At 29.3% G+C, this 72089-nt stretch overlaps 1 protein-coding gene across 1 annotated transcript; it reads left to right on the forward strand.

The window, feature by feature from the left end:
• The first annotated feature begins 20105 nt into the window (after positions 1-20105).
• Mer (ezrin/radixin/moesin family protein merlin) lies at positions 20106-49924 on the forward strand. Its single transcript, XM_075372901.1, has 2 exons — positions 20106-20408; positions 47790-49924. Exon 2 carries the CDS (start codon positions 48050-48052, stop codon positions 49922-49924), a length of 1875 nt encoding a protein of 624 aa, XP_075229016.1. The 5' UTR covers positions 20106-20408; positions 47790-48049.
• Positions 49925-72089: the final 22165 nt, after the last annotated feature.

A 72089-nucleotide genomic window follows, 5' to 3' on the forward strand; every position in this document is an offset into this window, starting at 1 on the left:
CTGGTCAGTGGACAGAAGATTTCCTTAAAATACTTATGATACCCATATCAAAGAAGGTTTGGGCACATAGGTTGGATATGAATAGAGTACTTAAGGACTGCCTCAACTGGAGTACTTAATTTAAGAAATGCCTCGAAGCCTTAATTGTATGCATTGATGCTTTTAAAACAACCTCCTACAAGGCTACCACTCTATTGGGAAAGGCTCTCCCAATCGATTTAGTGGTGAAAGTTTGGGTAGCCATGTGGAGATTACGAAGAGGCCAGAAGGCCAAGGTATGTGGGATGCAATTTCGAGCTGGACCAGTACCGAAGCAGAACGGTGATCACAATGCACCAAATCTAAATTTCATTCAGTTGCCCATCTCCCGCCTTTGGAAGAGGCTGCAGAGCCTCGTGATGGAAGCATGGCAGCTGGAATGGGGCACCACGACTAAGGGAAGATCCCTGTATAAATTTACAAAAGATCTGCGGGGATGGTATGTCTTGAGCTTGTTTTTAAGAGCAACTTGTGCCCACATGCTCACCAACCACATTAACTTGAACCATTATCTGTCTTGGTTCCGCCTGGCAGGTGATGAGCTCTGCGTCTGCGAGGAGGTCCAGTCAATTGAACACCTGATGTTTGACTGCCCTGCTCTTGGAAAGGCCAGAGAATGAGCCACCCTGGAACTTAGAGGTCAAAGGGCAAATTGGCCACTCACAAGTAGCAAGTCAATGTGGCAAGAGCTGCATTGTCAGACCATGTGGGAGTTCCTAGGTGCAGTTGCTTTGTTCAACTGGCTTCCATAGTTTACTTAAGGAAAAGACTCTTACTGCACTGCCGTGACATGCTAACCCTGTGTACAACTGACTACCAGCCAATTATTATGGCTCCAAGCACTATAAAATGGTGGAAAACTACTTGCTGGCATTCATCGACCTAGGTATGACAGCAAATTGCTGCATAGACAAAATAAATTTTATTTATGAATGTCATATATATTTTTAATAGTTGACACCTACCCATTTTAGTAAATATATGACAAGTGAACGGTTGGGACACATAAGCCAGTGCTGTATGGTACCACACTTAATCTGATCACACTGTTAGTTAAGTTCTAGGAACTAAATTAGGATACTGGTCGCTAAACTGTTCAAGACTCAGTTGCCATTTGTAGCACAGACATTTAGTCTTATGCTGTAGGGCAGCCGAATGGGGTGTGGCAGGAGAAATGCCAAGCAAGCCAATACAAAGATAGAATGATAGATTTAAACAAAGTTTTTTGTATATGTTTCATTGACTGGGAGAAAGCCTTCGATTGGGTTAGATGGAATAACTAATGACATTTTATTAAGGAATTATTCATAAGACAAAGGTACAGGTTTGAATAGAAGGAGAAGAAACAGAAGTATTAAAGATGGGAACCAGTAAAGATGTTAGAAAGGGATGAAACATGCCACCAATCATTTTTAACATTTACGGAGATTGACTAATTGAGGAAGACTTATAGGATGGTGTTTATGTAACAGCAGAAGGGGAAAAAATAAAGACAATTAAGTATACAGATGACCAAGTAGTGACGGCTACAACTGAAGAGAAACTACAACAATCTATGGATAGAATAACCAAGGTATGAGAAAAATATGGAATAAGAATAAACGCTGATAAATCCAAAGTAATGAGAATATCAAAGAAATATGATGCAACAACGATTATTATTGAAGAGAAACAATTAGAACAGGTTGCTAGTTTTAAATACCTCAGAAGCAGAATAAAGTTTGATGGATGTTGCACTGAAGAAATTAGAAGCAGAAATGCGAATGGTAAAATACATTCAACAAGGTTAGAAAAAGTAATAACTGAAGGAAGGTTTCAGATGTGAGAGAAAGAAAGAAGGAGGATAGAAATTTTAGATAATTTGAAAGGGAGTCAAGGATACTATAATTTAAAGAGTGACAAGGTCTGTCTTGATGCTCAGGACAGAGACCATCAGACCATCATGGAGAATGCTGTTTCTTGATACTTGTCAATAGACATTTCCACTAAAGAAGAAACAGAATAATCATTAGATAGAGCATTTGCAGGATTTTCTCTGAAACCTGTGGCTTACCAAATTGATATTTCATTCAATTTTAAAGTTGTGAAAGGTTTAACTGATGACTGAAAGTTTTTAAAAAATCAACAGTACATATTTTTAAAAAGTGATAGCTATAAAAAACGTTTTCTTTGAGCTTTTACTTTACAGTAAACATGTTTAGAGACTGCTAATTCTCCTAAACTCTTGGACATGGAAATCTTTGAAGAAGCTTAACAAAGACCAAAAGTTAGTTCAGACACAGATAAATATTTTTACTTTTCCTGTTTACAAAATGTATTGTTAATTTTTTTAAAACACGATGCACCATGGATAACAAAATTCTGATTTAACAACTGACTATCAAGATTATTTTTTTTAATTTAAACATGCTGCATTAAGTTAAAAATACATTTAAAAACAAAATATTAATAGCGAGAATCATGTTAAAATGTTTATCATGAAATAATATCACATTTCTAAACTGTTTTATCATCATATTTCCCCCTTGTTGTAGGGGCAACAGCCCAACAACAGGAATTTAAGTAATAAATTCTTATATCAATACAAATTAAAAATGATTATGGTAACTATTTTTCTATAACCATAACCTCATAAATGATGTAACTCCCAGAATATGATTATGTACCACAAGACTATATTGTCATACCCCAAAAATTGTCATTATTCCTAGAAAATAACAAAAATTACTTATATCAAGCCAAAGAAATAGAATTATTTCTATGTTAGCATAATGCAGTTCTTTAGCCTATCAGAAACAATCTTTCATATTTCCATAGTATTTTTAATAAATTACCTTAACAATTTAAACATTTTTATGACCAATTTAATTTAGAATTAAATTAAAAGATTTACTTTTAACAATTAATTTTAATCTGTTGATGGGTTTTTAAATAACATTAAATAAACAACTTTAATTTTCTGCATAATCATTTAATGTGTAGGTAATTTTTTCTGCATCATCATTTGATTGGTTTGATGGTATTCTTTGATCCTTTCTGTATTGTCCAGTTAAATATGTACTATCCAAATATTTTTCAGTTATTTAATTCCTTGAAAATTGTTGTTTTGTTCTGTACTAATTTTATTTATTTCTTCATTTTTGTTTGCTTAATTCAAAAATTCTAACTAAAGCACACACACACACACACACACACACACACACATACTGTATTTCATTTGCACAGGTATGACGGTACTAGTGGCCACTTTAAATACTTTTTTACCCTTTAAACACTATTCATTTATTTAATTCTACCGCTCACCTGTGACGACACAAGATTGCTATGTTGCATTGCTGCTGTAGTCATCTGCTGATGACTACAGCAGATCAATGCTACACTAGCGCTCCTTGTGGTGAGAAAAGGTACTATTGACAAAGTATACCCACTTAGCCACTAGTTTATTTAGAACATTTTTTGGGAATGTTTGGGAACATTTTTTGCAAATATTATTATTTTTTAATTGTTAACAAATGTGCCTAAGAGAAATAAGATCTTAATTAGGTGAAATCTCGAGATAATGAGTGTGACCTTGCTCTACAGTCTCACCTCCTTGACTTTTTAAGTTGAAAATTTAATGGTATCAATGCCCCACATATAGTAATCTGTACATACAGTAATCTGACCAAGTTTGATCAAAATCAGTGAATAGATCTGGAGACGTAAGGTGATTTAGACACCAAACATACACATTGACATATGAACACCTAAAAATTTTCCATCCAGTTTTTGAATATTTTAGGGTTTCTTGGTAATCAAAACATAAAAAACCAGTGAAACCCTCAAATACCCAAATTGGATCGATTACAATACTTTCCCTTCTTAAGCTATAGCTCTGCTATAGCACTAGATAAAGTAACATACAAAAACGGTTGTAGGAATTTAGAAAATTTACTAAAAAACGTATGATTAGTTGCATTTTTAAGAGTATGATTAGTTGTATATTTGATTTTTGACTTTTGATTAATTTGACAACTGGCATGAAAATAATTATAATATCAAAATTAATTTCATTAAATAAATGAATGATATTAGTTATCATAATTGATGAAAAAATAGTTTGTTTAAATAATTAAAAATTGTAAAAAAATCGCTTCCAAATTAATGAAATTATTAGGTCTTTTAAAGTTAATTATCACCAATTTCCTCTATGAATTTTCATGGTACTAGTATATTATACCCACAAATATAGGTTGCATTACAAGAGGGCTGTTGAAATGTTTAGATCAATTGTAGAATCCATTAATTGTGCATTATAGAATTACAAAATAATATATGCAGATAAATTAGTTCAAGTTTTGTAAGCATAGTTGGTTGTTGTGCAGTAATTCATTTTGCTTACCTTTGAATATGTGTTGGTGTTGGTGAGTATACTGTATGAGGAGTGGAATAAACCATTATGTAGTATATAAAATTACGTTCAGTCTTCAGTCACATATTCAATATTCAATCAATCGCATGTATGTGTTTCACCCCACTCTGGCTTTACAAGAGTATTGTTCCCTTACCCTCTAAGCTTCCATCTCTTCACCCATGTCTAAAGTACTCCTTACAACCTGAGCAAAAGTTATATTTTACAAAACTTAAATTGTAACTTGCAAAAATGAATTTTACAATTATTATTTCATCCTTATCGTTTTACTTTCCATACAGTTGACTAATTTACAGGATTCTAGTTTAAATTCACTTCTATACTCTTTTAAAAAGTATGTTCAGAATATTTAAATATATTTTACAAAATAATCTTACATTAAATTTGTAAGTGAATTTAAAAAAAGTCAATAGAAGGTAATTCTAAATTCAGAAAAAGTTGGCTAACTTGATCTTAAAAATAGTGGAGAATAGAAATAGACACAGAACAAGGTACCTTCTGTAGGGCAGATAACCATAATTCTGACGGACAATGTGCAATACTGATGAACAACTGTGAACAATTGTGCACTACTGACTGTGCATGTAAAAAAAGTTTTTCTCCATTTCTCTCTCTTAGTCCAGTTTTGATTTCTGTATAAATCAAATTCTGTATGTTCAAATTTCTGTATAAATCAATTTTGATTTCTGTTCATAAATAGCTCCAAAAGGCCATTGAAAAATGTTTTCCAAAGGAAGAATAATTAAAATAATCAAAAGCTGTTGTTTATAAATTTTTTTAAGCATTAACACATTTTGCTATCTGATAAGAGTTCATATCAAATTCTTCTGCTGCACCTTTAAAATTTCAGAAAGAGCACTTAAATGTGAAGTAAGGACAATTTACCACATTTCAAAGTAAGTTTAGTAAAATAATTCTTGTATAAATAAAATTATCTAGTAATAAAAGCAATATAAAACTGTTTTCAATGATTTTTCATTATTCATTTAATTAGCCGATCTAGAAGATGAAATGAACTTCTTTTTTTATTTTTTAATAAAAGGTTTTTTATACTATATCTGAAGTACTGATCACTGAAAAAGCACTTATATATTGCAAAAAACAAAAATCAGTGAGTGTGATCTTTATTACTGATAATAATTTATTATAATACTGCTATGATAATGCTCAATGCAAATTCATTAATATAAGTTAAATTTTCATTTAATAAGTAACTGCCCACTGTCTATGTTTTTAGATCTGTCCATTAATCACCTTAATAACTGATACCAGGTTTAAAAAAAAAACCAGATAATTTATATAAATTTTTGATAATAATCTCTAAAATTATAATATCTAACTCATTATTTTAAATAAAATTTTATTTTTCTCAAATATTTTATAAGAATAAAAAAATATAAATTTACCAAAATGTAATAATAGTCAACATTGGGCAGAGGTTGTGGTACTCAATTCAGATAACAGAGGGTGGGATGAAGATCCCCAGGGCAAATTATCAGCCCACGTAAATAAGGCCCAGTAGCCAACGAAGCCAAACATATCAGAACAATTTTTCTCGCATATCAACTCCCAAAGGCCAGTTAATAGCATTCTATCTGACTAGTTACCAACATGAAACACCTCTTATTTATTTGAGAGAAATACTTTCCAACATTAATAAATTCTGTTTTTTAAATACATATCAGCAAAAAAAAATTATTGAGTTTTTAAGCTATTAAGATAGTTATATGGTTAATAAATGTGCACTGTTTTGTGACTAAATTAACTTATCTTTATAGTTACAAAATATATTAGTAATTAAAATTCACTATTTTATTTTAGCTTCATAATTTATAAAAACCTTCTGATTTATAGCATGGAATAAACACAATAAAATGGTAAAATCACAGAACAGATATAATTTATTAAAAAAAAAAAACAGCATCGAAAATTAAAATGCTGATGGAAATAATAATTATTAAAACAACTGAATGTGGTAGATTTTCTCATGTTTAAATATCTTTTTATATAACATTTTGTCTAACACACTGACTACTCCAGTATAATTTTTTTTTACTCCAGTATAATGTTGAGTAATGTTTACCTTTCTTAGCTTCATTCATTTATTGTATGTTGACAGATTTCAGAATAATTCCATTGTCAAAACTTGTTGTATTGGTACTTTTAAATTTCCATTAGTTTTATACAACATTTAGTCAATAAACCTCAGCCAGATAAGGCATGACACCAAATAAAGGGAGGGGCATTGACTAAACGCTATGTAAAGACTAACAGAATTTGAAAAGTACCAGTACAATAAGTTTTGACCATGGAGTTATTCCGAAATACGTCAACATACAGTAAAAAAATGAAACTAAGAAAGGTAAACAATACTCAACATAGAAAGGCCAAAAAAGGAAAATTCTAAATATTGTCAGAAAATATTACGAATACTTTAATTAAAATTTAAAAACTAACATTATAACATTAAACAATAATAAAAATAGTATGAATTCACAGTTATCTTTATGGCACACCAGAAATAAGTATATTATCCATTAACTGACTCTAATTAAAATTAAAGAATTTTATAATTAATTATAAAAAATCATAATTATTTTTCACTTTTAATTAAATATAAAATAAAATTTTTCAAAACTTGATGAATAAATTTTGTCTAGTTATTTACTTTTGAATTTATTCCCTTTCAATTCCTGCATTTCAATTTTTATGAATTCATAAAACACTACATGCACAAGAATTTGCTACACTGTTTGCAAATTGAGGACACAATTAAACAATTTTTAGACTCACACATTACATTAGAATAATGTATGTACATTATGACACCTTCTTCAGATTCTTTTCCTTCTTTTGTGTTTTTTTGTTGCTTGTATAAATTAAATCCCTGATTGCTGACAGTAGACAGAGTTCCCTTTGCTTTGTGTGTAGTGGAAAGCTGGAAACACTTAACTGCCAGTCCCAGTGGTGTGTGTGTGTGTGTGTGTGTGTGTGTGTGTGTGTGTATGTGTTTTCAGAAGGCTCAGCTTTGATGAGGTAGACTAAAGCCAGTGTATCCCAAACCCAGTGCCCCAAGGGTATGTGGGGGTTGAGCATTGGAGCAACTACGCCCAGAAAAAATCATCAGTTACAAAACATGGAAGTGAAGCCTCGGAAATAGGAATGAATCAAAGGGTTAATAACCGGTTATGAACAAAAGATACAAGGATATGAACAAAAGATTTAGGCTAGGATCATGGAATATCAGGACTCTAGCAGCCCTGGGAGGATGTGATATTTTGAGAGATGAATTAAAGAAATACAGAATGAAGATTGTGCCTTTTCAAGAAACCAGATGGCTACAGGTTGGAAAAATCAATACTAAAGATTTGTGACATACCATAGTGGTAGTGCAGATGGAAGATGGTGCGGAGGGATTGGCTTTGCTAAAAGTAAAATGTTAATGGGGGTGGTGTTAAGCTTTACATTAATTAACAAAAGAGTATACAATATTAGGTTAGGAGAAAAATTTTTAAATATATCAATGTTTAGTATTTATGCACCAACAGAGAAGGCTAAGGATGAGAAGGACTCTTCTTTTTATGAAACAATAGGAGATGCAATTAACAAATTGCCAAATTATGATATTAAACTTGAGCTAGGAGATGCAAATAAAAGGTGGAAAGGGGAAATGTTTGGAAGGTGATAGCAGGAAATCAAAGTCTGCATTTTTCAGTAAACAATAATGGTTTAAGACTCCTTACTTTGACAGGCGCAGTGAATATGAAAGTTTGTAGCTCAGTGTTTCCAAGAAAAGAAATCCACAAACCTAAATGAGTGTCTCCAGATGGAAAAATTGAGAATCAAGTAGATCATGTACTTTTATCTACAACAAGTATGTACAAGTATCTACTAGACATATGAGTAGCATAACTAATATACATAGTGTAAGAGGTGTAAAGTTTGAGACAGACCAGTATCTGGTTTTGGTACAGCTCAGGCAAAATGTAGACACTAAGAAAAAGAAAGCAGCTAGAAAAGAATTATTGTGAAAAACCACGATACCACATATAGAAGAATAATTCAAGATAAGAGAATGAATTCTTGGAACTCGAGGAACAAGATGTGGATGTTACATGTGAAGAAACAAATTAAACATGTAGTGGAAAATAAATGGCAGAGATTACAAAACGTTGAACAAGATACTGTTAGAAAGCGTGAAAAAAGGGAAAAGAAAAGAAAAAGCCCATGGTTTACAGAAGAATATTAAAATATGATTGCATAAAGAAGAGAAATGAAACAGAAATGCCTTCAAAACCAGACGGAACAAGAAGGAAAGCAATCCACAGAGCTGCTATTGTGAAGTTGCTCATTTAAGACAGTTACTCAAAGAGATAAAAAAGAATTTATTAATGAGTAGCTCAAAAGTGCTGAGAATGATAGAACAGCTAATAATGCCAGGGAATTCCACAGAGCTGTATCAGTTTTCAAGGCTCTATTCTCAACTAGAAATTATGGAATAAAGGACAAAAATGAGGATATCATGATGAAGAAAGAAACTGTTTTAAAAATATGGAAAGTGTATTATAGGGACCCATTGCAGTGTGAATCTGTGGAAAACATAGTAATGAGGAAGTAGCAAAATATTACCATGTCCAGCCACTGGTGTTACCCCCTTCAGAAGAAGAGATAGAGAGATTAGTAAAAGATCTGAAAAGTAAATAAGGCACCAGGTTGTGATGGTACTATGAAAAATGTTATAAAGAAAGGGGGAACAGTTAATCAAGGAAATTAATGAAGTAATACAAAGTATATGGGATAAGGAAACGATTCCAGAAAAATGGAAGGAAGCAATAGTTATTCCTATCCACAAAAAAAGGGATAAGTAGATGTGCTTAAATTATAAAGGTGTTTTCCTTTTAAATACAGTTTATAAAGTATTCTCTAAAATACTGTTAATGAGGCAAAATCCTTTATGAGGAGCAGCAAACTGTATTTATGAAGCGAAGGTCTACAGTTGAACAAATTTTTTTTACTGCAACAATTAATATCAAAGTATTGGGAATTCCAGAAGGAGTTTTTCCGTATGATAGATTTTAAGAAAATGTACAATAGTATAGATAAAAATGACTTACGGGAGAGTATGGAAAAGTATGGGATACCAAGAAAGTTAGTTAGGCTTACAGAGATGTGAGTAAAAGAGTCAGAGGTAAGGGTGAAGGTGGATGGAGACATCTAAATGTTTTCTTATAAATAATGGGGTGAGATAGTGCGATGGCATCTCCCCAATTCTTTTCAATATAGCTATAAAAGAAGCTCTTCAGAGAATAAAAAGCTTGAAGAGAGGTGTAAAATTGGGAGGGGACTTGAACATACTGCCATTTGTGGATGACATAGCAATTATTTCATGATAGCAGTGGAAGATCTTAACGTATTAGCGAAAATGTTCATTAAAGAAAATAAAAGGTTAGCTAGCTATGAATGAAGAGAGTATTAAAATAGTTAATTTTGAAAGGAATCTAACTAGGGATAGAAACACTAATTACAAAATAACAAATCTGACAATAGAGTGTGTAAATAGATTTAAGTACCTCGGTATGATTATTAGTAACATCAGAAGATGAAGAGATTAAGTCAAGGTTAGAAAATGCCAGTAGATGCCTGGGTGCTTGCAAAAAGCTAAGATCTACTACTTATTATTTTGAATATCAAAATTGAAGGTGTATAAAACTATTATTCAACCTGTTCTGACATATGGTAGCAAAACATGGTTCATATCAAAGAGTAATGAAAAACATCTAGTAACCTTGGAAAATAAAATATTAAGAAAAATATGGGGTCCCATTAAAGAAGGAGGTTCATGGAGGATAAGATAAAACAGAAAACTAAGATGGTTGTATCAAGATCCTGATACTATAACTATGGTAAAAGCAAGTTGGTTGGATCACATGTAAAGAAGAAAAGAAGGAACAAGACTAATAGAAGTAATGAGGTCTAAACTGGAGGGAAGAAGACTGCTGGGCTGACCAAAATTAAGATGGTATGATCACCTTGTAAAGAACTTAAACCAGTTGGGAGGTGGAGTTCACATGGCTGATGACAAAGGGATATGGAGGAGACTTACCTACAAGGCAAAAAATCGAATGAGATTTTTGCTGCCCTAGCAGTAAGTAAATGTATAAATTAAATTATTAAAAAATGACAAAGATTAGTCAAAAAGAACAAAAACTTATAACTGTTTCTTGGAAAACAGTTACACATACTTGTTTCTGATAACTCCCAAGAGATGATGCTAGCATATTAGTATATTGTTAACCAGTTCTTGTGTACTTTAATAAAAATACAAAACATTTATGAGGAGGCCAGGAAGAGGTATAATGAGTAATTACAATATTAAGAGTAATAATATAATAATAACAATGACCAAAAGTATTCAAGCTTGGTTGAGGAACGACTGTGTTCCACGTGGAATGTTGCGTCATGTACACAGAGTATTTGTAACTGAGGAGCCCGGCAGCCAGGATACTAAAACAAATGAAATCTAAATAAATTTTAACTTAATGCCACATTTTAAAAGTTTCAGTATCATAGACCAGTCATAAGTTTTATGAAAAAGGGATGTTTCATGAACTGAGCAAGAATTGTACACAATAAAGCATGATGAAAATAAATAGAAAAAATTTTCCTGTAACTGAAATTATGCAAGAATAAGTTAAAATTAGATGAAGAAGGTTGCAGAAGACAAGGATAGGTTGAGGAGCAGCTAACATCTGTTTTAGAAGACTGTAGGAAAAAAACTCATACAGCAAACATTCTTCTTTTTTCATTTCTGATCTTTGATGTTTAATGTTTTGCTTGCATTCATCAGTAGTCCATGATTCTTTGAACTTCAGGTTTTTCATACATTTATTGTAAGTATCTACTAACCTTTTGTTAGAAAGTATTTATTTATATGTATTAAGCTGCCACTACTCTCCAAAAAAAAAGTAACTCTGACTATGCTGCTTCCATCTCAGGTGTACTTATATCACAGCCATAAGATTGAGATAGATAGTGTAAAGTAACAAATTTATGAGCTTCTTTCTCCAGGAAACAACTACGTACACAATCTACAATTATGTACATTATATACCCTGAACACAGTCAGTAGGGTGAGGTATTTATGTTTTCATTTAAAAAGATTAAATACTTGTTGTTTAGCAAAATATTGAATTATTATTAACAATAAAAATGTTTAGAATGCTTCAAAAGTGGCACATGATATCTAACTATTAGTTAATTAAAATAAATGACTGGATTACCAGAAAAAATAAAATAAATATCAGTAAGTAATCTTACTATGACAATTGCAAAAGTAAATATAAAAGGAAATAAATAAATAAATCTTTATTCTGATCGGAACATTAAACAACATTATATGTTTAATATTCCAATACAAACACATGAACGTTAAGGTAAATAAATTAAATATAAAAAAATTACTACAAAATAATTCTCAATTTAGAAGGCGCTATTGAAAATTATTTTGATATCATATTCATGTACATATTAAATGACTCAGATAAATCATGTTTTTCTTGTTGTTTTTTTTAATTAGTATTAATTAAAAATTCATCAAAAAAATTAAAAGAGAATATCAGACAATTAAAAGAAATTAAATCAAACAATTTAAAGAAAATATTTGAATTATATTTTAAATAAATATTTGAGAAGATTTTTCAAACAGCTCAGCAATTTATTAAAAATAGTACAAAGAAAGCATAATAAGGCCCTTTCTTGTAAGCAAAAAAAGTTTCAATATCTGATTTGGTAAAGGTGGATATTGTTACTTTTTAAGAATAAGCGACCATTCTTTTTAACAAAGATTCAACGTTCATAAATATAAACACAAGGATAAGTTAATATAATTTATTTAATTTTCTAATTGCAGGTTTACAATTCATATTTATGGGTGTCAGATAATGATCTTTGTATCTAAAAAACTAGTTCTTACCTTTTGAGGGAGCCCAAGAAAAACATTATACTTATATGAGAATACACATGGGCATAATAATAATTAAATAATAATGACAAGCTTAGTATTTTATTAATAATAAAAAAATAAGGTGCAACAAAACCAAAATGAAAGCTATTAAAAACTCTAAATTATTAAAAATGTTTAGCTGGAAAGAGATGATGGACTTCATGCAAAAATCTATCTTTAATTTTATGATGATGAATCAAGTTGTTTATTGTTACTTAAAATTAATCTATTACCAATTTCTAGGAATTTCAGTTAAGGTTTAGCTTTTTTTATGGTTTCTGTAGATTTGATTACTTGTTTTTTTTCACCTAAAATCATGGCCTCAAAACAAAATAAAATACATACAGCGTTCTCATAATAATCTAATAAATGTTTTAATAGGTCCTCTTTTTATACAATTAATTGAAAATTAATGACTTTGATAATGTTCTTAATTTCCTTTAATTAGCTCTCTTCTTTGATCTTATAAACAATATTGAATTCAATTATATAGTCTTTTAAATTCGTATACCTCATACACTTCAGCAAGAGATGATCCACTAATTAAGTAAATGTGATTAAATTTACGTAACAGAGATTTCTATCAAACAAAACCGTAAATACAAGTATTAAAGTTTGTTAGTATTTCATTAATGTTAAATCAAAATAAAATCCACTGAAACCTATTAGAACAGTGATGTCTATATAATAAAAAAGAAGAATAGCTAGTTGGCCTATTAATTATTACAGTAGGGTAACCTATCTGCAGACTTAACCAATAGAGTCTACTAGAAATAATTGTTGATATCTAGTTAATTATGCAATTGCATTAATGCAATGTTAGTTGAATAAATTTTCTACCAAAAACGGTCAAATTGATTAGAGTTGAGTTTGAATGTGTTTCCCAATTTGTACAATAAATATTAATTGATTTGTTTGGTAGAACTTGTAATTTGTTTTTTTTTTGTTGCATATCATTATCTAAGTTCAAACGACACACTTAAATTAGTTTATTTGTTTCTGAACCATAATGGAGTTAAAATTTATCAACTATGTTTCAATTTTAATAAACTAAGACATAAATACACACAATAATAATTTTAAAAACTCACCTATATTTTAAAATTGAGCTTCCAAAAGATCTTATTGAAGTCCCATAGTAGATAAAGTATAAAAGAATATTGTATAATAGTTATAACAAATCTTCTGAAAACATTTCATGTTTTTACAATATGACTAATTTTTAAATTAAAAAAAGAACTTTATTTTTGGATAGAATGATAATATAAATTTTTTATTAGTGGACAATAATTCTCCTGCAGTTATATGAATGGATTTTGATTGTCAGAAACATGGAGAAAAAAGTTCACAATTTAAAAGGAACTATTTAGATCCAAATTTTTAATATTTACTGGATATTTAGACATAAATTTAACTGTCATTCTCCAGCAAACTGAAAAGTTAATTCATAAACCTGTTTGCACAATTAGCATCCAAGAAAAGGGTATGGCTCTTAATTCCAGCATGAAAGAAAACATTTATCATCCCTTGGTTCATAAGCAGCAAGTATATTTATCAAGACCTTAAAATAAATACTGCCAAAGAAGAGTTAATCAAAATCAGTTTAAATTATGAACAAAGACTTAATGAAAAAATCAATTTTTAGTTCTTAACCATCTGGACAATACTTGTAGTCATTTTACAAGGTTAGAGATACAATTTTGGGGATTAATTAACGATTTTATAGATAAAATTTAAGTTAATTATTATTCATAATTTGAAATTTATAAATAGTTAAATTGTTTATGTTAATAGTTGATTATTAATCATGATTATATATTTCATTACTGATGTTAAATTCTTCTCCATCTCATTTTGTGTATATCTATGTCATTATAAAATAGCTATTTCTATTAGTAAAGTGATTTAAATCAATCAATATTTGAAAACATTTCAGAAGTAAGTTATGTCATAATTACTGTTGCATATATGTCATTTCATTTCACTTATCTTAAATCAAACATCATTAGAAATCTGCTTTCATTGGTAGTTCTATATTTTAATTATACTTACATACAGTTCAATGTTACTGAACAAATTATAATGTTACAACTTGTAATAAAAAAAAAATTACTATCAAGTTTATTTTCATTTTTACTTTACTGGCTCTGGCAATATATGTAGCACTGTAGCTGTTATCAGGAAAGTAAAAAGATGTCAAAAAAGTCTAAAGAAATTTTTTTTTAAGTTTTGTGACATTTAAAAAAAATTTTAACACAAAAATAGATTTAAAAGGTTAAATAAAATAGATATAAACTAATCTAATTAATACCTTAAATTAAATTTATTTAAATAGATTTAAATAAATTATTATAAATAATGTGTGGAAAAAATTTTTTTCTAATGCTCCAAGTATAAAAATCTATTTTTGTCAGACGGACAAGATATATAAGTTAGATATTAGAATATAAAGACAGATATTTGTTAATTTACTCATTGCTACTTCATAAAAATTCAGCAGCTCTCTTATTTTGAGAGTATGGACTGATAATCCTGCTCTGAACAGGTTAAAATCTTTGCTCTAACTACATGAGGTTGCATAAAACATTTACACAAAATAAACAAACATTGCACATTTCTCAATATTAATATATACTTATTCATTAGAACATGCCTTTATAAAATGCTAAACAATATATAAGATTTTTGTTTCAAAATTATAGTTTTTAAGTGGCAACCTCTGCATCTTATAATCCACTTCTGAGTTTATTGATGGCATACCAAATAATTCAGAGAAAAAAATAATTCAAATTTCATAACATATAAAAAGGAAAGAGGCAAAAAATGTGCACATGAAGTTTATTTAATTAAAATTTTGATGGAAAAGATTTCCCAAGTTATTTACGTGATTTCCAAAGCATTATGGATGGAGTATTACTGAATTTGATTGAAATGTCTTTGAATCAATGTCTTACTAATTTTGTGCATATTTTGGTGGTTTGAAGCAAATATATTTTGCTCTATGATCTACATTATCTGAATATATATCCATATTATAACTCCATGAGAACAAAATAATATGATTTTGATGTACATGAGCCAGAGAAGGTTATTATTTTTAAAATGTTCAAGATAGGTGGGCAAAGCTATCTTTTAATGACTAAAGTTCGTTCTTTTCTTAATGACAACCTATGAGTTACTTTTTCTTTAAAAAATAAATCCATCTGATAATTAAAGTTCCACTAATTTCTTTATGATGTTAAAGTCCAATAAGTTTGTCGAGTTTGATTGAACATTTGAAAATAAAAATCCAGCAAATATTGATTTAATCACTTCATTTATAAAACTCAAATTATTCTGATAAACATTAAAGTTACTGAAATATAACTTACTTTCAAGACATTTTTTTTCAACTTTTAAAATTTTATCAGACTTTTCTAATTGATCATTGTATTTAATTTTCTCTTTTTTGTCCTTCATTTTTTTATTTTTATTTATTTGAATTTTATATTTATAACAAAGACATTCTATTTCTAAGAAATAATATTACATATATGTGAATAATGTCCTAATTATTTTATAAATAATAGTGTTTATATTTATAGTTTGAAATTGCAATGTACAACTGTCTTAAGTAGACATCAGTAGTAACAGTTGAAAAGCATATAAGTATTATGAAGCCGTTAACTAAATTTCACCATCACAATATAAAAACTACAAATGTACATTTATGTCCTTTCTTAAGTGTTGTAGTATCATAGCCAAATATGACAATGAATTATATTGAGTATATATTTCTTAAGTATAAATATTTTCATGGCATTTGGTATAAAAAAAAACGTAAATAAATAAATGAAAAAGTAGAAACAAGTTGAGGAACATGAAAAGCAAATTATATTACCTGAAACAGATGGAAGAGGACCTCCAAAGGATAGGCTTGAAAGAAGAGGACTGTTGCAATAGAGATAGCTTCCGATTTTGTTATCTTAAATGGTTAAGATAAAACTGGGGAACAAAAAAAATTTTTTTGTCTCAAGAAGAAAAATATGTGATTCTCGTAGTATTTTTTCTCCTGAATTCAAATATGATATTGGTTTTCCCCCATCACGCAAGGTTTCTGAGAGACAGGCATTTATAATTTCAAACATTTTAATATGTTCTGCATTCTTAACTACAAAAATATTCAAACATTTGACTCCCTTAGAAAGTGAGAAGTGACGATTCTCTGCTATATTTTGCCTGTGAAGCATCCCTCTTGATGATTCAACAATAATCAGCCATTAGAATTCCATTTGCCTTGATATCTCTTTTCCGTAGTTGAAATTTCCTGATGAAAGTGTTCCCTGTGCTCATCACTCACTGCACCAAGATTTTCGGGAAGAAATCTAGGTGCAAGGTTACTTTTAAGGACATATTACAACCCAAATTGTTAAAAGATCATTGACAATATCATGGTAATTTTTCACCTTTCAATTTCCCAAAAAAATCTGAGTAACTTTTTGAATGCCTGCCAAGCTGCTTTTTCCATTGGATTCAATAGTTCCTCAAACTTTTCATCATGCATCAGTGATTGTGTTTGTATATCCACAAATATTCCTTTTTTAAATTTTTGCATCACTAATTTTAGGGAATTTCTGTTTTAAGTATATGAAACCATTATTGTCCATGGCCTTGATGAAATTCTTCATTAATCCTAATTTGATATGTAACAAAGATATATACATTTTTAGGATTACACAATTGGTCATGTTTCACATTTTTTTGTTCAGGAATGAATGACTTGCGTTTAGGCCATTCTTTTCTAATGAAATGGTTTCTTCTATCCCTATTATCCCATTCACACAAAAAACAACAGTACTTTGTGTAATCAAGCTGCAGACCAAGAATAAGTGTAATTACCTTCAAATCATCACAAATATTCCATTCATACACTACATATTGAAACTTTTCAATATAAATTTAAAGTTTTCATATTTTTCTTTCATACTAGCAGAGTGAGCCACAGATACTGATGGGAATTTATTGCCATTATGCAGAAGCACAACTTTTGAACTAACTTTAGAGGAATTAATGAACAAGCGCCATTTTGTTGGATTATGTTCATTACAAAGTGCCTCCACAAGGGAAGAAATGTTATTACAAAACACTAAGCCATTTTCTTCACAAAAATAGTCTTTAAATACAGAATGACAATTACAATAAGTACATATCTTTGTATTCTTTTGAAAAAGGTTCCATCCTTTTAGCCGGGAAGCAAACATTTCAGACTGTTTTCTGAATAACTTTAAATCTCGTATGAGATCATTAAGATTCTCTTGAGTCAGTAAATGAGTCTCAGATGAATTGCTTTGTTCAAAAGTTGTATCATCAGAATTTGTTTCTTTTCTTCCTTAGTTCCATCAGACTATGAGCTCTCTTCATCTAATGTTAAATGTTCTGGAGGCTTTGGAATGAGCGATTCTTCGTTGAGTGGAAAAACAAAACATACACCACAGTATGTTTTGATTTTAAAGTAATCCCTTCAATGTTTGTTAAGCAGAAGTAACAGTCAGAAGGGTGATCTTTGAGTTCCCTCCAAATCATAGGGATAGAAATGGCATGTGGCGTGTGCCATTTTTCCAAGCAGTGAGAAACCTAGAACACGAAAAACAACAGATATGTAAGGCTCAGGCTCTTGTTTGGTCGCTGACTTTACACCCAAAATAAAGTTCATAACACTTTTTACTAATGGAGTAAGGTTTCGCCTTTGGGACTTGAGCATCACTTCACCACATACATAACAAAAATTGTTAGGATGATTTAAACAAACTGTATGCATTTTGTAACTAATGACTAATTAAAAGAAATAAAGTTGTAAATATGTAATACACGATAATTCAGTCACACAAAGCACTCACAATGATGTGTTTGCTGGTTCACTATTCTCTCACAACTGGCATTGTTCTGATGAATGTGTGCTATACTAGATCACGTTTGTACATGTCTACACACATCTGAACCTGCACAACAGTAGCAACACTTCCCTTTGAGTTAGCTCATTTGGTTTTATCATATTTATAATGCTCTAGGAGCTTTTACTTGACAATGAACAAATGGATGAAAAAGGTTTTAAAATATTTAAAAAAAAATTAAAATAACAAAAAAACTGTGGGTGATGAAGAAATTTCTGAATAATATTTGAAAACAGAATAAAAACTACATAAATACACCTATTGGTACTCGTGAGACAAGAATCATGTTGATCAGTGTAATCTTTGAAGAAAGGTTAAGAAAAGTTGTATTTTCTACTGAGCTATTAAAAGAGCTGTGTGTATCATATGAGGTAGATTTTTGTCAATTCTGAATTTCTGTCTATTTTGTGCTTTGTGTTTGTTAGAACTAAATATGGTAAAACAGCTGATTATAATCCAGTGTATTTTTTTATTAAATGTATATTTTAATACAATACATGATAATAAAACATAATTATTTTTACAGTTAATTAATTTACACTTAATTATTTTTGCAGTTTAAATTATTCCTTATTTTTATATATATACATTCCTTATATTTACGTATTTTATCAACTATAGGGTAACCACCAGACTACAGTTACTCATGAAAGATGAAGTTTACAACATATGAAAAATCGTAATCCTAACTGGGGTTCAAACCCAGAACCTCTGAATGAAGACAGAAATCCTACCACTTACCCACTCAGCTTTGAAAAAACTCTTCCAAATATTCTCTTTTTTAAAAAAGAAATTAAATATAGATGATTTGCTGTACAACTAACTTTAAATCTCAGAAAAGGGCTTTTTTTAATGGTGAATGCCATAATAATTACATACTCATTAATTATCTTTAATAATCTTTTTTTGCTTGGTTATGTTGCGGTACTGTAAATTTGATAGGGTTGTTTACCATAATATTTTTTTAATAACTCTGTATTAAAATTAAACCTTCTTCATAATTTAGTTTTTGGGCACAATCATTAATTTTATAATGGTAATAAAGATTTTCATTAATTTATATATATATATATAAGTAATTTTGTGATCTTAAAAATGTATATGTTTTTTAAATTATTTAATGGTCAACTTTATTACATAAAAATTCGATTTTTATGTACAACATAAAAAAAAGATTAATTAATCTATTTAACATATTTATACATATTAATCTATTTATATATATTATCTATTTACACATATTAATCTATTTAAGATTAAATATGTATAGTCAAATATTTTATATATGTTTTATTACTTTTTAATGTAAGAGCCTGACTAGTCATTAATATAATCACCAGTTAATCAATATCTTGTTTTAGTTTAGCTCCAGTCAAGGTTTGGATATTATTTTTCTTAATTTTCTATTCTATTCTACTCATCCTCCTGTTTAAATATGAAACCATAAATAAATGTAAAAATATGGTCATACAAAAACAAAACAAATAAATGAAATTTTTTTATTTACGTTCAATAAAAACTGACTACAGTTGGATTTATCTGTTTTAGCATTTAAATATAATATACTACGGGTTTTAATTAATTTGCCTATAATAAACGTCATATTTACACTCCATGAATAAGCTGACATTATATAACGATGTTATTAAAAAATTGACTATCAGACTCTGAATAGCCGGTGGATTTACGAGTTAAGTTATTCAGTAAGAGATGGTGACACAATACAACCTCTCATATCAATAGCTGAAGTTGCTGGCAAAAGATGGCGTATACGTATATTTATAACGATCATACTGCCGACGAACAAAAGCGCAATCGCGAACGGTGACAGTGTAAGGTGATGGAAAAAATAATGAATGAAACGGTTTAAGATTGACGCGAAATGTTTGTGATTTAATGTGTTGTATTACACTTTGAGGTATAATTTAAATGTGAAATAAATTATTCTAAAAAGAAACATGAATTTATGGTGTTGATTAACTAATTTAAGTTTACACGCCCAAGCTTTTATAAGTTTCCACACATGGTGAGTGAAAATGTCTTATTATTGACGTTAAATATTTATAATTTGTACTTTTAACATTTTAATTTCCTGTCAGCGTTGCCAAATTGCATAATCGGTCCACTTAAAATAGAATACACGTTTAGTCGTTCCTGTAGATGTTTATTGCCCTTGATTCCTAACTGTAGCGATTAAGATCGACTTGTTTAGTTTATTTATGACAATACTATCTTACCCAGTTATGTCTTCGACAGTTTACTTAGATAATTTTGTGGTTGTAATTTTAAAACGCATTTATCTGTTCAAATTAACTGAATTTTTCGTTAATTTTCTTAAGTTCTAGAACAATTTATTTTAGTAAGGTTAGAATATCCAGTTAGGTTATGTATAATGATAAAATTGCCGATTATGTTACAAATAAATGAAGCTATTGTGTTGATGTAATGTTCATTTAACATAAAATTTAAAACTACTTCTACTGTGAGATAATTATAAATTGAAACTAAAACTTTTCTGTTTTAAATTCTAATATAAATTAGCGCTGTATTAATATTAATGAATGAAATTGTAATTTATTGTTGTCAGTATTATTTTATATTTCATTCGGATTATGTTGCATCATAGAGTTTCTGTGTTTTAGCATTGTATTTTTAAATTTTATTCAGGGTTTTAAATTCAGTGATGAGCATCATGAATTATGCTTAAATTAATTTAAAAATGTGTTGGGATTTATTTGTCTAAAGGTAGATATTTAGGGTTTTGAGTTCCAAGAACGTTAATTCATTGATTTAAACTGATATAAATGACCTTGCAATTTAACTTCTTAGTTCAAAAACAATGCCTTATAGTTTATAGTTGTATATTCACATAAATAGATTATATAATTTAGTTTTTGTCATATCTGATGTAGAACTGGACAGTAACATAGTTGACATTGTTATTTCACTTGAAATATGTTGAGTATAATGTTGTCAGTGGGTTTTTATATTCCACGATTAACAAATAAAACATATTCCTGTTTAACATTATTGGTTGTTCTCAAAGTTTTTATGTAGTTTGTTGTAAATTGGAATGTATCATTTTAAGACACTAAACTTTCTCCCAAATGTATGTTTACTATCTGATTTTAAATTGTCATTAGTAGTATTCTTATATAAAAGTGATTTATAAGTTAAACAGGTTTTCAGTTCTTATTGAATATCATTTCAATCCCTGTAAGTTTTCTTTTTCAGTGTGGGTTTTATTTCTGTAATAAAAGAGCACAGAAAGTATAAGTCTCTGCTGGAGAAGAACTTGTATTTGTCCTTATGAACTTGTATTTTAAGATTATCTTTTTGAACTTATCTCTTCAAAGTGGAAATCTCTAGCTGCTTTATCTTCATCATAACTACCCTCCCCATATCGGAATCACATTCCCATCCATCTGCTAATGCATCTATGTCATTCTTGTACCTTCAAATTTTTTATGTTCCTTATAAGTCCTACTCTCAAGAAGTAAATTTCTAAATTGGAACATCTTCAGGGATTTTTTCTTGGACAAAATATTGTCTGCTGCTTAATATAAGTTATTATAAGCTTAAGGAAGAACTACATAATTTGCAGTGAAAACATTATGTCAAAGAAAATTAGCATAGAAATTTTTTAGAGTAAATAACAAAAACAGGATCAGATGTTTTGTTACAGAATGACTCAAATGCCCCATTGTCATTAACAAACTGCTGAATATCACCTTGATCCACAACACCTTGGTTTTTAACAACTTTCAAAAAAACACAACCTACATGTTCTTGTTTTATGTCAATTTTTGTGTTTTTTTTTTTTTTTAATAACCATATACATTGATTTTGATAATCCTTTTTTATTTTCCTGAGGAAATTTTATTGCTAGTCCCATATTTTTTCCAGATAATTTAGGATACAAAGTTTTTTTTAACAATTACATAGTCAAATAAATTAGCTGAAGATATTTATTATTGTTTGTTATATAATTACTTTGGATTGAATTTTTAGTCTTTTAGAATTAATTAATGATGTAGAACCAGAAGTTATTCTGATTTCATTTTTGTTGTCAAAGTTATTAAGAAAATGTTACTTAAAAGATTTTGTTGTCTGTCTAGTGGGACAGATAGCACAATTTCTTGTGATTCAATTTTTTTATACTTTTATCAGGATTCAGGTTTTTGACTTTTGTATTTCTTGAACAGCTGTGTTCCACCAGCAGGTGTTCTTTTATTCACTTTAAAAATACACTATTTAAAATAAAATAAAAAAGTGATATCTAATTATTTTTAAATTGTTTATTTTTTGAGGTAATCGCCAAATTAAAGCATCATAAATAGTTAATAGTTATTTGCTTTTAATTTATGATGATTTAAAAAAATCAGAATTTAAAGAAAAGTTAATAATTCAGAATTATTTCATTATTTTTTAGCATGGTTTTTAAAGTTGCTTTTACATTTTTATTTACGTTATTTTCTTTCAAACCATAAATGTATTGTGAAGACCAGTGCAGAAAATGTTTTAGCACATCAAATTCCCCTAGAACACACTTTTTTTTCACTAAAATTTTCCTCAATCAAACTTTGCGATATTATCCGCATTCATGTAGCTAATATTGTAACTTCCTGTTCAACGTGTACTTAAGAAGCTTCTACATTAGACATTGATTTGAAAGAAAAGACTTGATATTTGTGCAAATTCTGTTAGCTTTGCCTATGTTGTGTTGGTAATGTGTGTGACTAAAACTGATTGTTAGAAATTCTTCCAGCTTGCACCATTTAATAGTGATTACTATACACTGTAATGTGTAATTTGATCTGTTAGTAATGGCAATTTGATTTTAGAAACTACCTCGTTTAAGTACTTAGGTAAATTGATTCTGACTCAAAAATAAAACTCAAAAGTATCAATGAAGATCTCAAATATTTAACAAAACATCAAGAACTGATAGGTACTTACATATGTATAAGCTACTATTCTTTTTACATTTCTTTTATCCAGTCCTTTGTCTACAGGTTATTTGAAAAATTATCTTTCAGAAATGGAAGTCTTCCCTTATTTTCATGTAGCCTGTCAACAACTATGGTTTTGCAAATCTTAAGCAGAGAGGCAGTGGAATATCTGGTAAAACAGTATTTTCCTCCATCAAAATGTCTGTTTAAAGCTTATTTCAGTAGTGTAGAGGCTTTGTGTACAGGAGGCTCATTCCAAGAAACAAAAACTTCATGAAACAGGTTGTCAAATTTAATATTCCTGTTACGAAGGTGGTTTCCTATTACAGACCCAACTAACTCGCAAACTGCTTCATTACAAACTTTTAAACAATATTCTAATAAGAAAATTATTTCAGGTATTTGATCATATACCTCAAGTTTATAAATGCCTCCAGAATAAATCTGTTGCCCTGGTCAAGTAGAGATGGCTTTTTAAGTTGACCTTTTTTGAGAGAAAACATTTTTGAAGTAATCCAATTATAAAATTTTGCTTTTTAATGTTTTCAGTTGTTTTAATAGAACTTCATGATTGAAGGTACATCCTCTATTTTTATTGATCCACTCTACAGGTTTGATAATACATTGGTCAATTTCATATCCAGTTTCTTCTAAAACAAGTGCTACTAAAACACAGTCGCATATCTTTTACGATACTTGGTTCTTCAGTTCTATTTTCCAAATTCCCTACAATCAGCGCATACAGAGTTTCTAGATTTTTTTCTTGGTCTTTTGAATTGATCTCCAGTTAATGCTGTTTGTTGAGAATCATTCGCTTCATTTGTTTCTTCATCCTGCAACTCTTGGTCTCTTTTTGTTGGGGTTCAACTGGATGTATCATAGCTTTCTTCCATTAGTAGATGGTTTTTAAACATGTTTTGCAAACAGTTCATTGTTTTGAATAAATATGGGAAATTTTGCTCTGCTCAGTTCAGTTTCATGTTTTGAATTCTGGTTTTTAGCATAATAATCAAAAACAGTCCAAATATAGATCTTGACATTTTGAGCCGTACAACTGAACTTCAATTCTTCAAGAACATCAAGTCAGGATTTTAAATTCCTTGAATATTCTTTTGCTTCAGTGTTATTACCATTTTTTATACTCTGTTTTCTTCTTTTGAAGGTCTGTAAAAAATGACAAAATCCCTTTCAAAGGTCTTATACACTCTTAATTTGCTTTGGACCAATCTAGTTTGCTGAAATGATTTAGGTTCATGAATCCAGTGCCTAATTCTTCGGCTATGTTTATTATTTCTTCAAACCTGATCCCCCCTGAATTGTAACTTTTCATCAGGTACTTAATACCTGTACCTAATTGCTCAGCCAGTTACATCCTTTTCATTTCTTGACATCATTTATTACACACTCCAACCTGTGAGCTGTGTCCCAAATAGGTATTAAAAAATCTAAATCAATGGTTGGATGTAATTCAGCAGTTTTCTTAGGGACTCCCAAGTCAAAATACTAGCCATCAAATGCCATATCAGTCAGTTGTTTGTCAGTGTTTATTTTAAACTTACCTAAAGTAAATTTAATTTTTCTTTAAGAGAAGCTCCTTTATGTGAAGTGCTGCAAAAGGGGAAATATCAATAATAATGCAAGTCTGCACTCCATTGACCAGAGTAATAAGACATGTTATTTGGTATGTTCATTGAAGCCTAGTAATTTTGTCTGCTGTGACAGATTTCAAAGGGAAAAAAAACAGTTATGGTTAGTGATGGGGTTTTCAGCACTCAAAAAATCAGATGTTTTTCATTCATATTTAAAAATAGATTTTGCCTAAATTCTCTGAAAAATTCTCTTGAATGATTGATTAAGTTCACCAACATCTGCTTCATTTATTATACATTATACACTGCCCTTGCGACTTAGTCCAGCTTTTTTCATGATCTTTCCTAATTTCTAATGCTCTTTGTTCAGACAATTTTGAAACTTCAAAGCACCATTTGTGAGCATCAGAATTTAAATGGTCAATTAAATGAGTTTTTAAATTCCAAAATTGTTTACTCTGATTATTCTGCATCATGTGATATTCATTTGGCAGTATGAATATCCCAAACTTATTGGTTTTTAGGACTGTAACATTTGTGGGGATATGTTTGTAGTTTGATATACATGGCATACATAAAACTTTGTCATCTTCTGTTAAACGTGGCATTAATTGATAGATTTCATTAAGTGATTTACTTACCCTGATAAGTTTTAATTAGCTTCAAACTCTTACGATAATTCTTGTGTCACTTGCATTGTAGATTTTGGTTTGGGTTTTTAATTACAGGGAGTACAGCATCAAACTTTTCATTTAGACCTGTTAAAGCTGATACTATCAGATAACTTCCCTTCATAATCTCTTTCAAAAGCTGCATCAGAGGATTTCGAGCAAGGAGGTTTGATAGTTCTATAGGACGGTTGGTTGATCAACCTTTATTTTTTTTTTAGATTGTTCATCATTAGATCCACAAGATTTAACATCTTCCTCCAATTGTTCAGCACCTGTTGTTGGTACAGGCTCAGGTTCAATACCACTTGTCAGATTTGATGGTTTGAAAAATCCAGAAATGCTTCTTCGGCCATTTGTTCTGGGTTTTTCACCAGCATGTTTTGATGAGACATGACCTGAAAAGTTTGTCTCTTCTTCTTCGCCACTCACAAAACGCACAACTGACTTGTTTACTTTTGAAAGTTAACATTGTGCACTTAAAGAAATAGACTATATTTATAGTATTATGGTATACGTAATTACACTGAATTACAGGTAACTACTAATTATAATAATTACATACACTGTCTGTGAAGTAAATATTGAAAATATATCGGTACCTGATTAAAATAAATATTTATAACTGTATTTTACCACTTAATTAAAAAAAAAACAACTTGATTATTACTATTTTTATTATGTTTAAAAGTATTACTTAAGTGGTAAATGCAAAGTTAAATGTTATGTTTACTTAGTTTTAGTTCCAATTACCTACCACAGTCATTACTGAAAATATTAAAAACACTATATACTATATAAATTTAAATGTCACAGTAATAAACAAGGGCGACGGAAAAAAATAAGAATAAGTTACCTAGTCCACTTGCTAATCATAAACAGACGGGGTCGAAGCGAGAGGTATGAGATGACAAGTCGCGACCGGCAACCGTATAACGCACCTCTCTAACACCCATCTACGTAATGAAAATAGAAATGAACAAATGAGTCATCAGATCGTACGCATTTTACTGATAAGACAGATATCGAATTTCAGTGAGTAGTTAAGAAATGAAAAACATTAGTAATACGTATGTATTAAGTACTTTTGTGTAATATGGTTTAATGTGATTTAGTTGTTATCGTTTGAATAATATCATTTGTATGAAGCTAAGAAAATTTGCATACCGGTACCATAATAATTATTAATACCTAAAGAAAGTATTAGAAACCCAGTTGTTTGTGCGGCTGTTTGTAGCCAGTCAAGAATCAGGAAAATGCCATTCATCAACCGGCACAAAAAGATTGTATCTGCACTTTGGTGTGTGTGTGTGCACGCGCAGGGGGGTGTTTATGTATATATAAACAAAGAAACGGATTAGGCTGACCTTTGCAGTCATCCATTTCTTATATTTTTTTTTCGTGTTTAGCCTTCAGGAATCACTGGATATAAAAAATTTAATTAAATCACCAGATATAAGAAATTTCTTACCTGCCCGCTCTATTTTTTTTATTTTTTCCATATAAAAAAAATTGCTTGTGAATTTTTTCCCCGGCCAAAATTTCTCCAATATCCCCAGAACCTCAATATCCCCAAACCGCGTTCGGGCATATTCTGCACCCCTAGTGAAGATTAGTGTCATATGCCAATTCATATTAATAGTGAAGCACTCTATTATATAAATGCGAGAGCAGTGTTAGGCTGAATTGAGCACGTGTTATATTAGGTAATACCTGATGTCTGTTATTATATAAGTTGCATTAAGTGCATATGATACATATATATATATATATATATATATGTGTGTGTGTAAATGAATATATGTTTGTTCCGTATGCATTCTTATACCATTCATCAGATTGCGATGAAACTTTGGTAAGTTGTGCGCACGCCCACAAAGGTTTCAAAAGTAGTTTGGACAGCTAGGTGGTTTTGGGGTCGAAATATGTAGAAAAATTGCATTTACCATCCGATTTGGTTCATATTCAGAATATATATTGGTTACGTGAAAAGAGATATTTTTGTGCAAGAAATGGACCCGCTATGTGGCGCTGGGGTTGAAATATTGCGAAAAATTTTATTTGTGGTCTGATTTGGCTCATATTCAGAATATGTGTTACTTACATGGAAATAAATACCTCTGCAAATACCTGCTAGATGGCGCTAAGGTTGAGATATTTTGAAAAACTGCAATTTGGCCTGTTTCAGAATATAAGTTATGTGAAAAGATATTTTTACAAAAAAGGGAAAAGTGAAGAAGAGAAGAGAGGGAAAAAGGAGGATGGGAAAAAGGGAAAGGTTAAATTTGTGAAGTTCTGTAATGTTCAGTTTTTTAATGTTTTATCAAACTTTCATTTGTTTTCATTTAATTTATATATATACTCAAATCTAGAAATGTTGAAGCATTGATAGGTCAGCTAGTTATAAATAAAACAATACTTGGTTTTGTTGAGATCCTAAATTCAAAATAGTTATTAAGTAATCTGTCATGGGACATATCTTGATCGATAAAATAGAATTGAAAAATGTAGCAAGTTATGTGGGGTAAATGTTAAAAAAAATGAATTTTTTTCATAAAAGTAGAAAGAAATGATTCAGTTTTAGCTAAAGTAAGGATTTATTTATTTGTAACATAAATGAAACTAGGAAAAAAGTATGGGTAAATAGAAACTTTACTATTATGTATATACATATATTATCTATCTTCAGGCATGTCCCTTGCACCATGTTTGTGTATATTCTCTTCTTCCAGCAAATTTTTTGAATTCTGATGGCTCTCACTTCCATTTAGGTTATCTATTGTATTATTTTTTTTTGTCCTCTCTCCATTGCAACTTCTACTGATTTTCTAGCGTTAATAATTAAAAGGGATTTAATAAATCCTTTTTTTTCTTTTCCCAGCCAACTCTTTTCTGGATTGCTCTCATTAAGCATCTCTCCTTAATTAACACAGTCTGTTAATTTTCTTTAGTTTTCAAGTATAAATATGTGTTATATATATAGTATATATATATGTTCTTTTCTTTTTAATGTTTAGTTTTCATTGACTTCAAGAAATTTTTTTGTGTTGTTTCATTAGTTCATCTTCAATTAAGTTCTATCATCCATGAATGCTACTTTTCTGTTCTTTATCATTTTCACACCTCTGTAATTTATTATTGGTTAATATGGTAAATATTTAATGTCATTTTTGGCCCATAGCTAATGTGATGAAAATAAACTACTTCATCTTTTGAATTATTCAGCTACCTATGTGAGGATGAATAGTATCAAGTAGAACTATCTACTTGCATTGTAAATTTTTTAATAGTTTTGCATTGATGATTTTTACATTAGGAAGTTTGAAAAAACAAGATAGTTTTTGGTTGAAAAACATGATTATATTTATCAGATAAACTTGGTTTATTTGTTAGAATTTTACTTGTTTTCAGAAATGTTATTTGCCATAATAGCTTTGATTGCAACCTTTTTTGAAGTTTTAACATGATATAAAGATTTCATCTCCAGTAACAATGTGGGGAAATAATTCATCTTTTTTATTTTGTAAGTGTAAAGTTGTTTCAGCTGAAGTCTAAGATTTAGCAGTATCAGTTGTATCAATGCTTCAGTACCCATACAATTTTCTCTAATACAGCTTTTTAGTAAAATTATAAATGACTGACCTTAAGAAACTTTTGAAAATTTGAATGATTAAATTAAAAATTGTAAATTGATAGTTTCACAAATTCTTTTCATTTACTTTTCCTTTTAAATCATCTGTCATTACTGTGGAACAGCTGCTTCATTCTTTATCATGAGTAAATTATTAATAATTTCTTAAACAGATTAAACATTTTCTTTATTGTCACTTAAAAGATATAGCTCATAAATTTCATGAATTTTTACCACAGAACTACTTTTCCCATATTAGAAACTAAATTATACCTTAAATTTATAGTTACAGGATTTATTTCATTTTTCACTCGCAATAATAAAACTACTAGTACACCATAATACACACTAGTTCTACCCATTAGGATAACTAATCATATATATATAAATGAATGTTTGTTTGTCCTGTATGCGTTCCTATGCCATTTATTGAATTGTGATGAAACTTTGGTGAGTTGTTCTGGGCACACCCGCAAAGATTTCTGAATATGTTTGAACCCGCTAGGTGGTGCTGGGAACAACATATTTCAAAAAAATTGTATTTATGGTCCGATTTTGCTCTTATAATATCTTATAATATTTTGCTCTCAGAATATATATTAATTACGTGAAAAGAAATATTTTTGCAAAAAATGGACCCACCAGGTGGTGTTGGGGTCATGATATTTCGAAAAATTGTATTTATAATCCAATTTGGCTCATATTCAGAATATGTGTTACATGGAAAAAAAATACCTCTGCAAAAAATGGACCTGCTAGATGGCGTTGGGGGTTGAGATGTTTGGAAAAATTGCATTTATGATCTGATTTGGCTCATATTCAGAATATATATTTATGTGAAAAGAACATTTTTTGCAAAAATATACCCGCCAGGTGACTCCGGTGTCAAGATATTTACGAAACAAACAAATATACATACAGACTTCTTCTTCGATATATATATATATATAATGTAATATTCATATATGTGACCGCTGTAGACTAAAAAAAAACTACTGGACTAATTTACGCGCGGGAAAATGGGAAAAGGTAAATGGGACACGGAAAAGGAGAAAGGGAAAATTGAAAAAGGAAAAGGGGTAATTGCAGAAATAAGGTAAAAGTGAAAGGTTAAATTTTGTGAAGTCCTATAATATTCAGTTTTTTAATGTTTTATCAAACTTTCAATTTTGTTAATTTAATCTATGTATACATAGTCAAATTTATTTACTTAGCAAAGCATTGCTAGGTCAGCTAGTTATTAGTAAAGAAAACATGCTACAAATGCACTATTTTGATTTTGAGAATAAATCAGCCTAAATTTAATTTAGATTTATGTAAAGGATAAACCCATAAATACATAATAGAATACTTTGTAGGCAAACATACTTCAGATCATTTTACTTACTGATAAATTTAGTTTGTTAATTTTGATTGTATTGAGTTTTGAATTTATAATATACGTGCATTTATTGTTGAACCTCTGTATTCCATTGTTTTTTTGATTAATTAATTGGCTTATTTATTTATAGTAAAAGTATATAAATTCAAAATAGCAGAAAAAGATTGGAGAATGGTCTTTTTTAAACTATTATATTGATTTCATTTAAATTTTATGTTCTCCCAATAACCATGGGGTAACCATTTCCTTACTTTCAATTTTGTAGTTGTCATAGAATTTCAGCCCAACTAATCTTAAATATTTTTCATAAAACTGAACATTTATTAAAATAAGTAGAAAACTTAATATTATTGTAAAATCTGGATCTCATTATTTTTTTTTAAATTTTTAGAAGGTGATATAGAAAGATAAACAGGCATTGTCTAAAGCTAATATGTTATAAAACCAGTTCAAATAAATTTGAAGACATCAGATATATGCTGTATAGGTGTAAACACTGTTGACAAACATTAATACACCAACTGCACGTTGCATAACCTTTAGCCATTTTGTCAGTCTACATATTAATTTCATTAGTATTAATTTGTGGTTAAATTCACAGAGGAAGTTTTTAAATATGTTAATAAGTTATCGATAATTCCTTTACCTATCACTATTATTCTGAATACTTAATATTTAATAATTATTAAAAATTTACCAAAACGAATGATGTGTGTGTGTGAAATAAATATGTTTTCATTTTTGCTCACATGTAGAAATTTGCTTGAAAAGAATTATATAGATAAAAAAAATGACAATGATTAACACTTAATTTTTTTCTACACAAAAGACTGCTTATAATCATGTGCCCTTTCTGTCTTACAGTGAGAAAATGCTCTTTTGAATACAGTCTGAGAAATTTATTTAAAATAATTCCCAGTAAAGTCATCTCAAGCAGTAATTAAAGCATAATTGGAAACAGGCCTGGGCCAGTAACAAGAGTACTATTGAATTTATAAACTGCTAATAGTATTTTTTTTAATTGATCTACAGAATTTTGCAACCATTCAAAATAAAAAATTATGTTATTTTATTTTTTTTAATATAATTTTCTTGTTATATTTTTTTAAAATATACAATTAATAAAATAGTAATGAATCAAGAAAAATGAGAAAATCTAGGAACAAATCACTCAAAATGTTTGATAAAAGAAAACATAAATTAACTTTTATATACATTTCCCATTTCTGTTATTTATTTATGAGAATTTTAATCTGTTATTGGTTTTTATTTTCAATTAACTTAAATACCATTGTAGACCATATCTCATTTGGGTTTATAGCTATTAATGACCATAATAATAATGTTTAATTTTTGGTTCTTAGGCATTAAAAGAACAAAAAGTGTAAATGAAATACAGTCTTAATAATGGAATAAACATAAGAAAAATAACACTTAAAATTAAGGTCACAAATTTTATAAACTATGTAGAGTATATTTATTAAAAAAAGATTCTTAATGTGAACAAAGATTTAAAATTACTATAAAAATTGTGCTTCTCATAACATGTGCTATTTTTTAATTACTGATCAGTAATTAGATAGGTAATTATTATCTACACCTTAAGTACTATAAATAAGAAAGGGTAGTTGCTAATGGATCAAAGAACTTGGAAGTGTTAGACGGTGTTGTTTGGTGCCGTTACAACTGAGTTGAAATAAGCCCTGCCTCCATTAAATTTGACATTGCATTTAGATCACATTAGTTAAACAATTCTAGATGTAATTTCTGGTAGCTGTTGGCATCTATCAATAGCTATATGGCATCTATTCATAGCTTATATCAGTGTAATAAAAGAATAATCCGTGTAAGATAAAATATACTGAACACACGTCACCAAAAGTAATTGAGAGTGTCAATTTTTTCCCTTTTTTTTTCAAGAATTATAAAATACAAAATACTAATAAGAAAATTTTTATAAGATAAATGTACAGTAGATCCCCGCTGCTATAACGATATAACTGATTCTTGGAAAAAATTGATTATAAATTAAGCTCATAACATATTGTTACATACGAGGCCTGTAAATAAATTAATGAGACTAGTTATTTTTGGCAGCCAAAGTGGCAACACTGTAAAGTTACTAGTAAACATATGGTTATATGAACAGCTGATTTATATTAGGTATTAATATTTTTAGTCTATTGTTGCCACTTGAGATGTAAACAGACTTCATGAAACGAGTTTTTGTTTTGCATTACAAAAACGGGTGTTAATAATTGTGAGCAATGTTGTGCAATCAAGTTTTGCATTAAACTCTGTGAGAATGCTTCTGAAACATTTTACAAAATTGAGAAGGGCGTATGGAGATGACGCTGTGTCACGAGCCCGAGTTTTTAGGTGGTTTAAAGCATTTTCAATTGGGCAGGAATCAGTTGCGAACGATCCACGCGCTGGAAGACCATCAGAAAGTGACGATTATGTTAAGCGAATCAGAGACTTGATATGGTACTACCGGCGATTAACTGTCAGAACAATTGAATTTGAACCGTACCACTGTCCATCAAATTTTGACAAACTAATTGGTAATGAAAACATTTGTGCTAAATTGGCCCCCAAAAAAAACTCGCTGTTGAACAGAAAAACAACAGGGTGGAAGTGTGCCGCGATCTTCTAGGGCGAATTAAAACTGATGCTGATTTTCTAAAAAAAAAATGTTATTACCAGTGATAAATCTTGGATATTGCAGTACAACCCAGAAACAAAACGTCAGATTAAGGGGTGGCACACTTCAAACTTTTCACGTCCCAAAAAAAGCAAAAATGAGAAAATCAAAACCATGCTAATTTGTTTCTTCTGGGCTGAACGTCATCTTATGTTGATGACCCCATAACTCAAGTATCCTGCATGCCTGGGTGGCCCGGAACTCAACCTCCCTCCGCGAGTTTCCTTCGACCAGCGGAGCCCATCGTCGGCATAAGCCACGATGAGACGACACCCACCGAGCAATCTCAGCCGCAGAAGGGAATCAAACTCCACCACCCTCACAACAATCGATCCAACACGCTGCCCTCAGGACAATTGTTGGACAGCGTCTTGCCTACCTCATGCCCGCCGCTGGCCGGAGCAGCAATCCGATGCCTGAAGTAACTTTGCATTACTCACATTTCTCATTCGGGTCGCTATCGGCAGTTTCAACGAAGTCTTGAGCGCAAGAAAGACGCACCTATTTTTGTTCATCGGTCAAGAAGTGTGGAACGAAACGAAAACACACTTTTCGGCGGTTCATTTTTTCTGTTATAATTGTACGTACGGCGTCTTTACCGATGTTTAGCTCTTCTGCTATGGTCCGAAGTGTAAATGAGGTGTTCGAGCAGGAGCGCGCGAACTTTCGCAACGTTTTCGTCGTAAACAGCTGTTGATGTTCCTCCCGCTTCGTTCGTCGTCATCCAACGACTCTCTACCGACCTTAAACCTTTTGAAGTCGAGTTGCGACTTCATCACCAAATGCTTGCTGTGTCAGATAATAATTTTCAACGAAAGATTTTTGAAGTCGAACATAAAATTTTATCGTACTTCTGTGTTCCATGTCGCGAGCTCGCACAGGGTCACATGATCACAACGTACGCGAAACTTGAATATAACTCGAAACTTGAGTGGAGAAACGCGATGAAATTTTATACACGCACTTGTCAGACATCGTACTACATAGTTCCTTTGGTTGTCCGAGAGATGGCGCTACTTGTATCGACTACAGAAATTTAGTTCGGGAACTTGTCAAACCTACTGAGTGTACACACGTTCACACACAACTTAATTAAAAATATTTACTGTTTTATTTAAGTATAATATTTTTTCTTTTATGTAATTCAATGATTCCAACTAAAGCGCGCGCGCGCAAACGGTATTTAATTCGCGCGAGTGTGACGGTGCAACGGTCGGCACTATCGAAATTAATATAATTTCACAACTTGCGTAAAACAAATTTCGTCTGTACGGTCGGCAGACTGGTGTCACCGCGAGACTTAACATGCTAGGTACCGAGTCAGTCGGTCGATCGAGTCCGAAACCCAGCCAGACCGACCTTTATACTAAGTATTTATTCTATATTTAATTCTACGCTCACCAGTGATGTCACAACTCAGCAGACGACTACAACAGCATTTTTTGGAGTGGGGTGCGATTTCGGAAATTTTTTTTCAAATATTGTTAATTATTTAATTGTTAACAAAAGTGCTTAACAATAATATGACCTTAATTAGGCGAAATCTCGAGATACTGAAGGTGAGATTGCTCTACAGTCTCACTCCATAGACCTTGTTGAAAATTTAATGTCATCAGTGCCTCATATGTAGAAGTATCTCCATGTTTGGCCAAAATCGGCCCAGTAGTTCTGGAGGTATAAGGTGATTTAATGGCCAACATTGAGCACACACATACATACGATCATTACATCCGGAAAATTTCTGGATTTAGCAGATATATGTTAAAAGATTGTCATGAGAATGTAATTAAAAAGTGTATTAGACCAATCAAATCAGAATATTTTCTGATTTATGTAATTATGTAATTTAATACACAATGTACACAGTATGTTATAAAAATGAAAATATATTTATTAGACGATCTAAAACCTACACCTGAAGGTATTTTTTAATATATTACAAATTTGTACTAGGATGTGTTGAAATATTTTTCAAATCTTAAAATATTGTTCGAAGGTCAACTAGAAAGTAAAAAACTTTAATCATAAAAAAATTTAAAACAAGTATTTATTTAAAAATAACTATATGTTGTAATAAAATCTTTTTTTTTAATACATAGCTCAAGATTTAAATTCAAATAATCACATATCATCTCACCACACCAATTATTTTATAACAATATTATACGTAATAGTTTTTTCGGCAACTTAGTACAGCTTTTTTTTGACTGTCTTATCACTTCCGAAATAGATTGCAACCTAGAAATTCTTTTAGTTTTGGAAACAGATGAATATCATCACTTAATGTCAGAACTTGACTTCCTACATGTTTTAAACAGTTTTTGAATTGTTACAACCAACTGCGGACAATTGTCATTATGGAACCGAATAGTGGTGCTTGACATAGTTTGTGTCATTTGTTTTACATTGCTAACAATTCAGTAAGTAATTAATATTAAGCCTGAACAATGAGCATTAAGCACTTAATAATAGAGAAAAAGAGAAGCTACTCCAATTGCAGAGAATGGTTATCATCACCAACCATTTGGGCAGAGTTTGCTTGACTTCCTATGGTTTTAAAGGAGTTCCTAAATGCAACCAATTACTTAATTTTTATTAATGCTTAGTAGTTTTATGACATTAATATTTCATACCTGATAGTATCATAATTAAGAAATTTTTCACTTAACATTAATCAAACAATCTAAGGCCACATCTATTCACGTTTCCTCACCTTCATCAAACAGTAATTGAAGAACATATCTGGCACATATTTTTCATGTGGACCAGATGTTGAAGTAGAAGAAATGAAGTGTAATCTGTTATCCATTATTACACATTTTATTGCTTATGTTTTGCTTTTAATTCTTCAGTTACAAGAGAGGGTTAATCTGATCACTCTGCCAAAAACATTTTTAATTTTTCTTCATTGAATCAGATTTGTTTCATCTATAATTATGGTTCCGTTATTTATCTAAAAGTTTCTACAGGGTTTACTTTACTTCCTGTCAGTTAAAATTTAGATCACACTACAAATTCAACTTTTTTTTTTCACACATTAAAACAAGAAAACATCAATAACATAACTTAGACAATAATCCCTGTAACAATAAACCAAACCAACTTTTATAATAAACAATTTTAGTAACTTTCTTCAAAATGGTTTCAGTTTTGTTCAGAACCATTGTCAATGACGACTGGTGGTGAATGCAATCGGTTACGGTTAAATACAAACCAAAAACACATTTTCATTATATATCAGTAACTAATGATGACAGAATTCTCATTCTCACCTTGAACCTCTTACCCTCATATAAAATGTTTCTTTTAGAAATATGATCCACATATTTATAGCTGTGCCGCCTGAAAGACTACATAAAAAATTCAGTTCTTTAAATATATAACACACTAATGGATATAACAGCACACTCATTGAAAATTCCTATATGAAATAAATAAAAAGATAAAGTAAAACATACATCATGTTAATGTACATAAACAAAAACCTAGAGAAAGTAACTAGAGTGCACTATAACAGGCTATTGTCAGGAGCAAGAATAAACCAGTCAATTCATACCCGTCTTGTATATCAGCTGGGTTTCCTAACTTTGATAAATAATACACTTGAAAGCCATCTACAGTAATATTCATCTAACTTTTACCAACTTTCTCATTGAAAAGATCCACCAACATTGACAGTAAGCTTGATATGCTACACATAAACAAAAAAAATTACATTTTAACACACTTGAACAATATAAAGATAAATATATAAAGATTACAACAGTTTATTAAATGAACAAATGTTATTAAAATCCAACACACATCTTTTGCTACATTTTAAACATACATCTACCTTATTAATCTATTGACAGTACATAAGCTGATACCAGGGTGAGAACAGCAGGATCAGTCACTAAAGATGGTTGCAAGATGAATGAATACATTTTGAAGTCTGTTATTAAAAATGTTCACCTATAATTTGATTTGGTTTGTCATTAGAAAAGTTTATATTTTAAAATTATTCTTATCACCGATTGACATGAACAAAAATGTAGCAAAAGTATAATAATACATTTGTGTAACCATTTAGTTCAGACAAAGCCAATGTAATGGACACCATCTGACTACACTTCATTGATGGTAGGTCATTTGCATAAGTACTGTGCTCCTCAAACAGTCTTTTCTTTCTGGTCAGCCCTCATACATTTATATAGAAGTGCAAACTACACTGGAATAATTATTGTTCAGAACAATAGTAAGTTATACTTTAGTATAGTAAGTTAGTTTCTTACTAACTTGTAATTAAGGGTTTATTAGTTTTAGCTGGTAACAATAATGGATGAATTATTAATTTTTTGTTGTTTTCTTTTATGTTTAGTATTGTTCTTTTTTTATTGTTATTATTATTGAATAATTTATTGTAATTTTTTTACAATCACAGGTTAATAATTATTAATAAATCAATATCATTAAATTAAAAAAAAAAGGAGATGAAGTCGGATTTGAACCGATGTACCTTCCTTTCCCTTCTAAGATGCAAATATTTCATTAATTAAAATTTCAATTGGCTATAACTCTGGAAACAGTGAAAATAAGTACCACATAACGATATATTGTTCAAAAGCGCTCAATAAGGGCTTATTACTGCAGTTAAGAAAAAGTAAAAAATCCAAAAGAATTTGGATTTTGGATTTTGGGCTGTTTTTGGATAGTTTTGGTTAAGCTGATTTAAATCAAAAGGTGAGGTGCACAACAAGATGTTACATAGTACTAAATCCAAAATTTCAACATATTACGGCTAATCATTTTTGAGTTATGCAAGATACGTACGTACATACAGACGTCACGCCGAAACAGTCCAAATCGATTCAGTGATGGTCAAAATTTGTATTTGCGATGAAATTTGAAAACCAAACTTTTTTGCGATCACAATACATCCTTTACTTCGTACAAGGAAGTAAAAATTGTTTTCTTTCGTTTTTACTATTAGTTTTTCTTTGATTTGAGATATCTTAAGTCCATTTAGAACTTGAAATAACAATTTTCACTATTTTCAAATCATTACTGCCATGCTTTTAATTAAAATATATATAAAAATGACTTCATATAATAAAGGACAAACATACATTAAAGAAAACATCACGAATAATCTAAAATTATTCTACTCCATCTAGAAAATATAATCTAAAAATAATCTACTTCCCATAACCTCGCATTAACGTACAGATTACTTAATTAAATGCTAAACTATTCAGCAGTTTGTTTTATAAATGGAGTATTCAGATTGGAATCAATAAATAAAAAAGTCCAAGTAAGTCTGCTTTATTTTATTATAGAATTAAATAAGGCAACTCAAAATATGCTCAAACTTCAGCGGCAGGTGTTTAGCCGGTCATCATAAATGAAAAGAAAGGTTAACTTTAATCGAGTAGTCGAATTGTTACTTATCATTTAAATAAATGATTAATAATAATTTTGTCGAATAGTATATTTCTTTTTCCCTATAAATCAGTCTACCGGTTTGATGCTGTATCACATAACTTTCTATTTTGTGATATTCTTTTAACTTCGATGTATCCAAACATTCTATATTCTCAATTTATGTTTTTTGTATTGTATTACAACCATTACCATCCTCTATAGTTTTTGTCTTCTAAATGTCTTTCTATAATCGAATTAACCGAACCAGAATTTCGTTAATATATGATCCTCCGATCTTCGTTCGTCCCTCTACAAGATTTTGCCGTAAATTTTCTCCTTTCCTCTTCCTCTTAAAATTTTTCATTTAGAATTTTATTGGCCCACCTAATTTTCAGCATCCTTTTATAACACCGCACTTCAAACGTCTTTATTTATTCATTTTTTCTTATCCATTATTCACTACTATAAGCGCTTTATTCTATAAAAAAATAAAAACATTTAAGAGTCCTTTTATCTATTACTTATTATCGGTTGACGTAAAGGCTACATTTCCCGCATGAAATAAAACCTTCCTTTGTCTACTTGCCTTTCTCCTTTCACTGACATTGCCTATCCTGTATGATTTACTATCTTAAGAAAATTCTTCTATTTTTGATAGTTTTCCTACATTACGGAGTTCGTTAAAACTTCGTCGGTAAGAAGCGACGAAGTCAACGAACTACGTTTACAGTTCTAAAAATGACCTAACCTAACAGTGAAATGAAAATGGGAGGGGGGAAATAAGCGTTAAAACATTTTATTTCAGTTCAATTAGATTAGTAATAAAGAATACTTTCAAAAAATACCTGAAATTTTGTTAGACAATGTTTTTTTTTTTCTATTTGATGAACCGCGGGACTCAAATATGTCATTTTATTCATTTTTTTAAAGTACCTTTACCAATCGCGCCGCTAGATAGCAGTACTTGATAGCAGTAAATGCTGTTATGTAAATGAAAGTACTGACGATGAAACAATTTTTTTAATTCCCACCATTTCTGTAAAAAAAAAAAAAAATAGAAGTGTTCGTTTACAAGAGATTATACTAGTTTTATTAGAAAGGAATAAAAAAAAGAGAAATAAATTAGAGTGGTGAAATCGAATTTAACGATAAAAATCGGGGGTTACACTTACAAAATAATAAATGCAATGTTACTTCTATTTTTGTTACTAATACCATAGGGTTTACAATTTCATTGTAATTTTTTTTTGATTTGTATATAGTTGAGAAATTTATAATGTATAATTTTTCAATTCTCAACCATTCACAGTATCTAGTCACAATATCTTTATATAAGAACGTAATATTTTTATAATTTTATTATTTAAACATGTCCTTAATATATTTTAAACATTTATTTTGGAACAATCATAGTACAAATGAATTCTACAATTATGCCTACATGTTCTTTAAAATTAAAAATCCCAAAAAAAATGAATTGCCATTTTTATTACAGTCCCTTTCTTTTTATTTTTTATTTTATTAAAAAATGTGATGAGAGATTTTTTACAAATAGCTTAAAAATACTTTTTGAAGTTTATATTCTATTGTAATTAACAGTACTGTTATACTCATGATTAATTTATGTACACTTTTTAAATACTTGAAATACTAAATTGATGATAAATAATTCTATCTTTCATCTATGAACATTAGTGTAATTAGTTCTGGATTAAACAGTAAGCATTTTTTTTCGACTTGATTGATCAAAATAATATCAAGAATTAGCATTCCTGGAAGGTAAAATAATGTGAAATTTGATGAATAATTTTAGCAGCAGAACAGAATTTAATGAAATAGATTTTTTTAAATTATGACACTACGTTAGATGCTTTTGAAAGCAAAATTGATGCTAACACTTAAAACTAAAGATTTTTATGACTAACAATCTTAATATTTTTGAACTTAACGACCTGAAAACAAAGATGTAGTGATGCAATACTGTTGATATAATATTTTTTTATATTACGTACCATTACAGTTGGAAAAGCCATTTATATTGTAATAGCCCTAAAGTGTCTCTGTTAGTGTCAAAACTCCAATAGGTGATCTGAAAATAGGTGTAACAAGTGAATCACTCCTGAAAATGGCATCATTCTCAAGACAATAAGGGAAATGAAGTGGTTTTCCATTGTCTTCTAAGCCAGATATTCCATATCACCATGCCATGCTTACAAAAATATACATGTTATTCTACGCGTGTCTCACACTAATAATAATACTGGAATAGATTGCACAAAGCAACAAATTGATGTCTCTTTCTGTCATGAGGGAATGTATTTTATTCAATGATTAAACTGCAGAAAAATGCTGGGGATGTATTCATAATACAGAAGAGAGGTTCTGGAATATTGTAAACTGTGTATTTTCATTTGTGCCTGACACTTTTCCAAATTATGTATAGACTGATAAATGGTTTTTCAATTGTTTAATCATTTCTGTTTATTTTTTCGTTTCCAGTACAGATCTTATATTTGTCTGTTGTTATTTAAATACTAGTCATATAATATAGGTAAACAAATCAATGTTTTCCCTCGGTAAGAAATACACATCATATTTCTTATTTTGTGAGAAATATTTGCTTAATCAAATATTTCTTATAAAATATAGCCAAATTTTAAACCAAAACCATAGTAATATTATTCAACATGTTTCATATCACTGTAGTTCATGTCCAGCGACCACAAACTCGTTTTGAAATGGTTAATTAAAAGCGATCTGAAGTTTTAAATCAATAAATGTATTGTGACAGTTTACAAATTCACAACTTCACATTTAACAGAAAGAACGTATGTAACATTGACATTCACTCATATGTATAATACGACTTTGTCATGTAACTACTTCATGAAGTTTTGAAATTTTGATAAATATTTTAGACAAAAGGGAGTTAAAACTTTTTTTTCTTATAACTGTAGTCAAGAAAAATATCGTAAAAAGATATAATTCAAACCTGTAGGCATTATTAAAATATTATTATTTATATAATATATTCTTTTTATTATTTTATACATTCTAAAAGATTCCAAATATCTATTTCAGTCTTTTAAACTTTAAATCATGTTCTGCAGTTTGTTACATCAATGAATTTCTAATCCAGATTGTAGAGATTTGACTATCAATAGAAAGGTGGTCAGAAACAGTATTTAGGTGCTGTAACATTAAATTAAAACTGGTTCAGCCAAGCCTTGAACTATCAATCTTCCACATGGGGAAGTCAGTGATAACCATCTTACTAGTAGATGATTAATGGTGTGTGTGTGTGTGTGTGTGTGTGTGTGTTGTGTGTGTGTGTAAGTGAAACATTCCTTAATGAGTTTATAGATAGACAACATTTTATTTTTTATACAGTAAAGGTTTTTATCTGGCTTTGTGTTTTGTTTTTATATTACTATATTCTAATGAATTTTTGTTTTTGTTTTTTTAGTAATAAGTAGTATTGATAATTGTTATAATACTGATTAGTAATTAAATTATTAATGTTAGTAGTTACTACTCTCCAGTGTAATATTTAAGTTTTTTTTAACTTGCTTGCTATATAAACTTTATTTTTTATTTGTGTTAATTTAACATTAGGTACTTATTTTTCTGCATGCTTAAAGTAGTGATTTTTTTTCTTCAACATAGAGTACTAATTGATTTATTGTATTATATTTCCCTCCTTTCCATGAAGCCAAGCTTTTCATGGTTCATTTTAGATGTATATCCATGATTGCCGTAAAGATTGAAATTGCTTTATACATAATGACTGCTGTTTTTAATATTTGCATAAAGCTGTATTCAATGTATGTTGTAGCAAGTTCTTCTGGTTGCTGTTCTTTAATTAAAAAAGGATAGTAACATCAAATCTTTCTTTAATTTGTGTAGAATGAGCTAAAGAATAGTTGTATTTATTACCACTATTGATTTTGTACAGTTAAATTTTAATGCTAATAAATCTTAAAAGTGACAATTTTTTTGTATACAATGATGTTTTAAGTAACATTTTTGACTAATTTAAACTCCATGTGATGAAATTTTAGTGAACTGTTTTTTATTCTGCATAAATAGGCTTCTAGGCAGCACTTCAGGCAAAGAATAGATAAGCTTAGAGATTTTTCCATTAATTTTTTTAGTGATTTAAAGTTTTGTCCTTTTTAAATTAACTGATATTGTAATAAGATAAAAATATTTTGAAAAATTTGTTAAAATCATTTTGATTATTCATAAGTAGTTCAAAATATATCAAGGTACTGGATAAACACAACTGAATTTACTTGATATCGGTAAATCAAAATAATGGGCTATTGCTGCATGATTAATTGACTAGTACAATAATCATCTATCTTAAAATATTTGGTTGAAATTTATACACTTTTTTCCTGCTTTAACAAAAATCTGATTTGTTGTACCTATTTTATATACAAACATTTATATATATATATATATATATATATATATATATATATATATATATATATATATATATATGTCTGTAACAAACATTCATTCATGTATACCAGAATTGTACCCTTGACTGTCATTATAATTAAATGTGAATGTAAAATAATTTAATATAATTTTTATAGATCTATACATTTTAGAATTTCAAAAAGATAATCTTGCACTAATTACTATTAAAATAGTATAAAATATTTGAAAATTAAAGAAATTACAAATTCTTTTATTGCAATTAATTTTTATAAAACGTGATCTAAAACATAAACCATTGAATTTTTGTTCATATTGATTGATGCTCAAAATATCTGGTGCAAATACTTCTCTGTAAACAGCTCCATATCTAGGTTAAAAGCTGTATTGCAGATGGTATAGTGAATTTTATGAATTCATTGATTCTATATGAACTAGTTTATTGGATACTGTGTTGACTTTTTGAAGTTATTCCAAAATACGTTATGTTAAATTTTCAACATTGGGTTTGATATTTTCAGAGTTTAAGATGAATGGAAAGCTTGGTATGTAGCTTATATGCTCATTAACTAGTCTGAAATTTCTATGTAACCCTATGATATTAAAACAAAATTCTCACACTGACTCGCAACAGTCATCATTCCCACCGAGCCCCAATAAAGTAGTAACTTTTTTTTGTTAGGTACAATAAAACTCCCATCATAGGTTGAATTAGGACAATGGAAGAATCAATTGCTTGTGTTGCATTTGTACTGAAGAAGCAGTGAAGCCTAAGAAAAATGGATATGCTAAAGGAAGGGATTGATCAATCCACAGATGGACAGTCTCAACAAAGTAATAATAATCACCTTTAATTATAAAAATGTATTATCATTCACTTAATCTGTAATATATTTGCAATAATTTAATATATTTTGTTTCTCTGTTTTCTGTATAAATTATTTTGCAGAGATCTCTGCTTTATTAAATTAAAAAAGTATTATATTAAAAACATATTTAAAAATTAAAATACAGAGATTGATATTTATCATCTCACTCATCACATAAAAACTATTACACTTTACACTGGTACTATTACACTATTACAATTTTTGGCAAAAGGTAGAACTGTTAGTATTACAATTAAAAAATATTTTAGTATTATCAAAATTTGAATAATTTCAGTTTTCCTTATTCCATTCTTATAATCAGTTTAATTAAAATCAAATCCAATCAGTATAATTAAAAGAAAATAAGTGTAAAATTAGCAAGTAAAATTTGAGCATGATTATTGAATAAGTGAAATAGAACATTTAAATTATTCAGATTATAATATTAAGTTATAGTTGTATTATTTGTTGCAGAATGGTTCATTCTATGTCAGTGACTGAAATTCTAAACATACATTTTAATTTTTAACTACATTTTTAATTTTTTTTTCCTAATGTGTACATTGCAATCTGTTCAACAATTAACAATAAGTAACTCCCCCATAGCCCAATATCATATATGAGTATGATATATATGACATGCAAGTGAGATGGAGTCTTATGCAGACTCCTCAGGCCAATCATTCCTGAGATGTTTTTAATACAATTTTTTTAATATTTTTATTGCGTTGTGTTAAAGAAGAAATCTCAGTGAAATCAATTAATAAAAAAAAAGAGAAAGAAATTAATATATTAAGCAGTTAGTAAATGATCCATTTTTATAAACAACTAAATTCTTAGAATACAAATTTGTTAGGATAGTATTTGCTAAACTATGTATTAACTTCAATTATTCATTAGTAGGTAACAAATTTAATACAAAATAAAATGGTATAATGACATATGTTACATAACACATAGGTGTATGGTATATAATGACATTGTATACCATCCTTCTATCTTTCAAGAATCATCCTCAATATGATCCGTTTACAATTCAAGAAAGAACTAGGAAAATAGCAGGGAGGTTTCAGACCCTGGAGGAGCTGTTCAGAGGAGATCATGAGTCTCAAACTAATAATGAATTACAACAGAAAAAGAAGCAGAGACAATGGTGATAACATTTGTAGACTTCAAGAAAGCATATGATTCCATCCATAGAGAATCCCTACTAAAAACTCTTAAGATACCTTGGACTACATCCCAAATTAAAAGCATGATAAAGCCGACCCTCACAAACACTAAGTTGAAAGTGAAATTCAGAGGTGAACTCTCGGAACCATTTGAGATCAAAATAGGATTGCATCAAGGCGATGGACTCTCACCACTACTATTCAACTTCTCTGGAAGTGGTAATAAGGGAATGACTGTAAAAATGCCCCCAAAAATAAAAATAAGCCAAAAAATCAAAACAAACTACTTTGGTTTTGCCATGACTTGGCACTGCTAACAAATGGCATCATTGAAACTAAAACACAGATATTAGAACTTGGAAAATAAAATTGCCCTCAAAATATCATTCATAAAGATAGAAGCCCCCAGAAGCAAACACAATTAAAAGAAGTAAACATAAACGGTAATAAAGTCAAAATACTAACCCAATTTAAATACCTTGGAGAAATAATAACATACAACCTAAACAAAAAAATCTCAATCCTAACAAAAACAAACAAACTGCGAAAGCATAAAAATTAACCTGGTATATCTACAATGAAAAAAAAAAAAATAATAAGACACTGCAACATAGTTATAAAATCAGAAGCTACATACGCAGTAGAAACACCCTTCCACCAGAACAAACATCAAAGACCAAAACACAAAAGACAAACTTCTTAAAGTCAAAAGAAGAATTGGAAGAACCTGCAACAAAAAGAGTTAGAACCCATTACTGATACCATGTGTAAGAGGAGACTAGGATTCTTTGGGCACATCATGAGGATCCAAGATTTGAGACTTCTGAAATAGCTGGTATAGTAAAATCTCAACTTGAAAACCACTAATTCAGCATGTAGATGGATCAGACAAATAAGAGAGGATCTGAAGGAAATTGGCCTTACACCAGAAGACATCCAAGATAAGATAAAACTAAACAAAAAAATCAAAGACAAAAACACTTGCTTCACACTCACAAGAAAGAAACTCACAACATGAAAATTTCAACACGAGAACGGGCACAGAAATTAGAACATATGAAAAAGTACTGGGAGGACTCTGAGGCCCAAACAGCCTTTTTTTCCTTTCAAGATACTTGGATAATGGACTGACTAAAATGGTCCTTTGCAGTCCACTTTTACTTTAGTAAAAGAAAGTAGTAATGACATTGCATTACAATATAATTTCTGAATTTTTATATATAAGTTAAAAAAATATCAAAAATTTGTAAAAACTACATAGAGAAGAAAATAATACCATTGTGCATATCTTTCCAATTAAAAAGTTAATCAGGTTATTATTTTTAACTTTGAATGTTTTCCTCATTTTTGTAAATGGTCACTTGTTTTAAATAGAAGGCAAACTTTGTTTAATAAATACAGTATCCGTATCATTGTTTGAACATTTTAATTTTAATTGAAAACTTGCCCTACTTCTCATTCAAATATTTCCTCTTTAATTTTAAGTGATAAAATTATATCGTCATGTTAAATCGGAATTCAATTACGTATAAATTTTATTTTTATATTTTAAAAATATACATGCTTCTTTTCTGAAAATCTGGTCGTTACTCTTAACTAATTGTTTTAAAACTCATTAAGTTGTGGGCAACAACTCAAGAGAATGTAATAACAGATCAACAATTTAGAAGCATTTACTTGTCAGGTGTAATGTGATGTGTCCCACCTTTTTAATTATTCATTAAATTAGTGTTTTAATGTGTGAATTCATTCCGAGCTGATGTTAAAAACATAGTTTTCATATTGATTCCTTTAAAATTATACACCCTGGATTTAAGCAGCTAGTGATAGAACTTACAAAGATTATACTGATTGTTACTTAATTTGATGATATTAATTTGAAAGTAAAATTTGAGATAACTGTCCCATCAATCTTCACAATTAAGGAAAAAAGTATGTATTGTATCATATTTACAATTTAACATTAAATATTTTATCCGTGTTAATAATTGAATTTTAACTATAATATTAATATTCTAAACCAGTAACCCAAAGAATAATAAAATATCCATTTGGTAAGTACTTCTTAGCTTTGTTTATGAAACAGATTTTTTTGTTTTAATTAATTGCTCAAAAGCAGTTACTAGTTGACACTTGATTACAGTCTTCTTTGTACTTTTTTTATGACATGAATTTTGTAATGCATGAAAAAGTAAAGCCTGACTGAAATATGAAGTTGAAATCTTTTAGTTGATAAACAGACTACTACAACATGAAGCTGTCAAAATGGCAAGCTCTCTAGATGTAAAAAAAATGAAAAGGTTTTTCATTTCAGTCTAATTTAGGTTTGAGTATTTAATAATTATTTCAATTGTTTACATGCAATCATATACCCTTTTATCTTTAAACTATTTTTGAATCCAACATTGATGTAAAAATTAATTAAAGGTTACCGATTGATTCTGCTAATACTCATTTATGAACCACTAAATATAGTTTTGTTTCTTTTTATCTATTATTCTCAAAATTTGACTTAGTTTATTATTAAATAATTTTAAGTTACAGTTTATTTTGTGCGTTTATTTTCTTTTTTTGTTTTTTACTTTACAGGTTGGGTGATTGAATGACATGTTAAACTTTCTCCTCACTGTAAACTGTATACCGATCAGTAAGTGAAGTTATTAAATAAAAAAGAAAATATTAATTATGAAGTAATTTTCATATGAAAAAATAACATTAGAATGATTAAATCGAACGAATGGTGCTGGAAAATAGCTGCTGTGCGGTTTTTTCTTTATGAACACAATTGACATTCCATTACATGCACATCTTATTGTGGTCATAGAATATTTATATATTGATTTTATATAATGAAAGATAGAATGTCTCCTTTTGGGCGAAAGAAAATAGGTAAATCATTTCCTGTAAAAGTTTGCACATTGGATGCAGAACTTGAATTTAATTTAGAATGGCGTGCTACCGGAAGAGATCTTTTTGACTTGGTTTGTCGTACAATTGGTCTTAGAGAAACATGGTATTTTGGATTACAGTATGAAGATTCAAAAGGTTTTATTGCTTGGCTGAAATTAGATAAAAAAGTACAAGATCAAGCGATATCGCAGCAACCTACTACTACTTTTATGTTTCTTGCCAAGTTTTATCCTGAAGATGTTGCAGAAGAATTAGTTCAAGAAGTAACACAACATCTTTTCTTTTTACAAGTAAAACAAGCGATACTGTCTATGGATATATATTGCCCTCCAGAAGCTTCAGTTTTACTTGCATCTTATGCGGTGCAAGCGAAATATGGAGATTATGATGAAACAACCTATAAACCAGGTATGTTAGCCAGTGAAGATTTACTTCCTCAAAGAGTAATTGATCAGTATCAGATGACTCCTGAAATGTGGGAAGATAGAATAAAAATTTGGTATGCTGATCACAGAGGAATGTCAAGAGATGAAGCTGAAATGGAATATTTAAAAATTGCTCAAGATCTAGATATGTATGGTGTAAATTATTTTCCTATTAGTAATAAAAAAGGAACTGATTTATGGTTAGGTGTTACCGCATTAGGTTTGAATATGTATGAAAAAGAAAATAAATTAACCCCTAAAACAACATTTCCATGGTCTGAAATAAGACATGTTAGTTTTGATGATAAAAAATTTGTAATTAAGCCTGTCGATAAATCGGCGCCCAATTGTGTATTTTTTACATCAAAAGTTAGAATGAACAAATTAATATTAGATCTGTGTATGGGCAATCATGATTTATTTATGCGGAGACGTAAACCAGATTCTATGGAAGTACAACAAATGAAAACACAAGCTAAAGAAGAAAAATTTAGACGTCAGATGGAACGTAATAAATTAGCAAGAGAAAAACAATTAAGAGAAGCTGCTGAAAGAGAAAAGGCTGCAATGGAACAAAGACTTCTTCAGTATCAGGAAGAAATTAGATTAGCGAACGAAGCATTAAGAAGATCAGAAAAAACAGCCGATTTATTAGCAGAAAAATCTAGAGTTGCTGAAGAAGAAGCAATGCTCTTAAGTCAGAAAGCTGCTGAGGCAGAGCAAGAGATTACACGTATTAGATTATCAGCTATGAAAACTGAAGAAGAAAAGGTTCATTTAGAAAGAAAAACTAGAGAGGCTGAACAGTTAACCGCAAGACTAGTAGATGAGTCTGAGAGGTGTGCAGCCGAAGCAAATCGTTTGAAAGATGAATTACACAGAGCTCGTCTTGCTGAAAAGCAAGCGAAAGAAAAATTGTTAGAATTTTTGTCACGTAATGCTTATATTAATTCAAGTTTATCTACCTTATACCCTGATCCTGCAATTGCATCGACAGATGCAGCAATAGCGTATAATAATGGTAGTGTAGCAGCCCTCTTTACAGCTTCTGGTCTTGATTTACAATCAACCCAGTTAGATATTGAACAAGCATTAGCATCACATGATTTATCATCATATGATCTCATTCACACAGATAACGATATGGAACAGTTATCATTAGAAATTGAAAAGGAGCGTGTAGATTATTTAAAAAAGAGTAAACATTTACAAGATCAACTACGTGATTTAAGATCTGAAATAGAAGTTTTAAAAGTTGGTGAAAAACAAAATGAACTTGATGCATTACATAATGAACAAGTTAGATTAGGTGAAACAAAATATTCAACTCTAAGAAAAGTTAAATCTGGTTCTACTAAATCACGTGTAGCTTTCTTTGAAGAGTTATAGCAGTGCGTAGCTAGTTCCTATGTTATAAATGTTTTGTAACGTTTATTTTTTTATAAAATGTTTAAAAAAACATAATCTTGCTTTAAAGTGAACTGAATAATTAATCGTTTATATCTCTTCATATTTCAGTTTTACTAACTGCCATTAGATTTAGATAACTAAATATTTAAAAGGCGTTATATTATTCTGTTAGTAAGATATAGAAAAAATTATTATTTATTGCTCATATTTAATGTAAGATCAATTAATTGTCTGGATGAAACATTATATTGTGATTGTTTTTTTATGTATTCTCTATTGCTATATTTAACTGTTTTGTTTATAAGTATTTTATTTTCAATATATTAGTACTATTACTAAAATATATCTTATAGATATTGTCAGTGTAAATTTAAAACATATTTATTTGCAATATTGATCTGCTTTTGCTGGTACAGATGTAAAAACATTTACGCTACCTACATTATAAATTGAAATTTGCCCTGTTTATTTGAGCATAAAGCTTATGTACTTTGCTAGTTGTTATCTCTTCATATCTTCATGTTAAATCTTCACCTTTATGAATGGTGTGAAATTAAAGCCGGTAGAACCTCCTCATTTTACAGCCAACTGTACAGAAGAGGGTGATGTTGCTAAAAGCATGACTTTAAGTCAGATTAACTTAGCCTTCAAAGTTTCAGTTATCTCTGTTTGAAGTAGAGAATCATTATGTTTGAACAAAGTTCAAACTACTATAAAGTTCAAAGTTCAAACTCTTTATTTTGTTAGAAAATCAGTTTCTCATTATTGAACTAGTGTCTTACGTACCTGCTGGAAAACTGGCATTTATTTATTCACTTTTTTTTTGTAATTTAGGAAATAAACCCTGTAATCTTCTTAAATAAGCCAAAACCATGTATTCATGTTGTTATTTTTAAGACAGCTACTAGATCATCCATTTAACTGATATTTAAAAAATATGTTTGGATTATTTTTGTGTTACTACTATTATCCCCTTTTAATGAACAACTCCAGACTGCCATAGTTCTTCAGTTTTGTGAAAACTCCTTGATACATGCTTTGGATAATTTTCCTTAAGGGGTTATTCATGCCTCGTGCTTTCAGGACTTCCTCTTTGGCTTAGGATGCATAATCAAAAGCCATTATAAACAAATAGTGAACTTGGCAGAGATGAAAATAACTTTTCAGAGTGAATAACTTATAAAATTCAGTCTTAGCTCAAAACAGGAGTTTTCTAAAATATTTTTATTAATCAGTAGCTTATAATTTAGATGTAAATTTCAAAAATATATCTTTATTATATACATCTTTTTACTTTGAAATATTTTTTGTTCATAATAAGAAGCAGGATCCAGCAAATTGATCTGATGGTATTGTTATTATGTTAATGCTAATAGGATTTTAGTTATTAACATAGCATGGTCTGATAAATTCTGTGTTTTTGTTATTGAAATTTTATTACTGTAATGGCAATGTTCATTTCATGGATTCTTAACTTGGTTCAAAATGTAGTTTTTACCAAAAGGCATATAATATTTCTTTGTATAAATAATTTTACATATAGTGCTTATGCGTTAAAAAAATAAATTTATTGCTTATAGGATGAGAATGTGTGAAACAACATTGAAGGAATCAAATTGCTGTAATACATTCTCATCATTCTGTTGTAAAGAATTCCCTTCCATTGGAAGTTATAGATTGAAGTGTAGGTGTTATTTTACACATAGATTTATCTTATAAAATGGTGGTTTTACAAATGTGCAAAAGATTAAAGCATCATGTAAGACAGCTTTGGAAAACATTGAAAATCAATACTATTGATTTTTCAAACGATGAAGTTCACAGTGCCTTGGGATTACTATTTGGCAATATGAGTGATTTTTCACAATTGTAGCCAAACTGATTTAATTCGTACAAGATGATCCCCTCACCCACACTGCAAGAGCTTTTTATAGATGTCCTCAAAGAATTCCTTTGTAAGCATCTCATTTCACATCGTGGTGATATTTTATTGCCTGCATGGTATTACAGTGTGAATTTTTTTCTTTGGGACTGTCTCACAACTGAAATCTTCAAAAAGAGAATGAATTCAGTTGATGAACCTAACGTCAGTATCAAGGTAGAATTTTCAATAGTATCACAAGAAATGATTTAGCAAACTACAGAATGCCGCTAAACGGACACTTTAAAAAACAGGGAAAAATTGATATAGCATAGTTTTGAAGACATTTTAAATAAATGTAATTACTTCCATGTAGAATGACTTATTAAAAACTTTAACTGTGATAGACTTATTTCTTTTTACAGTAAACAAATCATTTTGCGGAATCTTTATAAAAATATGCCAATTTTGTGAACAAAATATATTTAGAAATTATTTTTTAATTTCAGAAAGAGAATTAAGTTTTAGCATTAGAAAAACTTCTTTATCCATCCAATTCTCAGGAAATATTATGGAAAGTGAAAGAAATTTAAAAAAAGAAATACCTAGTTAATGAATGGTCTTTCTATTATTTTTATACAAACAAGTTACAAAAACAAATTTTATTTTAAAAATAATGTTATGTAACATTTTTATTCATCTTAGAAGAGTATTTCATTATTAATATTTGAATGCATGTTCACCTCCCAGCTATATAAATGTTATGTCCTCACAAATCCATAACGTTTCCTGATGAAGTTATCCAATTTTTTTTTCTAATCAGCCTAATTTTAAACTGTAAAATTATTTTCAGTTAATTTGTGTTGTAAATTTTGGAAAAATTCATTTTAAATATATTTTATTTATATGCTAACTTACACAATAAGAAATTTGCTACTTGTTTTATTAAAAGTGCTGACATCTGAATGATTATTAATAACAATTGGTTTGTGTTACTGAAAAATCAGTTTTTAAAGTCACTAATTATAAAAGTTTTCTCCTAATTTAGGAAAATAAAGAAAAAAACATATTTCATATGGTTTCCTTGAAATAGAAGTTATTCCAAAGTTTTGAATCTTTTACGTTTAATTTTACTACATACTACACGTGTTTGGCACATTGTGAAGTTAATCAGAATAGAATTTAATATTAATTCATTTGAACTACTTTGTTCTAAAGTAACTCAACCATAGAGAAAATTTTAATTAATGAAAACAGTTGATGTTAATTATCTGAAGATGTTATCGTAGTTTAATATACTTAAAGAATTAAAAAAAATCTTAAATACTTCTAAACAAGCTTTTTACCTATAACCTTTTTTTATTTCTAGTCATTTTTTTTTATACATTTTGGAATATTAACTGTTGTAGGGTTCATTTTATATTTGATGGTTGTTGGCTCTTCAGTTATGCAAGAATGATTATTAATATAGTGTGTTGAGTCATTAAAAAAATCTTGACATGAAATCTGGTGAAAAACACATACCATGTTAAAAAATGTCACTATTAACTGGCAGCTTAAAAATAATTTCACATAATGTATCTTTGGTCAAGAGTAGATTTTTATCAAGGTTGAATGACTTGTGAAACACATTATCATTTCTGGATGTTTTAATACCTCAGTATGTATATTATTACATTTGTTTAAAGTATTTTAATTCTAAAAAAATTAAGTAATCTAGAATAATTAATGTCTTTAATGACAAAGTTTTTTTTTCAAGTCAAAAAACACTTAAAAAGAAATAGTAAAACTAATAAAAAGGAAGTAACTACCTGACACTGAAAGAGTTATAAACCATGAAGTAGATTATTAAAGATGATAGTCACTCATCAATTATTATAAATAATAAATGCTATAACAATAATAAATGAAGATAGAAAACACAGTGTCTTATAAATAAAATGAGCTAAATGTGTGTTTGCTGTGGAATAACTCTGTGAACAATGAACTATTTAGAAAATGATTCTGATTAGTATCTGTTTAAATTTCAACATATGATTGGCAACTTTATGCGAAAGTAGAATTGCTTAAAAAATCCTTTTTAATACTCATGTTGTAGCATGCTCTCGCTAATTTTGTACTTTATTTTTGCTTTTATTTATGACATTAAAGTGCATGGTAGTTGTTTCCCAATATTTTTGAATTTAAATATTTTTTTTGGATTACAATCAAAATATATATTATATAGGTTTTTCTGTATGGAAAAGCCTTGAAAAGTACTTAACTTGTACTTAAATTAAATTTACACTTTCTTTAAAAAATGAATTCTAAAAGTATTTATAAAAATGTTGAATTTCTCAAATGTTAAATAACTGCGATTTTCTCATTAGTAACAAGCTGAAAGCAGGCTTCTTTTTTTCAATATAAGCAATTTTATTTTACTAGTTTCCTGAAAGAGACATTATATGTCACCAAAACGTATTGTTTCAAAACTGCAAAAGTTTGCAATTTCTCTCCATTAGTGCTCTAGTCAATCAAGACAAACTGTGTTTTGAAAAGTTTTTTCTATAAAGAGATGTTTATTGTCTGATTACACTGCTACACAAAATTTGATGTATTTTTTTTTTTTGTCCTATAAGTGAAAATGGGTGACTCTATTAGCATTTTTCGCCCTGAACTAAAATATAGTTTCAGAATTAGTCTATCTTGTAAGGATTTTTAGAGACAACTATTTTAATTTTACAACATTATGTATTTAAAATGCATTTTTAGTATAATATAATCTTACCTAAAAAGTAGTAATGTTTGATTTTCTATGATATTTTGCGTCGTGAACATCTCTCTTAAGGGTCCCACAATAGCCAGCTAGTATGCTCAGATCCCACTTGCTCCAGTACTGCTTTTCGTTATCGGAAATAGCCAAATTGATCCAGTCACCTTTTTCATCACTGACTGCTGCTAGATTTGGTGGGAAGAAATCCAAGTGCAGGTCCAAGAAATGAATCTTCATTGACATGTTGCATCCCACGATTTTATAAGATTTTAAAAGATCATCCACTATTTCTTTGTAATTTTTGGATTTGTGGTTTCCTAAGAAGCTCTGGCAAATGCTCTTTAAAGACACAGCTTTCTCCACCTCCTTTAACATACTGTCAAAGTAGTCATCTTTAAATAAATCTCTAATTTTAGGTCCTAAAAAGATTCCTTCTTTAAGATTTACTTCATGTATCTTCGAAAATTTATTTTATAAGTGAATCCAAGCCCACTTTGATACATTGTTTTCAAAAGGTTTTTCATAAGCCCTAGCTTTATATAAAGTGGTGGTGAATAAACTTTATTGAATCAACAAGTGGTGCATTAACATTATTCTTTCCTGGAGTTAATGCTGTTCAGTTTAGCCACTCTTTTGGTATGTAATGATTTTTTTTGGTCCCTACTGACTCACTCACAAAGAAAACAACAGTAATTGGTGAAACCAGGTTGAAGACCTAGCAACAGAGCAGTTACTTTCAAGTCACCACAGATTGAAATTCTTTATACTTTATTTTACTTGACAGAAGTTTTTTTCAGAACCGTAGCGTAAGCTAGTGGCACTGATGGAAACTCATTCCCAATGTGCAGAAGCACAGCTTTCAGACTAACTTTAGATGAATCAATAAACAAACGACACACCACTGTTTTGTAATCATGACCAAATGATTCCATTACAGACAAAACATTATTGCAAATACAAAGAAATTCTTGAAGCCATTATGCCTATTTCCAAAAAACATACTTTTGTTTCACGGTGGAGGAGATTCCAACCTTTTAATCAAGAGCTTAATAGTTCTGCATTTTTTTTTGTTGATAAATTCAGATCTCAGACAAGGTCATTGAGGTTCCCTTGTGTTACTAATTGTGGTTCACCAAATACACACAAAGCTTTATAGTTTAGATCACCCTTACATCATCATTATCCTCTCCCACAACATAAATCTTTGTGTTGCGGATCATCACTCACTAAGTATGATATTTTCTGGTGGTTTAGGCACAAGCAGTTCTTCACTTTGAGCCACAGGCCTCATGACAAATAGTAAATTAGGGTATAAAATAGTTTGCTTGGATTTTGAATATGCTCACAGTATTAATGCACAGTATTAGTCAGACAAAAGTAACAATCAATGGTATGATCTTTTCGTTCCTGCCAAATAACACTGATAGACAAAAAGGTTTTTTAATGTTTCTCTAAGTGTGATAGCAATTCTTGAATTGCTTTTTTGCATACATTATGGATCTGTAGATACAATTTTTATATCACCCTTAGTTTTAAATGAATTATGTTTAAAAAAAAATTAAGAGAAAATATAGTTAAAATCTGTAAAATTTAAAATCGTGCATGGCCATACCTGTGTTAGAATGATTTCGCTGGTGCTTTTCTTTTATAAATAGCCTCAGGCACATCCTGAATTAATTCCAACAGTAATCGGCTAGCATGTTAGTATTCCATTTCCCTTTATAGCGGTTTTCCATCACCGAAATGTCTTGGTGGAAACATTCACTGTATTTGTCACTTACGTCTCCGAGATTGTCCAGGGAAAAATCCAGATGTGAGTGTAGGAAATGTATTTTCAGAGACATATTACATCCCATAACTCTGCATGAACTAAGAAGTTGATTAACAATATCATGGTAATTGTCGGATTTTTGTGTGCCAAGAAAAGTTTTGCAAACGTCTTTAAATGAAGCCCAAGCTGCACTTTCTGCATTATTTAACATTGAGTTAAATACATCTATCATCTGACCAATCCTCTTATTTGAGGACCAAAAAATATTCCTTTTTTAATTTTTCCTTCACTTACATTTGGAAATTTCTCCCTGATGTACAAAAATCCAGGACTATCCTTCATTGCTTTTACAAAATTTTTATTAGTCCTAGCTTGATATGGAGAGGGGGTAAAAATATTTTTTTGGGTTGAACTAAAGGCTCATGAATAATATTATTCCCATTTGGAGTTAAGTTGTCTCATTTCTTCTACTCTTTGGTAACATAATGTTTATCCCTAGCTCGGCTGTCCTATTCACAAAGAAAACACATGTACTTAGTATAGCGTAACTGCATGCCTAACAAAATAGCTATAAATTTCAAATCACCACATATGTTCCAGCTATGTTTTTTATAATTTATTTTTTCAAGAACATCTTTCATCACATCATATGTCTCTTTCAAATTTAATACCATAAACAATTGGTGTCGAAGGATATTTGTTACCGTTGTGTAGTAGAATCACTTTTAAACTATTCTTGGACGAATCTATGAAAAGACGCCAGTGGTCAGGTTTATGAACTTGTCCTAAGTGCAACATAAGCTCATCAATAGTTGTGCAATAAACCAAATTATTTTCATCAATAAAGTACTGAAAAAATTCTTTTTGTCAGCTTCGAAAGCCCAAAATTTTTGTATTTTTTTGAAGTAGATTCCAACCTTGCAGTCTTAATCCTAACAGTTCAGCTTGATTTTTTGATAAATTTAAATCCCTAACCAAGTCATTTCATTCACATTGTGATATAAGATGTGGCTTATTGGAAGATAAATCAAAATCATTGTTGTCTTCTTCAGTACTGCCTGATTCTTCATTACTGCTTTCGAAACATATTTTCACAGGTTGCTCAGGAATTGGAACAATTTCACTGTGAGGTACAGGACTGATTGCAGATTGTAATGAAGTTACAGTATGTTTAGAATTTTTAGAAATTCCAGACACACTTGTTTTAAACAAAGGTAACAATCGGTTACATGATTCTTTGGTTCATGCTAAACCATAGGTACACCAAATGGCAAAGCCTTCCATGTACCTTTCAGCCATCCTCTTAAATATACAGAACAATTACTGCATACTATATGGGGAGCCCTCGTCCTATCCTGATCACCAATTTTACATTGAAAGTACAAATGATGCACTTTTTTAATTAAAGGTGTAATGTTTTTTCTGTTTGATTTTAAGGTAAACTCACCTTATACATAACAAAAGACATCCACATCATTCATTCAATTTAAAGACATTATGACACTGCACTGTTAACAAACTTAAGACAGCAATAAGACTGAACAAAATTCATTCATTCCTAAATCCAGTGCTTAATACAAACAACACAGCTGTGTTTTCAGCTACATGTTTTGATCTACACAGATATGATTAATCTTATCCATGAAGGCTCATTCTTCAGTATTGGGTATGATGTCATAATATGTGATTATGATATGATTTAATTCATTGTCTAGTATTGTTTATTTATAGCTTACAAATTATGTTAACAAAGTTATACAATAAAAAATGAGCTAACAAAATACAGGAGCTTAAAATGCTAACTATACATTGAAAAATAAAAAAAATTAAAATTTAAAAAATGTCAAAAAATGGTAGGTGATAGAAAGATTCTGAGTTCTTATTCATTTTCAGCTTCAAAAAACTGATTAAAATTATGTATCATATGAAACAAAAATTATGTTTATCAGTGTAATTGGAACAATAAAGTTCATGTGACAAGTACCCTTTGACCACCTTGTAAGGAGTCTGACAAAAATAGCATAACAAATGGGGCCCAATGTTTGTCTTGGTCACCAACTTTGCAGCCAAAATAAAGCTCATAACATTTTTTGATGAGAGGAATAAAATTACATTTCTGAAATTTAATTGTTACCTCACCACAAATGTACCAAACGCTGTAGGGTTTATACAATTTCTAGGCATTTTGCAAAATCACACAATTACAAACAGTACAAATAATATTCATTACATCTCTTAAATTCTAAAGATGAAATGTAAATTTAGAATATGTCGTAACTGAAAAAAATTTACACTGAACTATATTATATTACACACGAAAGATGTACAGATGTCAACAGAGTGAATACTGAACACAGACTGGTTATGGCCAACCAATAACTCAGACATTATAATCAAAGCAGATGTTGCTTGCGACATCATTTTGACAAACAATGATGATTATGTCTGTAAGAAAGTCATCTTCTGACTCATTTTAGAATTGCATTATCCAGCAGTTAACTAATTTACAGACCTTCTTTCATCACAAACTTATAATTTTTAAATGCTTAATTAATGCAATTTTTTTTTATTCATTTATGTATAGTAAATGCATAATACCATAATTGCATAATTTCCATAACATATATAACCCTGAACAGGGTGTAACTTGAATCTGAATTTGAAGTGATAGAAAAATTCTGTTAACATTTCTGAAATCAAGGGGAAAAATAGATATAGAAATCACTTCTGCTTGCTCTGGACAAAATTTTGCATGCCAGTGTTATGATCCGAATTTTTGTGAAGTATCTGATGCAAGACTCATTAATTTCCTATTCATATTTTGTACATTTTAAATATTGACCTGAAATCCAATATGATTGTGCTTCTTGATAGGTTATTAATTTTTTTTTCTGAATTTCTCCACTTCAATAGTACATTTCATCAATCTTTTGATAATTTTTTTTAAATTTTTATTCTATTGAATGTTTAAAATTTTTACCAGAATATCGCTGAAAGAAGTTTCTACCATATATTTACCAAAAACAACATCACAATGCAGTGAAAAAAATTTGCTACAATTTTTATACAGTGCTGCAATTTTGGCATAGTCATTTGTGTGTATACCTGATCTCATCCTTACTTCTGTTGCATCTTCTTTTGTACCATGCCACAGTAATTCAAAATTAGTTAAATTAATAATTGGTGTTCTATGAGAATCAGTTTTGTTCAGGAAACATACTTATTCCCTATTTAGTCAAATTATAAACCACATTTACAAAATTTAATTTGCTTTGATTTTTTTTTAGGCTGGTATTATTTTACTCAGCATATGCTTCATTTTCTATTAGTGTAATGAAACCATATTAAATGGCTGTATGAAAATCTAACTTTCTGAGTGACCAGTACAATGTTTCACTTAGTATTTCTTGTGCATTGTGAGTGCACAAATAACAACAGAAAACTTGATCAAATGCAATAACCTTCTTCTTAAGTCAGGTACATGTGTTAGTAACATTAATCTGTTGAAAATTTAAGAGTATTATTTTTTATTTTTGTATTAAAAGTAGTTTTGACCTCTGTGGTCACTGGCTAATCGACTCATGCCAACAGCATACAATGAATTGCACCTAACATTATTAAACTTAGTGATGGAACTAATTTGTTTAATATGACTTTTGCTGTCGTCATTTTACCTTACCTCACAACCTTCCAATAACCAGGATCCTGATCCCTGAGCATTTCAGGTTTTGCTGAACCATCTCATTGTAAGGGATGATGCAATTTACCATCTTACTAGAATTGAAATTCTATAGTATTGTTATATACTTCACATTGTGTTATACACTTATGCAGTGTTTAAACACCTATATGAAGTTGACTAGATTCAAACTTTCATTCTCAAGAAATGCTTCTAGTTGTTTCTATTCAAATTTTGATGCTGGTACATCGAATAATTCCCTCATTTATGATAATTTTAGATGGCCCAATACTGAGAAATGATAACCATTGTTGTGATTTTCATGTGGATACCTGTATTAGCCAATACACGCATATGTTTATGTGTATATATAAGAAAGAAAATTGACTTATTATATGGTGTGCAGCTCAGAAAATTTCATAGCATATCATGCTACCAGACATATCGCATAAAGTTGCTGCTCTATAAACACTGATTAGTTTGATTTTAATGAATAAAATTTGAACATTTTTTTCTAAATTTTTTTATATCACTGTTTAGTTATGCCTTACCAAATAAGTCTTTGTTAGAATAACAAAATTTAATTTTAACAAAAAACCTCAATAGAATTTTTAATTATTTTTAAAGTTTAAATTACTTTATTAATATGTAAAAGACTGTCATTATATATTAAACATAATTATTACTTTTTTTTAAATTACTTATTTAATTTTAACTATTAATGCATATGTTGCATTAATAGGTTGGGCAGACCAGTTGCTCCAACTGTAATTGTGCTAATATCATATTAAACCACAAAAATGAACTAATACGTTACTCATATGTCAACTTTTGTAAATTATAGATAATAAGTAATCAGATATTACAGTGAGGGATTTAAATCTCAATACAAAGTGATTTAGAAAGAAATTCAACAGACTGAATATTTATTATTAAAAAGTTAATTTCAAGTCCAAAGTAGCATTAATGGTGTAATTAAGTAGATTAGATTTTATGAGAAATAAAAAGCCTGGATTTAACCAGTATACTTCAGCCACTAGTTTGGTGTTTTTACAAAATCCTGAATCGGAACATAGTTAAGCAGTTCCAGAACCACAGAGAGTCGTTCGCTAACCTGTTGATTCATAATAAAGAAGCAGCTATCTCACAGGATACTAGAAGGTGCTAGCGTGATGCTACAAATGGAATGATAATGGTAGCTGATCCAATTTCCATGGTGTTTATCCAAGAGTAGGGAATAAATGATGAGTAGGTGACAAGTCAACCCACACAGGAATTGCCTGTAAATCAGTTTATCATCTTGCTTTGAACCTATGTAATTTAGTAATACTAGAATATAATGTAATTTTATCTGGAAACAACTAGAATGGGTATCAAAAAAATGTCTAGTTTGAAGTGCTTTTTAAAAATGAATTGTAGTTTTACTTAGTATAATCACTTAATCTACATGGCAGCGACTGTTGTTGTCATTCCTGCATATAAGCACCAGCAGCATTCGTAGAATCTGAACCCAGGATTTTTAACTTTAGGTAATATAATTAAACCGGTTAATTAGTTAATTATGGTTCAACCATTAATTTTATCATTACATCTTATCCTTAAGTTTTTAGAAAGCTAATTACTGTCTGATTAAGAATTGTCACATTATCATGTCATAAGATAACTCATATTATAGTTTGTAAAACCATACAGTAAAAGACATTAGTAAAATAATTTAATTTTAGTTAAATAAAAAGAGTATTTTTAAAATTTCACTCTGTTTCAGCAAGAGACATCTAATTAATTTAAAAAAAAAAAACTGAAGTTAAATGTTATAAAGCTATTTTAATTGTATAATTTTATTATTGTGTAAATATATTATATTTTGTTATTAATTTTATAAATATATTAGCTATAATTAATTCTGCATGACTTAAATTAATTTTAAATTATTAATACAGATACCTGTGATTTGATGTTTTAAACTTCCTATTTGTTATTTGAATCCTATAAAAGTTTCATTACATGTGTACATACAGTTTTTATTTTATTACGCTATTAGACATATACATTTTTAAGCAGTGATGATTGTAATTATCGTACATCATAGTTTAGTTTAGTTATTTTGTTAAATTAATGGTTTTAAATGTACATATTCTAATTTATGCATAACTTTGTCATTGTTTTTTTTTTTTTTACGTATAACTTTGTCAAAATATACTACAATCTTTTTATTTTAATACAGTATAAATGTATTTCATATATTGTTGTTTAGTAAAATTGTTTTTGTTGTATACTTAATGTAGTTTGCTGTAATTTTTTAAAAGATATAATTATTTTAAAATAATATTAATTTTTTCAAAATTGTAAATTATCATGTTATTTCATGCAGATGTTACTCAATGGTCATTCACAAATTATGTAACACAATCAGATAATAGTGGTTCAACATTAATGGAAAATTAAAAAATTGTCCTGTTTTAAAAAAAAGTCACATTTAAGTTTTATTTTAACACCATAAAAATGATTAAACAATCAATATATTGTTTTGCAATTCTGTGATTTGTTTTCTATAGTATATCAGTATCTATAAATGTTATCAGTTGAACAATAGTAAAATTGCATTTGCTTCTGTAAAAATAAAAATGTATTGAACTACATGAATGTTTGAGATCTTACAGATGCTGCAATTTACAGAAGGGATTACTTGCCTACAATCTTTACACTACCATTTTAGTAAACATATAATGTTTGTTATAGCAAGAACATGTGTATTGTTTGTTTGGCTGACAAGTTAATTTCTTTTGCTGTTGCAGTTTGTTATTATCTTAAAAGAATTATTTATTTATTTTACATTTATTAATACTGTTTAATGTTTTTGCATTTTTAAAACTTTTGCATAATATGATTATTTTGAAAAATTATATAGAAGTTGCTATTTTTTATATTATATACTTAAAAAAACACATCCTTAAGCTTATTATCTCATTTTGTCTATATTATGACGTATATAGATTAAAAGATTTTAATTTCAATAAATCTTTTCAGGGAATACTATCTTTTTCCCTATGTCCACCCAAATTGAAAACTAATTTAGTTTTTCTAAATTCCCAGAAATTAAAAGTCAAGATTATATTCATAATTATATTTTGTACATTTTTATTTATATATAATTAATTGATTGTGTTGGAATAGTCGAACAAGATTGTTAATATAAAATTAGTTTATTAATAATAAGTAACATTAAAATACAATATGATACTGTTCTTTAACAGTCACGCAAACCGACTTGCTCATCTGACCGTGCACAAATAGAGACAATATAATTGAACTGTTAGATGACAGCATATACAGATAAATACAAATATATTATATTAAACACGCCGTCCTAAATTTGTATTTTCTTTTCTATATTACATTAATTTAACATTTTCCTAAATTTTACAAACTTTGTTTGACACAACTTTTTAGTAAATATTAAGTAATATTTAATATTACTGAACTAATATTGCTGCTATTTAGTAATATCTACAATGTTAATTTCCGATTCTATATTTTAGTTACATCAGTATTACTTTTATTATAATTTTCATTTACATTATGATAATGTCCTAATTTACCATATTTCACTATAATTATTGCTCTCAAGTTATCCTCATGCATTTGAACAGGTTTATTTATTTCAACATACTACATACAATGTTTACATCTGTTTCTGCCTCAGGTAGTGCTATGTACATGGCAAATGTTGATAATTTAGTCACAGAACTCTGCACGATTTCCAGTATATTACATTATTGAACATTCTTCTTATATAATACCCTGATGTCAATTTCCTGTCAATAGTATCACATTCTCAATCAGCATCCACTAAACAATCCATAATCTCAGTTTTAACACATTTATTGAAAGTTGAGTTTTAATCTTTAGTTAAATAAACAAATATTTGAAAATTCTAAGTGCATTTTTAAGATGCATTTCATCATAATTACTTTGAAATCTGCTTAAATAATTCACACTAACTAATATCTGGTTTGGTTGCTGCACTTATACACAGAAGTTCACCTATTAATTTTTTGTATTTTAATGTAGTCTATATGTATAGTAATCTAATTTCATTTGCAGGTTCTAAATTTAAATTGACTTCCATTGATGTATTATATAATTTTATTTTTTCTATATTATACTTTTTTATTAATGATTCAATATAATTTTCTTGACTCAGGGTCATTATTTTAAGTCATCTACAAATATCAGAACATAAACAGGTTCATTTTCAGTATTATTGGCGTGTAAAAAATAATCGTAATTGCTTCTTTTGAAACCTAACTTTTCTATTAATTTATTGAAACATTCATACCAAGATCTGGAACTTTTTTTAAACCATACAAAGATTTTAACAACCTAAATATATATTTGTACCATCTTCATTACATACTGGTTTATTAACATAAACTTGGAGATTTTTTCCTATTCAAAAAGGCTGTTTCTTCATCCATTTGATGAATATTGAAACTGTTTTGACTACAATAACATAATAAAATTTTTAAAGTTAGTATTTTTACTACTGGTGAATAAACATTATTTACTTGTTCTTGCTGTTGAAACCTTCTGGCTACTAACCTGGCCTTGAATCAGTTTTTATTTCTTAAAACCCATTTTACATCAATAAGTTTTTTATGTGTTGGCTTTTTGACAAGTTTCCAAGTTCTGTTCATATTTAAGCTTTCTATTTCACTATTGATAGCTTTTTCCAATGTTCAGCTATTGCTTAGCGTTGCCTCCTCAAATGTATTTGGTAAAATTACATCACAAAAATTAACATGTACGCAATTAGCTTCAAAATCTTCATGCATATACACATACATACTTTTTGGCTTCTTTTCTCGATAACCATTTAGGTTCTATCTCATTATTTTCATCATTAGTTTTATTTTCCTCAGACTCACTACTTTCATTAGTTTTATTTTCTTCAGACTCGCTACTTTAATCTAATTTTTCATTTAAAGTTCATTTTTATCATCATCGATTTCATTGTCTTTAAAATCTATACACCTTATATTTTCTTCTATTATGTCAATACATCCTGCATTTATTACCTTTTTATTTACTAGAATTCAGGTACTTATGTATATCCTAATAATATCGCTTACTTCACTCTATCATTCCATTTGGATCTTCCTTATTGATCTGGTATTTTTACAAAAAAATATTTCATTTTCACCATTTCTGGTCAGTAAATATTATTAACTTTTTCTTTGGCCAACAAACACGTAGCCATATCCATAATTGATCTATTGTATCTTTCTGCTAAACCATTTAACTTATGAGTATAACTCATGGAATCATACGTATACCCATCATTCTAACAAACTGATATACATTTACATTCAGATATTCTTTACCATTATCACATATTAGATTTTTACTCTCTCACCAGTCAAATTTTGTACTACATTGACATAATCTATGAAAACAATTCCAAACTTCAGAGTTTGATTTAATACAATAACTTTTGCTAGTTTACTATAATCGCCAGTGAATGATTAAATATTACAATAACTGTCAAATGTTGCATGAGGCCCATTTAAATCTTTATGAATCATTTCTAAAATTTCTTTCACTTGTTTTCTCTTATTTTCAAAAGGTTAGTTATGCATTTTACTTTTTATGTACATCGCGCATTTCATATATTCTGATTCTGTTAATTTTGGTACACCAATTAATAATTCATTTTTGCATAAAGTATTTAAATAAATAAAATTTTTATATTCTAACATATAGTGCCAATTTTATTTTAAAGTCATATTTTACTTTTACTTTAACTGTTTACTAATGTTTATAAATGACATAACACATCATATAATGTAAATTATCTCTCTTTCTAATGACAGCTATTAATTCTCTATTTTGATTATAAATGTTAGAAACATTGTCATGTGATACTAGTTTATTTTCATTGTTACTTTAGTATAGCTTATTAACTTTTGTTCCATTTCTTTTACAAAAAAAGGCCATTAAAAAAGTCATTACCATAAACTTAAAATACTACATTTATTTTACTTTTTTTTTTCCTGTTTAACCTCCGGTAACTACCGTTTAGATAATTCTTCAGAGGATGATGATATGTATGAGTGTAAATGAAGTGTAGTCTTGTACAATCTCAGTTCGACCATTCCTGAGATGTGTGGTTAATTGAAACCCAACCACCAAAGAACACCGGTATCCACAATCTAGTATTCAAATCCGTCTAAAAATAACTGGCTTTACTAGGACTTGAACGCTGGAACTCTCGACTTCCAAATCAGCTGATTTGGGAAGACGCGTTCACCACTAGACCAACCCGGTGGGTTACATTTATTTTACCTATTTTTGTAGTAGTTAACATATAGCCGGCCATTTATTAACTTTAGATCAGTTGATTTTTCCAAAAATATTTATTCGTCAAAAGGTATCATCATTAATAGCCCAGCCTCTGTGGCATGAGTGGTAGCGTCTTGGCCTTTCATCTGGGGATCCTGGGTTCAAATCCCGGTCAGGCATGGCATTTTCATACACTACAAAAATTTTTATTCATCTTATCCTCTGAAGCAATACATAATGGTGGTCCCAGAGGATCATTAATATATGATCAATGCAACCACTACTGAGTATCCAATTTATTTGGTTCTTATCTAATCTACTTTTATTATTGTTATTAATTTCAGGTGTATTTACTTTAGTAACAAAAAAACAATTTCCTGAACTTTTCCACTGTAGGACTGCACTACACTAAACTTTTTCTGTGGAAGTCAAGTTTTAAAATAACAGTAATATAAGCATACTATAAGCAGTAATTACTGAATTTATTATTTAAATAATCAAAACATTATTGCCATTACTATTTGGGTGACTAACAGAGGAAAAATATTTGACACTATCTGTTCAAGCAGATTCTTATCTTTATTACACCACTGCCACATGAACTCAGTGATAAGAGTCAAGTAAATTATGATTTGTGCCACACTGTTTTTTATTTCTGGGTTTTGCTAAACACCAAGTGCTTTCAATTCCGTACATGTGAGCACCAGTCTCAGGATTAACAAAGTTATTTGTATGGTTGACAGTGCTGTGCTGATAATGTTGTGGTTACAGTTAAATATCATAAGCATTCCAGCAATCTGACAATATAATTGATGGGTAAAATACTTTCTTGAATGACAGGTAGTAACTGTGTTGCTGATCTGTCTTCCTCGGTGTACAAAAAAACATTCTTTCATATGATGGCAATAGCGTCCAAAAATCCACTGTTGTGGTATGAATAATCCAATTTGATTTTTACACTGAGAAAACAGTCTTTTGTCTATCTCTACATGAAGCCCTGGGCCACCAATTCTTATTGGATTTCTTAACTCATGGAATCATACATACGTATACCCATCATTCTAACAAACTGATATACATTTACATTCAGATATTCTTAACCATTATCACATTTTAGATTTTTACTCTCATCAGTCAAATTTTGTACTTCATTGACGTAATCTACGAAAACATTTGCAAACTTCAGAGTTTGATTTAATACAATAACTTTTGCTAGTTTACTATAATCGCCAGTGAATGATTAAATATCATTACGATAACTGTCATAACTTCATGCATGTATTTTGCCCAATCAGTGAAAGTTGAATGACTTATCCATAATCCTTTTTTGCAGAATTTTATTGCTGTCATTTCTTTTTACCAACAATAAATATACCAAACTGCTGTATATAAAGGCAATTTTGATCCACCTGAATTATTTTTACTTATATATTGATACTCACAGCACTCCTTTCTATAACAAACCCAATGCTACTTATTTCCTGTAAAAACTTCACTGCTTTTTCACATCGCTATGTATTTCCTGCAGTAACCTCACAAAATTCTTATTTATAACGGTTTACATTAAACGCAGTACTGAGACTGACCTGGAAGGCCAACATAAGGAAACATAATTACAGTATTAGTCACTGATAAGATTATGACCTTAGTAATGACAAGAGCAACATTCACTACTGAATGGCCTGATAACTTTGAATGAGCACTAGAAATTATTTTACTATTGTAACTCGTTTATTTCAGTATTGGAAAAAGTTTAAGCTGCGTGCAGCTTAAACTAGAGAAGAAAAGGCAGACCTTTTCTTCTCTAGTTTAAGCCTCGTGTAAACAGAAATTCAGAAATTTCTGTTTACACGAGGTTCCTTTAGATGACCTTGATTATTTGTCGACTAGTTTGTTGTAGTTTGCTTCCATTTCATCAATTTCCTCGACCGCGTCTCCATCCTCGATTTTGTTCACATTTTCTCATTGTCTAGCTCCATACTGATGATAATTTTTTTTTTCAAGTGACTGACATTATCATAATGAAAACATTTACCTTTCAATTAAGTAGAAGAGCCTTTTGACTTAGGAAAAATCATTCAGTTTGTTATGTTTGATTTTTTCTTCAATTGATTTCAGCCTTATTTTACTTTTCAGGAATTCAACTATTCTATCTTCTTTGGATAATACATAAATTAAATCTCCAATATAAGATGGTGAAGTGCTTTCAACATGTATCTTAGTTTCTTATGTTCAGTGATTTTTGCACCAGTCTCTTTCAGCTTATGTATTGCTTTCTCAAATCCATCAAGTAACATCACTTTTGAAAAATTTTTCAGTTTGATACTTTCAAGATTATTTTTACATATTATTTGATATAGATTCCTACAATTGCAAACAAAGAATTACAGAACAAAGAATGTGACAGATTCTTTTGAATACATTTCATCAAACGTTTTCATAATTTTATATGTTGAATCAGGTTCACTGATATATTCCAGCTGTTATTCAAAATTGCATTACAAATGTAATTTATAGTTTTAATGTCAGCTCCTTTCCACTCATCAATATTATCTGCATTTCTTTTTCTCTTTGAACAACATATTTGAATTTTTAAACTCAAAAAACTTGAGAATTGTTTTTTCCTAATTTTAATACTCAGTCCCATCAAAATCGGTATCACAATATCATCAATTTTCATATTCGCCATTTTGCTTAGCTTTTTTTTTTTTATCAAAAAAGAACTTTTCTTCTTTTTACTTTCAATAGCCACTTAATATTTATTTTTACACTTCAATTCATTTATATAACCATGCTCTGCTACAATGTTGGAATAACTGAACAAGATTGTTAATTATATAGACTTAATATATTAGTAATAGGTAACATTAAAATACCACAAAACTCTAAACAATACCATTCTTAAACAAGTGCACAAACTGACACTTGCTCACCTAACCACACTTAAGTAGAGATAATATATTGAACCATTAAATGGCAACATACACAAATAAATACAAATTTATCACATACTCAACAGATTCCTGAGGATAAACATTAAATGGATTTTTAAAATTTTGGTTGTATTATGAAATTGTGCTCAAAAAACCTACAGGATATATTTATTTATTTACAAAAATATAAAGAAATTCCCATTATTACAAATATAATTTTGGTAGGTAACACAAATTAATACATGTAAATTTCGTAAATTATAGTAATATTATAATTAATTATAATTATTTAAAAGTAATTATAGAAATGAAAAAAACATGACTGCCAAAAAATAATAAATAAATTGAACTAAAGAAAAAAAAACAGCAATAATTCAATTTGACTCTACTGTTGACAAACACACAGTCATAACTGTTTATTCATTTTAATGTTTGACTTTATTTTATAATATTTTATTCTTCTGACGATGGTTTAAGTACCGAAATATCTAGAGAGTGTATTTTAATTGCTGGTAAGGTGGAGTTATCACTTTTTAATTATTTGATAAATATATTTATAATTAAGTTCATTGAACTAATAAATTATTCATAAATCAATAGTAGTTTTGTTTCTTATTAACCAAATACAGATTAGCAGTAAATAGTCTAGCCATGAAATATTTTCATTACATACTATAGCCATTCTATTGGTAGGTATATGTATATCTTAATCTCTTGGTAAATAAAAATAATATTCATTATATCTAAGTACTCAGTTTGGTACATAGAAATATAAAAGGTGTAGAATGAATTAGATTATTCAATATTTTAAAGGCAAAGTTCATATCATTACGAAATATAGCAGATGAAATGCTTTGTATGTTAATCAGTGTGTTTTGAAAAATGCATTGGTTGCCTACTTTATATGAAACATATTTTAAGAAATTATGATTTAATTTCTCTAACAATTTAACTTTAAAATAAAAACAAGGTTTCCAAATCACAGAGCAATACATAACATTAGGATATATGAATCCGCAGTATAATGATCTGAATGATTCAATCATTTTGAAATTCCTTGTAAATCTCTTGATATAATTAATTTTTCTCATGGATTTCAAAACCTCATGATCATTGTGATATTGAAAACTCAATTTACAATCAAAATATATTCCTAAGTGTAATTGATATTATTTGTTTTAAATTGACGTAATTGAATTTCTATGTACTTAATTTGTGAGTAGTGTGCCTTTCCAAAAGTTATACAAAAATATTTTCTTATTTTACAAACCAGTTCATTTTCATTACACCAGTTATGAAGAGCAATTAAATCCTTTTGCATTTGTGCTTTATCATCAGCACATGTAATAACTTTAAAGAATTTAGCACCATCAGCAAATAACAAAAATAAACAAAATTTAATATGATAATGTATATCATTAATAAATACAGAATAATAAAAATTAAAAAAAAACATGACTGCCAAAAAATAATAAATAAATTGAACTAAAAAAAAATAACAGCAAATCAAAACTGAAAAAGAGAAAACAAGTTATGAAAATTAAGGACTAAAGATTGTTATCTAGTATTTAATTAAATAAAAAAATGGTGACCAGTCAACTTTCAGGCAATACTAATTTGTTTAAATATATTTTTCATGTTGTAGAAATAACTGGCATTTAAGGTTGTCAAGTTCTCACCAGATTTAATTGATAAGAAATATTTATCCTTCAGTGAAAATATTTAAATGCAGTTGTGGGGGGGGGGGAGCAGTGAATAGTAACTGCCCTATATTAAAGAGCTCTGAATAGTAATTATTCTATATTAAAGAGACTACTGCAAATTAGTAATCATGCATTGGCAGATTCCTTCAGACATCACAGACCTGCTAGCCTACCATATTATCACCTTAAGCTCAAATATATGTCATAAAACTGAAGGATATTGCCTCAGCTGCCTGTGATAGGAGAGGCAACTAGCTCTATAATACCCTGAAATTTGCACTGAACATGTACTTCCATCAATAGACTTATGTCCAAAATAACACTGGTGGTTAAAGCCATGTGCTGGGTTCACCATCTTCAGTACATGTGCTGCTACCCCACTCATTACCATGAACCTAGGCAGCAGCATCTGCTTCGAACAGGTTGTTGCAGTCGCAAATCATGCCTGCGAAGAGAAGGACACCATGACATTGTAGGCTACAAAGTGCCAAGGCCTTTATGGTGGATGTACCCCTGCCAACACCCTCTGTATAGGACGGCTCTCCTATAGCACTAAAAAGCAAGTTGCATGTAGTTTCTATTGAATTCCATCTATTATAATACTTAAAGCACCACGGCAATACCTGCTGCACAAGACCCACTTCTATGCCAGCATGCCCCCTGTATGCACAGGCAAACATACCAGGTTCACTCCATAACAGCAGAGATCGGATTGTGGTCTGTCACCAAACTAACATACAATCAAGATAGCATGGTTTTAAAACCCCATACAACAGGCCTGTGATACATTGGAGAAATGCCAGTACTATTGAGCATGCGGTTTCCTAGCAGACCCACAACTAATATAAAAACAAACAACAAATAGTTGTAATAGGAATAAATTAACATATACTGTTATAACAGTATCAAATACTTCAATAAGGCAAGGCAAAAGTATCTTGACCCGCATAAATAATAAGATAGTGATAAACAGCCAAATGGCTCTAAAAATATATTAAAAATACTGAAAATACAAATCAAACACTAATACTGATTAGTTTCAGTAGAACTACCCTGTTGGCTCGTGTAATATTTAAATCATTGAAAATAAAAAAAAACAAGAC

The sequence above is a fragment of the Lycorma delicatula genome, chromosome 8 (assembly GCF_047948215.1).
Source record: "Lycorma delicatula isolate Av1 chromosome 8, ASM4794821v1, whole genome shotgun sequence".
NCBI lineage: Eukaryota > Metazoa > Arthropoda > Insecta > Hemiptera > Fulgoridae > Lycorma > Lycorma delicatula.

Coding starts and splice junctions, on each gene's coding strand:
- Mer (XM_075372901.1), top strand. CDS start 48,050: ATGAAAGATAGAATGTCTCCTTTTGGGCGAAAGAAAATAGGTAAATCA.